This window comes from Cryptomeria japonica, chromosome 7 (assembly GCF_030272615.1).
Source record: "Cryptomeria japonica chromosome 7, Sugi_1.0, whole genome shotgun sequence".
NCBI classification, from domain to species: domain Eukaryota; kingdom Viridiplantae; phylum Streptophyta; class Pinopsida; order Cupressales; family Cupressaceae; genus Cryptomeria; species Cryptomeria japonica.
This window is the reverse complement of record NC_081411.1, coordinates 849,397,110-849,469,198: the sequence shown is the minus strand read 5'-3', so window position 1 is coordinate 849,469,198 and position 72,089 is coordinate 849,397,110. Positions and strand designations below refer to the sequence as shown.

At 36.5% G+C, this 72,089-nt stretch overlaps 1 protein-coding gene across 1 annotated transcript; it reads right to left on the bottom strand.

Annotated features, from left to right (window-relative positions):
• Positions 1-38,529: 38,529 nt before the first annotated feature.
• LOC131039564 (transmembrane 9 superfamily member 7) lies at positions 38,530-44,707 on the bottom strand. The gene is made up of 7 exons (XM_057972354.2): positions 44,421-44,707; positions 41,541-41,705; positions 41,157-41,266; positions 40,905-41,013; positions 40,686-40,798; positions 40,237-40,390; positions 38,530-40,108 (listed from the first exon to the last, which is right to left on the bottom strand). The coding sequence occupies exons 1-7, from the start codon at positions 44,520-44,522 to the stop codon at positions 38,951-38,953; spliced, it is 1,911 nt and encodes a 636-aa protein (XP_057828337.2). The 5' UTR covers positions 44,523-44,707; the 3' UTR covers positions 38,530-38,950.
• Between the last annotated feature and the right edge of the window lie 27,382 nt (positions 44,708-72,089).

Here is a 72,089-nt window from a genome sequence, read left to right as displayed (position 1 = left end):
TACAGACAGATTTCAAGCCATGGTTGCCCATATGACAGGATCTCACAACCTCACCTTCTCAGAGCACGACAATACCTCATTGAGTCATCCACATAATACCCCTCTCCATATTGAAGTCATTGTTTGCAAACACCGAGTAAAGAGAGTCCTAATAGATGGAGGAGCCGGCCTTAATATCTGTACTTTAAAGCTTATCCGTGCATTAGGCTTCTCAGAAGAATCTATTGATCCTTGCAAAAAGATTACCATAAAAGCATATGATGATGAGGAACGGTCCTCTAAAGGCACAGTCATATTACCTATTCAAGTGGGCCCAGTACAAAAGGATACTATTTGTCAAGTCTTAGATATCGATCTAACCTACAATATTTTGTTAGGACGACCCTGGATACATGAAATGCAAGCAGTCCCTTCTACATATCACCAGTGTGTCAAGTTTCCTTATGATGGACAAGAAATCTCCATATCTGCTGATCATAATCCATTTCAACATTGCAATGCAATGGGGGCAGCCCAGGACAGTTTGGTTCCTCATAATAGAGAAAAGCAGCAATCTTCAACATCAGATCCATATACAGCAAAATCCAACTCCTTATGGGGAGACTTCAAGCAGAAAACGCAAATCAAAGACCAAGGCATGGGAGAATACTCTTTGGAACCTTTATGTTTGGCAAAATTGCCCACCTCACCTAGATCGCATGGTTTGCCTACTACATCAACACAACTGGCTACTCAGCCCATCACTAAATTTGATGGTATTTTCATCCAATTGGGTACTCTAGCACATGAATCAGAAGACAAAGATATTCTTAGCTGGTTATACAAAGATGAAGAAGAAAATCATAGAGCAGCTGCTCTGGACATTGTGCTACCAACACACATGTATGGAAAAGGCTACTTAATCATGAAGCAAATGGGATATGACGGTAAAGGACCTATTGGCAAATGCAAAGAGGGAGTTACTGAACCTATCAATCTTCCTTCACAACCTAGCAGAAACAAAGCAGGATTGGGCTCTAAACTCACGTTCCTATTAAAGCGGCCGCCTCACCTACCTATCAAACCTCAATGGATGGAAAAGAAGTACAAAGAAGACTCCTGGTAGGAAGCACTTTTTGAATCAGCAGAAACAATCCGCAAGGCACGGGAACGTCAAGATCAGAAGTTACATCAGGAAAAACTTCTAAGTCATAAGAAGGCCCTATCTGCAGCAGTAGCTCATATTCAAACACCAATATCTCAAGAACAAATCAGGACATCTTCAAATACCGTTATTACTCCCCGAAGAAGCACAGTCTATGAACAAATCCAGCAAGTAGAGGATGGATCTGATACAGAATCAACACAAAATATCAAAATAGTATCCATCATCAAAGATTTGTTTTCACCGTACAACACCCCTGTTTACAGCACAGATAGAATCTGGGATGATGCCTATGAAACAGATTCCAATGAATATGAATGGGGTACCTGCTCCAATACTACTATTGATATCCTGGATGATACTGATTCTATATCCCTTTCTCAAGAAGAACATAACGCAGAGGATAGACCTCTTGAATTTGGACCACAACATATCTATGACGCTCCGGAAAGTGAACAGAAACATTATGAACAAATCTATGTGGAAGATGATACCATCGAGAACCTCGACGCAATCCTAAATTTCTTTAAACCAAAAACCCAGCACGATGAAAACTCTATCCTAACACTTACGGTAGCCGAACTTGATCCACCCAACGATTCTTTACCACTTGTCTTTCCTGACCTAATCGACTGGGACGAACCTGAAACAAGTGATATACCCATTTTCCCAGATGATGCATCTATTGTCCATTACCTATGTACCGTAAATCCAGAAACAGGCTCTACCAGTGAACGGAATAATGATATCTGTCAATCAGGGAGTGCCAAGTCTCTCAGTCGCAAAAATGCATCAAATAATGAATCTAATGCTGAAAACCAATCAATGGCAGCTCTAGATCATAAAAAAGTAAAAATAAAGGACGCATCAGAGGGTGAAAACCTTTTTAAGGCACCTAACGATGGGAGACTTGACACCCTTCCTGAGCACTTTCATGAGCGATCGCCCATATTGATTGAGCCCACTCAATCAATCAACATTGGTACTACAGAAGCAGCCAGAAATATACATCTTGCAGAATCTCTAATAGCGGAAGAAAGATTGGCATTCGTCATCTTCTTTAAAGAACAGCAAATCAACTTTGCTTGGTCATATGCTGATATGCCCGGAGTAGATCCACACTTAATCATGCATCACTTGTCCATCTCTACCGGAGTTAAGCCAGTCAAGCAAAAGCTACGAAAGATGAATCCACAGGTGGCACTCATGGTCAAAACTGAACTAAAAAAATTATTAGATGTCGGATTCATCCGACCCATTGACTATGCAGAGTGGATATCCAATATCGTTCCAGTATCAAAACCGGATGGTAGTATCAGAATATGCACTGACTTCAGAGACGTTAACAAAGCTTGTCCAAAAGATGACTTTCCTTTGCCAAGTATCGACATAATTGTAGATCTCACAGCAGGCCATGCAATGCTCTCACTAATGGATGGTTTCTCAGGTTATAACCAAATTAAGATAGCTCCTGAAGATCAAGATAAAACAGCATTCACCTGTTCTTGGGGGATGTACTGTTGGAATGTCATGCCTTTTGGCTTAAAGAATTTGGGGGGCCACTTATCAAAGAGCAATGACAACCATCTTCCATGATATGATGCACACATTTATGGAAGACTATGTGGATGATTTACTAGCAAACTCCTTCACCAGAGCTGAACATCTCGACATCCTAACAAAGATCTTTGATCAATTGCAAAAATTCCAAGTCCGACTCAACCCTAAGAAGTGTGTCTTCGGGGTTACATCAGGCAAGTTACTAGGCTACATAGTATCAGTTAAAGGTATTGAAGTTGATCCAACAAAGGTACAAGCCATCATTGAAATGCCACCACCACGAAATATCAGTCAACTCAGATCTCTACAGGGACGACTTCAATCAATCCGGCGATTCATCGCTCAGCTCGCAGATAAAAGTCTACCATTTAACCATTTGCTACACAAAAATGTACCCTTCAAATGGGAGGCTAAGTGTGAAGAATCTTTTTACCAAATTAAACAGTATCTGATGAATCCACCAGTTCTAGTACCACCAGTTGCCGGAAAGCCACTTATTCTATATATCTCAACAACAGATATTTCACTGGGGGCACTATTGGCACAAGAAGATCAACAAGGAAAGGAACGTGCCATATACTACATCAGTAGAACATTGAATGGCTATGAGCTCAACTATACATTTATTGAAAAGGCTTGCCTAACAGTAGTCTTTGCATCTCAGAAATTCCAACATTACATGCTAGCACACACCATAAAGCTAGTTGCAAAAATTGATCCTCTCAAATATCTACTCAGCAAAGCCACTCTTACAGACCAATTGGCTAAATGGGTCATGATTCTCAGTGAATTCGACATCCAATACACAGAAAGACGAGCCATAAAAGGACAAGCAATTGCAGATCAATTGGCCAAAGCACCGCTACCAGGCAAACAAACCATGGAGGTTGAATTTCCAGACAGGGATGTACTTGTTCTTTCTATTAAACAATGGACCCTATACTTTGACGGATCCTATACTCAACATGGTTCAGGTGCCGGCATTCTGTTCATCACTCCTGAAGGACACACTATGCCAAAATCATACAGACTTATGTTTCCATGCACAAATAATGTGGCTGAATATGAAGCACTGGTCATTGGCATCAAAATGGCCGTAGAATGGAAAATCACAGAGTTAAAAGTCTATGGAGACTCACAACTGGTCATTAATCAAATTAATAACAACTATCAGACAAAGGACGACAAGCTACTACCTTACAAACGAATGGTGGATGACTTCAAACAGTATTTTGTACACATCACCTTTGAGCAAATACCAAGGTTGAACAACAAAGCAGCCGATGCAATGGCTACAATCGCTTCGCTACTACAAATTCCTAAGCAACAGAGTCGTTATGAGTTCCTGGTAGAGCAACTGTTCTCCCTCGCCTATGACCACTCCGAATCCCATGTTATCTATACCTTGACTGGTTCCGATTCTCCGCTATATGGACCGATATACGACTACCTCAAGCATAATATCTTACCCATTGACCAATCCCGTAACCAAAAACGTAACTTTATCCGACAAGCTGCCCGCTACACCCTTACCGCTGATACTCTATATCGTCGAGGTCTCGATGGTACTCTTCTTCGTTGTCTTGATCGTAATGATTCCGATTCAGCTTTACACGAGCTTCATGAAGGTATTTGTGGCACACATTCAAGTGGCACTACTCTTGCTAAAAAGTTTCTAAGGATGGGATACTACTGGCCTACAATGGAGAAAGATTCATATCACTTTGCCAAGAAATGTCCTAAATGCCAGATCCATGGCAATCTGATACATGCACCAGCACAGGAACTACAACCCTTTACAACATCATGGCCCTTTTGTCAGTGGGGACTGGACCTGGTAGGCAAAATACATCCTTCATCTTCAAATGGACACAAGTTCATTATAACAGCAACAAAATACTTTACCAAATGGATCGAAGCAGTTCCCATGACCACAGTGACCGGGAAACAAATTGCCTCTTTTATCCTAAATTATCTGATCTGCAGATATGGTATTCCAAGTTCAATCGTCACAGATAATGGATGACCCTTCAAAAATCAAGATGTCCAAGAACTATGTGAAAAATTCAAAATCCAACATCGGTTTTCTACGCCATACTACCCACAGGGAAATGGTCAAGCAGAAGCATCTAACAAGACAATCCTAAAAATCCTCAAGAAAACGGTGAATGATGCAGGCAAAGATTGGCACGTACAACTCAATCCAGCACTTTGGGCATACAGGACTAGCATTCGCACACCTACAGGAGCAACACCATATTCATTGGTATATGGATCAGAGGCTATTTTACCCTTAGAGGTAGAAATTCCATCTCTTAGAGTCTCTTTGAAAGGTTTGATCCCCGATGAAGAGTATCGAGTTAACCGACTGCAAGAACTGGAACTATTAGATGAAAGACGCCAACATGCTTATACTCATCTCAAAGCATATCAACAACGCATGTGCAGAAGCTACAATCACAAGGTCATTCCTCGCAACTTCAAAGTTGGTGATCTAGTCCTCAAAGAAAATCCAAGAAATCAGCAAGATCGAGAAAAGAAAGGGAAATTTGAACCTAATTGGTTGGGTCCCTATGTCATCATATCAGTCTATGGATCAGGTGCCTATCAGCTAACAAATTCTGAAGGAGATGTGCTCGATGATCCAACTAACAGCATTCATCTGAAGAAATACTATACTTAAGGTAGCCTAGTGCACGGAAAATGTCAAAAAAAAAAACAAAAACAAAAAAACAACAACAAATTACATTAAAAACAAATGGTGAAAACCTGGTAAACAGGCGCCCTTGTGAAAGAACGGCTCCTCTATCTATATCCATGCCATTTTATCCATCAAAATACTATCGGCCATCGCCCGACACTTAGCATATATCCATTCAGGACATACTTAGCGTAGTCACTATCCTGAGTTATTCATCTACCGCATTCCACCATGGCTTGGAAATCATTGTACATAATCATATCCCGAGGTACACTCAGCTAGGGGCATTAAATTGTTCAAAAACTTACAAACATTCAAGACATGCCAACTATTGCAAAACTCAGACATATGACATCCAACACACACAACTACACTACATCACAACAACCAAAACACAAACAAATACACAAGAAACTCAAGGATGGATGATTTTCTGAAGTACTAAATGTTGCATTATCGCATTAAGGTCTTGATTATTTTACATTTTGAACTTTTTAATTTGATTGGAATCTTCTCTTTATCTCATAAAAAGCTTCACAGCCAGAGATCATGAGGAACTTCCAAAATTTTCTTAGTCTTCTGTCTGGGAGGCGATCACTTGTACTGTGTGAATATTTGCCTCGAGACGTGATACATATCACTGAAGGCCTGATTCCATTTCACGCATATAAATGATCTACTCTTGTCTGTTTACGCAAAACGCACTCAGGTCGTCCTGGTTCAATTATACCTTGACGCTTGTGCTATCTTGTAAAATTAAATATCATGTAAATTTTTCTCAGGTCATTATGGTTCAATTATACCATTATGCTTGTATAAATTTTCAACATACCCAAAATCAATAAATGCTCCATGATGATATTTACAAAGAAAGCAAATAAATGGTTATATCGGACAACAAATATCGAATGAGAGATGCTCCAAAAACAATTAGTTGCATATCATAGTTGCATATCATTTACAATTAGTTGCATATCATAGTTGCATATCATTTTACAATTAGTTGCATATCATTTTACAATTAGTCACATATCATTCTTATCTCATTCATTACATATCATTTTGCATCATTATTACATCATTTTTTTACATCATATCATATTACAATTAGTCACATATTAAATCATACATCTCACAGCATATCAAAGCATACATCCTGCATCATACATGTAAACATTACATCATCATATAAAAAGCAAGTAGCACACATAACAATGCATCCATAAACACATCACATCGATCAAAAATGGTGTTGTATATATATATATCTCAAAAATGATCCAAATCTACAAAAAATGTCAAAACTGCGTCCAGTACAAAGAGTACAATGCTCAAAAATACAACAGACACTGTCTCTCAAGTATGACTATCTCCGGAAGGAGATGGTCTCGCTCCCGCTGCACTCGCCCCTAGATCTCTAGGAGGGTCCTGTCTAGCTCTAGATACACTCGTCCCTGGATCTCCAGGAGGGTCCTGTCTCGCCGGCCCAGTCACTCCTCAACTCTCAGATCGTGTCCCGACAGTTCGAGATCGACTCGATCTCGACTGTGCAAAACTCTCTACACGTCGCTCTCTGGGTACTGCAGCCTCATAATGCCGCCTATAATACTCAACCTCCTGTACTCTCCGTGTCAGCTCTCTCAGGGTGTCTCTCAATGGACCACCCGCCGCTGCTCTCTGTACACTCGCCAAGGCCTCCTCCACTCGACCCCACCGCTCTATCTCCGTATCTCTCTCAACGGTCAACTACGAAATCTGCCGCTGATAGGTCAAAATTTGTGCCTGCAGCTGCTGCATAGTAATCTGTAGGGTCCGGATCTGTGCATCCTCTACATGACCCGGCACTCGAACCCGCAATGGTCCCTGTGCTGGAGGAACCCCTCCCACTTGCCCTGTCCTCGGTACTGGAGGTGGGAGTATATCTACCCTCCTCCTCTGAGCTGGTCTCACCATCTCCTCCTCACCCCCCATTGCCGCCAAAACCTCTGTCACTCTCCCCTCTCTCCCGGCTCCAATGGCCAAACCTCCTCTCCCCCTCTCAATCTTACCCTGCCGTACCGCCCTCTGCACACCTTTGCCACCCTGCCTCCCCCTGGCTCCTCTACCTCCTCCATCATCTCCATCATCTCCGTCATCTCCATCTTCTCCCCCCTCCTCTCCATCCGAATCAAATGCTGGCCTCATCTCCTCGGGATCTGAGATCCTCGCCACTGCCCACGCAGTAAACAAACGGGCAAACTCCTCTGTCATCCCGACATCTTGTATCTCTGGAGCATAGTTCCAGACCTGTCCAGCTAACCCTGTAAACTCCTCTACGGCCACGACACTATCAATAGTCGGCCCCCAATCGGCCACATCCTGCTGCCGCCGTGCATACAAGCACGCTCCCTGTGGAATCCCCTGCTGCCTCCCGAACTGCCGCAAAACTCGGGTCACCAAAAACCGCTCAATGACGAACGGAGTCCTCCCAATCAGATACCTCGTCATAAAAATGAACGACATCTCTATCCCATCCTCTGCCCACACCTCACAACCTGTATACGGTCTCCAAGTGATCGTATCTATGTCATCAAAAACTCTCCTCCAGTGCTCTAGTTTGCCCAGCTTACGCTGGACAACTAGGCCTCTGTATCCATAGGCGTATGCTGCACCTACGGGCCTATCTCTGTCTGCCACTGGCCTCGCTACTGGGATGTGCTCCCAGCACCATACCTGTAATAGGGTCACACCCGCTGATAAGCTCCCATAACCGAGGTATACTACCTCATGAAGGCTCCTGTAAAGATGGGCCAACATCGCTGACCCCCACGCAAATCTCCGACCCTGTGTAACCATCTACTCCAGGACCAGCCCCCATCCTACTGAAAATCCCTTTGACCTGCGATCAGGACAAAGGAATCCCCCAATGAATCCTGCCAATACAGATGGCAGCGGTGCATAATCCAGATCCAAAAACTCCTGCCAAGGGATCTCATAGCCACAGACACTCTCATCATGAAATATACGGCGCAGTGCCTCTGTGCCGCCCTGTCTGCTCGTAGGGTAGCAATGCCCCTACCACAGGAATGCGCAAAATCCGGTAGCAATCCTCCGGTGTCACTGTCATCTCTCTAGTGGCAAAATGAAAGGTGTTTGTGTCGCTATGCCACCTCTCTGCCAACGCTGTCAAAAGTCTCCGGTTCACAGTGAACCGAGGCATATCTAGCAAAGAGGACAATCCACATCTCTCTATAATGTCCAAGTCTGCCTGTGACAGACGTGGTATCAGCATCCATGGTCTCGGGAATCTCTCCCTTGACTGCACGATACCTAATCGCTCCTGTCGACAAACAAAAACAAATCCAATATCAGTTTCCACATCAACACAAAGATATCAAAATAAAACTTACATCAAAAACATGAAACAATTTGCTCATCTACAATCAAAGTTTAAAATCCTATCATTTCATATCGACTTGTAACACAACTCAAGTTCTTCAAAAACCATATCAAAACTTGTAAAACAACTCAAGTACCAAAATCACATAAACTTGTAAAACAACTCAAGTTTCCCACCCATATCAAAACTTGTAAAACAACTCAAGTTTCCAACCCATATCGGCTTGTAACACAACTCAGGCTTTCATACACATTGAACTTGAAACAGACAAACGCAAATACATCATTTTTTGATCAAAACAACAGCTTGATAATCTATACATAACTTGGAAAATTGCACATCAAAACAAGTTATACAAATACTCATCTTGGATAAAATGCATCAAAAACATGACAGACACGCAAAAACACAACTTTTCAAACTCGGCCAAAACTGCAAATTTTCTTGGATGCGCTAAAACAGACCTTCACTGCGCTAAAACAAACCCACGCGCTAGGCTGCTTGTCCTACGCGCTAACCTATTTGTCCTATGCGCTAGAATATATCTACGCGCTACTCTTTTCTTCCGTTGCGCTACCTAATCTGTCCTATGCGCTAGAACCTATCTAAGCGCTAATCTATCCCTCCTAGGCGCTACCCTTTTAGCCCTATGCGCTAGGCTAATCCTACGCGCTAAACCCCTTTGCCTATGCGAATCCCGGCAGCTCCTATGCGCTAGGTCATACCTACGCGCTACCCTGTTTCCCCTACGTGCTAACTGAGCCTTTGTATGCGCTATTTTATCTATACGCGCTAACCTACAAATCCTATGCACCAACTAAGCATTTTCGGACACAACTTTTAAATTTAAATCTGACGCGCTATTCTACACTTCGTATGCGCTACTGTTGACCCTATACGCGCTAAAACGAAAAACCCGAAGTTTAAAAATAAAAAAAACACCTGAAAACGACAAAATGAAAAATTCAAAAGGGGTCAAAAAGGTTGACTTACTGGTGGTTCACGCGCTACTGGTCTCCGGTACCTCCGAACGCGCTCGAAACGGTGTCTGTGATAAGGAATATGCATTTTCTCTCCAGACCAAATTCTCTTTTCTTCAAAGTCAATAAAGCACAAATGACTTTAAATCGACCCCTTTTCCCCTTTTATAAGAGGAAAATGAAATTAGGGTTAGCCAACTGGACCTGTAATATGGTCGCGGTCTCCCCTATACCAAATCAGATGTAATTTATCGGGAGATGAATCAATTTACACACTTTCTACCAGCATGGAATCCTACACATCATACGAACTTCATCAATTTAAATCAAAATTTTTCAAAAAAATTGATTCATCTTCAGAGGGGGCATCACATCACATCGAATCTGGGGCATCACTGGCAAATTAAAAGAGCGACACAAAAATTGCATTTGATTATAAATCACAAAAACACATCATTTTTCTTTGAAATAACATGTGCACGCACGTCACTTCAAAGAGGGGCAAAATGTAGATGTATAAAAATGACCATATTCCTAAATGAATATTTTATGTTCATTTCTCTATTTGATTAAATCCAATTTAATTAAATTATCCACATTCTTCTATTTAATTAAGTAAATTACTCAATTTATTTAAATTAAATTCACTATACCATTTAATGAATAAATCATTTTATTCAAATAAATCCTCCTATCCACTTTTAATTAAATTCAAATTTAATTAAATAGTTATCCCAAATTGAATAAATCAAATTTATTTAATTATAACCAAATTGAATGAATTAAATCATTTAATTAAATCCTATTATCTCCCCATCCACTTGCAAAATCCCAAACCCCTTTCTAATCCCTTCTAGAATCTTCTAATCGCTTCTAATTAGCCTAACCCTCCTCTAAACTTTGTCACATCCCTAAGCAAAGGGAGGTCACTTCTCAAATGACCCAAAGTCTTGGATAACCATTGAAGGTTTTCAACCTTCAACCACTAAAACCCTTAAAGTCTTGGAAAACCATTAAAGGCTTCCAATCTTCAACCACTTAATCCCCAAAGTCTCCAATAACCATTAATGGTTAATTCAAACCTTCCCACATGGTTAAAACATTTGTTTTGACTCAACCTCTATCCAACCCAAGGGTCTCATCAGGCCTTTAATGCTTTGACCATGATTATCTCTTAATCATTTGCACAAAGGTTTATCCTTGGATTAACTCTTAATCCAGTGGGTAATCCTAATTTAGACTTGACCCTTAGCCTTTAGATAACCATGAGGTCTTCTCAGGCCTTTAATGCCTCCAACCTCTTCTTTCAACCCAATCCTATGTTGACACTTGTCACCATTTCATTGGTACAAATTGTGCACATGGATCCCCAACTTTCAAACCTGGCCCTTGATTAAACCTTTCAATCCTGACCATCCATTGCCCTGTTTGTGCTATAAATAGAGCCCTCATTCCTCCATTCTAAACAATCATCTTTTAAATTTGAAGCATTATACTTATGCTCAAATTCTTTCAAGCTTTCTCATTTCATATATGCTCATCATTTAGCCTCTTTTAGAATAGAAATTAGTCTAAATATGCATGTTTAGAGTACTTTCTTTATCATTTAGCTCAATCATAGACTAAATATATTATGTTAGGATAGTATTCATAGTAATCTTGTCATCTTATCATTTAGTTTATTGCATTTCTAAGATCATACATAGCTTAACATCCATTTCATACTAAAATCAATCAAAAGCATCTCTCGTTCTCATATTTGCCATCCCTAAACCATTTTGCTCAGTGATCTGAGAGCAAAAACGTTGGTTTGAGGGACATTGTGAGATAGAGAACCATGGGACCCTCCTTGCGAAGCTGAGTAACACTACGTTACTCCATAGCTTGCATCAAGAAGTCCTGTGTGTGTGTGTGGACTAGTTATTTGAAATATTTTCATATATTTAGTTTTATTCGCCCACTTTTCCCGCATACATGAACATATCAAGAAAAATGAAACATGGACGTTGGTCCCAAGACCAAAAGAGAAAAATGTAATCGATACAAAGTGGATTTTCAGAAACAAGCTAAATGAAAAAGGTGAGGTCATTCGGAATAAAGCAAGGCTAGTCTGCAAAGGTTATGCTCAAGAAGAAGGAATAGACTATGGTGAGACTTTTGCACCTGTGGAAAGACTTGAAGGAGTAAGAACATTGTTGGCATATGCTGCTTACAAAAATTTCAAGGTATATCAAATGGATGTTAAATCTGCATTTTTTAATGGTATACTAGAAGAAGTTTATATTGAACAGCTTGAAGGATTTGTTGAAGAGAAGAATAAAGATCAGGTATGTAAGTTGAACAAAGCTTTATATGCCCTAAAGCAAGCACCTAGAGCATGGTATGAGAGATTGCACTCTTACTTAATCAAGATTGGTTTTATGAGGATAAGTGAAAACAACATGTATATGAAGAATGATGAAGAAAATGGAATACTGATTTCAGCCATATTTGTTGATGATATTATTTTTTGTGGAAATGATTCTTTATGCAAGAACTTTGGAAATGAAATGTGCAAAGAATCTGAGATGTCATTAATCGGTGAAATAAAGTATTTTATAGGTTTACAAATACTGCAAATGAAAGATGAGATTTTCATTACTGAATCCAAGTATATAAAGGAAATCTTGAAGAAATTTGGAATGGAGGATTCTAAACCTGTAAGTACTCCTATGACTACCAATTGTAAACTATCAAAGAATGATGAATTTGCATTTGTTGATGAGACACTTTACCGATCTATGATTGGAAAGTTGCAATATGTAGTTCACAACAGACCTGATATAGCACATGCAGTAGGTATAGTTGCAAGATTTTCTGCAGATCCCAAAGAAACCCATATGACAACAATCATGAGAATTTTCAGATACCTGAGAGGAACTGAGAATTATGGTTTAGTATATAAAAAGAGCAATGATTTTGATTTAAAAGTCTATACTGATGTTGATTGGACAGGAAACATTGACGACAGAAAAAGCACAAGTGGTGGAGCTTTCTTCTTAGGTGAAAGACTAGTAAGTTGACTTAGCAAGAAACAAGGATGCATTTCACAGTCAACAACTGAAGCTGAATATGTCGCTATAGCATTGAATTGCACCAATACAACATGGATCAAACAACTATTGGAAGGTATGAATGAGAAAGTTACCTTTACTCTAAGACATTGGATTCTTTGAAATATTAGTTCAAAGGAACATATTAGTTAATACTGGTGCTATTAATACTAGTGCTGGAATATATTAGTTCAAAGGAACAAATAGCAGACATCTTCACAAAGCCACTGCCAAGGGACACTTTTGAGTATCTCAGAAGCAAGTTAGGGGTCCTACCCCTATCTTCTACTCATTGACAGAGTTCGGTGAAGGCATCAATTCTATGACTCTACAAAATACTATTTATGAGTTGATGCTGATTTACACACTTTAGGAGGTCGCCTAAAGTTGTGTAGGAAATAGTGATTGAAGACAAGATGCTTTGACCGAGACTGAGATGATACATTTGTATATTTTTTAACTGCAAGGAAATTACTTCACAGGGGAAGAAATCATGAATTAGTTTTACTTTTTGGCATTGTTGTCAAAGGTGGAGAAGACTAATAGGAGAAGATAGGATAAGACTAATGACTGAGGGAGAGAATTTCAGGAGAGGTCAAGGATAACAACAGATAGTTTTACAACAATCTGAATCCGAATCAATTGAAATGAATCAAGTTGGTATTGCCATTAAAGTTGGTATTGCTATCAATGCCAAAGGGGGATATTGTTGGCATTTCAATAAGTTTGTTGGTATAAGGATATTGAGAAGGTTGTTGGAGATTATTGATATAACTGATAAAGGATAATTATTGTCTTAATAATATTATTTTGTCATTGATGTCAAGAAATTGATTTTCTGATTCAGTATGATGTTGCCATATCTTAAGAAGTATGTTTTGATGAATATAAAGATGTCGGTAAATGACACAGAATGAATGTGAAAATAAAAGGGAATAATAAGTTATTCAAATGGGCAACTATTACCGAGTTAGACAGTGATGAGATTTTGTTGTTTTGATTGTTTTGATATCCTATATATGTGTATTCAAAGACTGAACAACAAGAAGAAAAGATTTCATGCAATAAAATGAGTAAAGGTTTGATACTATTCTATGTTACCGAGCAAGGAGCTAGTCAGTAAACACTTAGGTTATCGATATCGGTTAAAGAAGGCAAAATGTCTACCGAGTGAAGTTCAGTATTAACCGAGTAACAACTGAGCAGTAACAGAACACATTGGATGAATAAAAGCATTATTAAATGAAGGATGCCAATGAGCTGGAGATGTATAGATGATTGGTATGTCGTGCAAGAAGTTTGTTGAGGATCTACGACAATGAAAATACAAGAGTCAGATCTACAACGCAGATTTAACGGTCATAACCTAGCACAAGTACCAAGGAAGGAATACAAGTTCCAAGGTGAGATAAAACATTTTTCAGATCGAAGGATTCAATGAACCTAGTCAAGTATGAAGATCTGATGGCTAAGATTGATCATGGGAAATGTGATCAAGGAGATTAAGCGGTTAGGAATTGTTTATAAATTAGGAATTGTTGATGAACAATGGATGCGGGAAAATAGAAAAACAATGATGTTGTTGTAGTGATCATCGAGCACAGAAGATTGAAGATCTGATTGAAGAACAGATTGAGAAGCCCAGTAAGGAGAAAGATAAGTCTTATGACAAGATTATCTTGAGTACATTGAGCACATAGAATCTGCTTTAGCATTTCAAATGTGAAGTTGCAGATATATTTTATTACTGTTATTTATTTTGTAAGTGATAGGAAATCTCTTAACTGAGTGGACCTAACAGTCTTATTTGTAAATCCTCTAGCAAGGTAACATTCTAGTTGAGTGTTTGAAATCCTTTGACAAGGTCACTTCTAACAAAGTGAAGATTCTAACAGATCTGAGGGAAATCCCTTAACCGGGTCACATCTAGCAATGTGTTTATGTAATCTGTAACAGGATTGGCTTTTAACCGAGCATACTCTAGAAGGGTATATTTCTTAGTGGGTCCAAAATCCCACAGTGGTTTTTCCCTATTTGGGTTTCCACGTTAAATCTGGTGTTAAATGTGTTGTGATGCTTTAAGTTTGTCAGTTTATTAGTTTGAATGATTTACAGTCTAGGTTGCATATTGAAGTAAAGGCTACCGAGGTTGAATCTATTGTATATATTGAATTGTGAGTTTATATGATTCACCCCCCCTCTCATCTTACTAACAATTAATATCACCCTAATGTTTGACAATATGTGTTGTCATTGAGGAGATTAATGGATTATGTGTTGAGGTCATTGATGTATCAGATGATGTGTGTTGGGCATATTTGAGAACATTTGTGCCAAATATTTGAGAGTAGTTGTGCCAATTCAAATATATAAAAGACAGTCTGGAAGTTCATTAGATGGTGATATATTAGTTTAGATACATGGTATGGACCAATATACATGATTTATGTTTTGGTTATATGATGCAGTCACTTTGGTCGGTATCTACATATTCAATAAGTCGGTTGGTTGCTGATTGAGACCAAATTCATTATTGATTGATTGAAGAAATTTGTCTAACAGTGTGTTGCCCTATGACTGTGGACTGGTAATTTGGTCTGAATCTTGCTGCATTGCATGCTTTGGCCAGGAAGTTCAAGAGTTAAGATAAGAAGTATATAAATTGTTTTCGTACCTATTTCCATGATCACTTTTTTAGAAAAAATCATGACGGTCTATACTTCGGATCACAATTTGTCAGTATAAGGTGTTCTTGTTGGCTCACGAGAATGCTCTGCATTCTACTGTAGTGATTAGTATGACCTTCTGATTTTGGGGATATGTTAAGGATGATATATTGGATCATTGATGAGAGTTCAATGTGTGTTGGTGCTCTGGTACATAATATTCATTGTGTTGATGTCACATGGTCTATCTAGTCTAGATTTTGATTACCAATTTAGTGGATTGTTTCTTCTACACCTACACTTGATGATTGATTACTTCAAGAGATGTTTGTAGAAAGGTGTTTCATTGTCTGCATGGTGATTTTAGTTTCTTCCCAATGATATTGTAGCTAACAGTTAATAGTTTTGATAGAAGAGATGATATTTGAGTTGACTGGTTATGTTCCTTCAATTGCGGTTGATCCTAACATGTCTTATTGGCTTTGAAGGATGTGTTATGACATGTTTGGAGTTCAGTTAGGTTTTGGGTTGATCCGCACCCTATTTTTTTGTGGATGATACATATGTTTTGAGCTGACTTATTCTAGGTCACACATTTCATTTGCTAGATCCTATTGAGCCGACCTAATTAAGAGTTGTATCTTCTAGTGTTGTTTGCAAGTTTTTTCACCATGCACAAACTAGCATATCTGATTTCCTAAATATAATGCAACCAATGTTGTAGCAAGAGGCATAAGCCCTTGATTGAATGTACTTTTCAAATTTGGAATTGTTTAGTTGAAGATAATAAGAATCGTTTGTATATTTTTTATTTTGTGTACTTTAAAATTAATGTTGGTTTTGTGAAATTGTGTGTGAGGGGCTACCCTTCATCACTAATTATCAACATAATAGTGATTTAATAGCCATGCATACACATATTCAGACTGTAAAATAAGAATTACTAGATAACTATGAAGTATGACAATCAAAATTGTCAACATGGTAATAATGTAACCACAATGATACAAAAAGATAATCACTAAATGTCATGATTGTTTTTTTATTAAAAAGAAGGATTAACTAGGGTGTCGATCCTTTACATAATCAGAGACTATTAAAAAGAAAAACCCATAGGCAGTAAAAAATAATACATCGGAGCAAGCCTCATAGAAGCAAGGTCAGACAAAAGAAAAGATATGTCCAACCTTCAACAACTCAAACCCAAATCAAGGAGGGGTAAGGACACCCAAGCCTTGGTGGGGTGGGGAGGACTTCCCCTTTCACTTATGAAAAACAATAGTTCAAATGATATTGTCATTGGGACCATCATGGGAATGACCAAGCGGTACAGATCCTACTTGGAAACCATCAGTAGAGCCAATAGAAGGTTGTTGTGGGGTAGTAACTGGCTGCAGTAGAATAGGAGGTGTTTGTTGCAAAACAACAAGCTACTGTAGAATAGGAGGTGTCTGATGTAGGATAGGAGGCTACTGTAGAGCGACATCAGGAGCAAAACCAATAGGCGTATAGAGTTGCTGCAAGTCAAGGGCATCGATCGCAACATCATCAGCAGTAGGAGGCACATCAACCTCTTGAGAGGAGCTATCTGAACCAGGATCATCAGCATGGATGGTCAAATGATCAACAGTAACATCTTTCCACCAAGTAGAAGAACCTTTGTGGCATGAAATGGAGCAATCTAAAGCAAGATGACCTGTAGAAAAACATTTTCGACGGTGAAACCTCAAAAATCCAATGGTTGTGTCCAAGGTCTATCCCCAACCATGAGAACCACATCACCTAGGAGAGGCGATGAGATGTCAATATCAACTAAGATGCGGGAAAAGGTAGTATGATCCACTGAAGACATAACATCATCGACCTTTAAGAAACGACCAATAGAATTACTGATAGCCTCATAGCAAGAATGCTCCCAAAAATGAAGAGGGATATTTGGAAGGCTAACCTAGACTGGACGCACATAAGTGGTTTAGTGAGAGGGTTAAAGGAAGTTGTCCAAGGCTTGATAGAGAGGGGGTGCACTCCCCAAGCCCACAACTTTCCCAAAACCAAACCTTGATCAGCTAAACATGTAAAAGAAGCAATGAAAAAGTATTTAGCACAAGGGAAAAGCTCAATATTATGGGCCACCAAAGGCCTCCAAGAGTCACTTACCCAACGATGGAGGTCCAGCAGTGAAGGCCAAAGCCCAGAGAATCTGCACACTAAAGCACAACATCCCATCTACTATTTTGTAATCACATCAATGTTGTTTAAACTTATTGTTTTTCTAAATTCAGAACACCTACTCTCAATTTTTACTTCAATTAAAGAATAAATCAAGCGCGAGATAGGCTAGGTCACTTCAAACTTTCTACTAACCAAGATTTAATTACCCCCAACTATGTCACTCTTCTCTAAACACATACCATTTCAAAATAGTAGAGAAAACATCAAGGAATTAATTTTTTAACTTAAGAAGAAAACTGAACTCTATATAGATTAATCAAAATAATAACATCAAGAAAACTATGTACAATAATAACCACATTATACATATGAATATCAAAATGATAACTATTTTATATAATATTATTGATTATTAAAATACTGTGCAACATGTCACAGAGAGCACACAAAGTATTTACCGTGCAACTACAGAGTCTTCTGAGTAGTGGAAGAGTGGGAGAGACCCTTCACGGAGCACATTACAAACGTTTTTTTCTGGGACAAGTATTCCAAATTCAATCATACCAGATCAGGAGGAGCATCAAGCGAGTGATTGGTGAAGAAATCTTGTTTCCTCAAGCAAGACGGGCCATCTTGCCTTCACAACTTATCTCTATTTTCTTGTCAAATGCTTTTGACTTGCTCCAATCCATTTCAATGCTTGAGTTAATTGCTACCAAAGTTGTCAAGCATGAATTTCTGCCTGGTAATAAACTTCTCCTTGCAACTCAAAGATATGACTTGTGGGAGGGTAACACCCACATTAAAGGTATTTTCCCGCGACATTTCCTCCTTTCCAGACATGTCTTTGTGTCAATTTATGATAACATTAAACATACGCTAGAGATGCATAAATTTTCTTATATCCAAAGTGCTTTGGATAGACATCGTAGGGAAATAGGACAGGAATTGGTTACTTTGGTTAAGAAAAAGTCAAACGCCCTGTTAATCATGTTGAATGTTGAACCTCCCGAGGTGAATCCACCCTTGCGACCAGTAGTGCCGGATTTGAATGTCGCCTTAGGGCCTGTGCCATCGCAGGGCTCCAATGAAGCTGTAGGGTCAGCTCAAATTCCACCCATAATCAACAGGGGCATGGTGAAAGAACATCAAGATGAAAACGTCCACCCGATGGATGGGTAAAGCAGAGGGTAAATTCAACACCTATTTTGATAAGCATAATTATGGACGTCAGATGGCTCTCTATTTTCAAAACTATTGAGGATGGCCAGGTTGCAAAATTATAAGCCTACGTGCAATTAACTATCCCAGGTAACAGGTGTTGGTCTCTTCGTTTATTTCCATCGGTTCAACTGAACCGGTAGTAGAGACATTTTGTTATCCAGTTGGGTTGAATTGGTAATGGAGGCTCCTTTTGAACCAGTTAATAGGACAAGCATTCCAGTATTAAAGTTTTGGTATAATACATCTGGCAATCGGTTGTGGAAGCTTTACTTGGTCTCTTCCTTTTTTCCACCGGTACAACAGAACTGGTAGTAGAGACATTTTATTAACCAGCTGGGTAGTACTAGTAATGGAGGCTCTTTAAATCGGTTAATACGAAAGGAATACCGATATTAAAAAGTTCTGATATAATACAACTGGCAACCGATTGTGGTAGCTTTATTGTGTTCCGGTAACTGGAATCCTACTCCCCAATTTTTCATGATATCCAGTTGTGTGGGTAGTTTTTTAAGGTTTCTTCTAGATTTGTCTTGTCTTGTTACTCTCAACTTTGGCCTCTATGAGGTTTGTACTATGGGAAGGCCCTTTTCCCTTTGGATCTTTGGGGGGTCCCTTCTTATAGCCCCAACTTCTCTTTTCATTGTATCTGAGCAAGGACATAGGGTTTTCTTTCTGATTCTTTCCCTATTGGGCTCTTGAATCAGTTATCTTATTAATATATATATTACTGGCTTGCCACTCTTGCTTAAAAAAAAAATTTAAAAAATTAGTGTTAGACTTATCATGTTGTGGCTAATAATTATTTATTTAATTATTAGTCTATTATACTCTATGCTTAAGCTAAACTTGGGCATTTAATAATATTGTAGGTATTTAATAATTATTCTAATTATTAAATGCACATTATCCCTTTAGGGTCTCTTTAGGGTTGCACAATCACCTTTTATAAGGATTGTATTGTATTTTTTATTTGATTCTCTCTCTGAATGATAATCTTTTTCTTCAGAGCCATTATTTATTTTTACCCTCCATTTTTCTCTTGAGACAGGTATTTTGCTTGTAGGTGTTCTTGGGATCTCTAAAGTTGTATTTCTCAACTTATTCATGGTATCAGAGCTCAGATCCGTTGCTTCCTGTTCTTGATTTTTCAGAAGATTTTTGGAGGCTAGGGTTTCAAGTTTTTTCAAAGCTTTGTATTTGGATCTAGGGTGCTTCTTTGTTTTGGGCATTTTGGGCTCAAACGGACCTCACCGTTGAGCTCAGAACACCAAAAAATCCCCATTTTCATATAAAATTTGTCCAATTTGGACAACTTTAGCCTCTGGAATTGTTTTTGGTTTTTGCCCAATTTTTTAGCACAAATTTATCAAAATTCGTTTAAAAAAAAAGAAAAAAGGGAGGGGGGGGGGGGCTTTGTTGATTTGTACGGCCTGCAGTAGGTCGTGGACCCTGCACCCACCCCCCCCCCCCTTCCTTCGTGCTCCCTTCGGCTACAGTAGGGCCGACAATTTTTGTTGGGCCCTCGTCGCCCTCCTTCACAACCACTCCTCCCAGTCGCCGCCCCCGATTGCTCCACCGACCTAGCCACCTTCCGGACCCCTAGCTCCCACCTCCCGGCCGCCATCACCACCAAAGCCCTTGCCCATCGGATTTTTTTCCAGAAGCTCCTTTCCCGGTACCTGACAATCCCTTTTCGACAGGTGGTATTTTTTCCGGCGACATGCAACAGTCAGTTTTTCAGGCGACGGATTTTTTGGCAGGAAAGGAAATATTTTTAGAATATTTCGCTGACGTCCGCAGTATGGACAACTTTGCATGGTCCCCTTTGAACCCTCTTTGTGCCCTAAAAGAGTGTTTTTTTTTCTTTTGGCAATAACCTGGGCATACGATATCATTTTTTGGCAAACCAGATATTGTCTAAAAGTTGGTTTTCTCTAATTTCCAGATTTGTAGGTTTTATGACCTAGTTTTTCTTTTGGTATATTCTATGGCCATTTGAAGTTGGAGGTGTTGTTTTCAGTCTCGAGCTCTTATCTTTTCACCAGTTTCTCTGTTTTTCGCGATTCGAGCGATGTTGGGATGATGTTTCAGAGCTCTTCACAGACATCTATGCACTTTTTCTATATTTTACTCCAAGTACATTTTATTCATTTTTTTGTGTTTTCACACTCTGGTGAATTACTTGGACATATGAGATCATGGAAGCTTCTCGTTTGCGTGGGATGACTTATTTTTTGTCATTCTTCATGTATTTCCAGCCTTTTATCTTCTTTGAACATTGTATACATTATTTAGTAAGCATTTTCCTTTTCATAAACACACTGAGATAAAGTGCCACTATCCCTTGCATGTTTGGGATCTTGCACATCTTGTGCCATATTGTACTTGCACTCCATTATAAAGTGCCATTAGAGATTTGATGTTTGCCTTTGTTTGCCATCTACCTTTGTCACGTGAGTGTTCCTTTCATGACATTAGCCTCATGATGTGTGTCAAGTGAGTGTTCTTTCCACGACACTAGCCTTTATATGTGTTTGTACTTTTTGCTGCACTCTCGTTGTTCCTGGTTCTTTGTCATGCATTTTTTCTTGGTATTTAGTTTCAGTGTACCTGTCACCTCTCCCTTGTCAACATTAAGGGGGGGTTTCTCATGCTGGTTGTTGGTTCTAATGCTTCCTTGGTTAATTGGAGTGAGCTATGTATTCAGTATTTGTTCCTATGTACTAAGCGGATTCAGTGGCAGGTTACCTATGCATTTCGGTGAGATGGATCATTTACCATATGGACACTCTTTCATTCCTATTTTTGGAGGCAACCTTCCATCTTTGATTGATCAGCTCTTAAGACTTTGGTGTTTTTGCCATCTGTATCTTCGATTTCAATTGTTTGCCTTTGTTTGCCATCTGATTCGAGTAGTGTTATTTGAGGGCACTCATGCATATTACAGTCTTCTCTACCTGATCATCTTCTATTTTAGTTGAGGTTCTTCAAATCGATAGGTATTCTTTGACAGTGTTTGCAGCTTCATGCTTCAGTGGTGTTCTTCATGTTCATCCTTTGTTTGTGTTTTCTGGAAGATTCTCTTGTTTGGAGGCTTCTTTAGTCCTTCACTTGTATTTCTCTCTTTAGGAGAGGAGTTTTTTCGATGAGGTTTTCTCCTTTTCTCCTTTTCTCCAGTTGTGAGAGATCTTTTGTACTTGTGTACCTCATTAGGCTTAGTTGTCGAGACCCATTGTTACTTTCATATATTTTTATTCCTTAGTTATTTTTAGCCACTCCCTAAGTTCATCTTAAGGGGGGGTGTTAGAGTTATCATGTTGTGGCTAATAATTATTTATTTAATTGTTAGTCTATTATACTCTACGCTTAAGCTAAACTTAGGCATTTAATAATATTGTAGGTATTTAATAATTAATTATTCTAATTATTAAATACACAGTATCCCTTTAGGGTTTCTTTAGGGTTGCACACCTTTAGGATTGCACAATCTCCTTTTATAAGGATTGCATTGTACTTTTTATTTGATTCTCTCTCTGAATGATAATCTTTTTCTTCAGGACCATTATTGCTTTTTTTCCTCCATTCTTCTCTTGTGACAGGTATTTTGCTTGCAGGTATTCTTGGGATCTCTAAAGTTGTATTTCTCAACATCTTCAATTAGATAACATCAATAATTGTTAAATGATAAATATAACATGAAAGATGCATTGGCCTCTCTATATGTATATGTAATTATAAGTAGAAAGTGATGAAAACATAAACAAGGCATGCAAATGGAAAAATAATGTCATTAAAAATATAGAGTTCGATTTTCTTCTCAAGTTAAAAAAATAATTCCTTGATGTTTTCTATAATATTTTGAAATGGCATGTGTTTAGAGAAGAGCGACATAGTTGGGGATAATTAAATCTTGGTTAGTAGAAAGTTTGAAGTGACTTGGCCTATCTTGTGCTTGATGTATTCTTTAATTGTAGTAAAACTTGAGAGTATGTGTTTTGAATTTAGAAAAATAATAAGGTTAAACAACATTGATGTGATTACAAAATAGTGCATGGGATGGGGTCTTGATGAGAAGGGCTAGTTGATCGTGGAAATTGCCCTAGAGTTATGATTACCTAATATTTAAATTTATTTTCTATGAAAACTTATAGAGTGAATATTTGCAAGACTCTTAAGCCTTGCCTGCTTTTCTATATCCTACACCGATTTCAATATATGGAACAATTTAGGAAAGAAGAAAATTAATATGGCTAAAGGGCACTTGGTTTAATGACAAAGTCCATATTGTAGTCACCTAGATGATGCCTAGTTCAAATCTTCTATAATACACAAAAAAAAAAGAAAAAAAGAAAATGAACATGAGTATACATCTAATGGTTATTGGCCTCTGTTTAATTTGGGTGACTATTTATAACAATCTTTTGTTCCCAAAGATTGACTATAGATATAAAGTTTAAATTTTATATTCTCTTTAGAAGTTTCTATGAATTTGGTAAGTGGGTATTTTTAAGCCTTTTGAGGAATCTAATGATTAACCATTAAAATTCTTGGTGTAAATCAAATTCAAGTTGCATGAATATTTTGTATTGAAATCTATTGGTTTTGGAAGAGAAATTTAATTATAGGAGCACAATTTTTTTTGATGTATCTCAACATTTAAGAAAAAATAGCAAATTTTAAACCATGCAATTGTTTTCTTTTTAATCATAAATGGGAGGTTTTTTAGCCTAGTTTGAATCAAGTGAGGCAACAAATGAGAGAGCTTATCTTTGGCATGAATGCACAACATTAATGTGAAGAGTCTAAACTCACAAGTACAATAGCCTAGAAAGGGCACAAAGCCCACAAGAACACCAACCAACAAAGGTTTGGAGCACATAATCATAGGCATTAACACTCATCTAGAACACTAAGTCTCTTGCCTTGAATGCCAAAAATATCAATGCACAATGCTTGCAATCACAATGGCCCAAGAAAGGTTTAAACTTTGGTGATCCAACAACAACAATGTCACAACTTAATCATCACACAATAGAATGAACCCCTAAACCATGAAATTATGGACACCATATTAAAATAAAACATTATAATTGCTACAACAATCATAAATATAATTAAAGTGCTCTCATGGTGCTTTCTAGTTTATAATGATAATGCTTAGAAAGATATCAGTCTCAAAAAACATCAACCACACTAATCTATGTACAGATCAAGAATTACATAGAAAAAAACTCATTGAGTCTACATTATAATATAATACATTTATATGCCAATCAAAATAGGAGAAACTTCAGTCACCAATTTGAACCAAATAGGAGACAAGAGAGGATAAAGAAACATGTTGACAATTTCAAAAAGATGAAGTTTTTGAAAATGTTTGTTAGAATGTTTAAAGATCTAAAATAATGTGGGCACATGGAAATCCATGCAACATATAGAAAAAAAATTAGACTTTAAAAGATTAAAAAAGTTTAATTTTCAAACAATTGTGAAAAGATCAAAAGAAATTTTGAAAAAAATAAAAACATTAATTCACATTGGATATTGTGTGGCACTGTTAAGCATTACAATAGGAAATTATGTGCAGTTGATAAAGTATTCAAATTTGAAAGTCAAAAGTTGATTTTGATACTCATGTCTTGAAAAATCTTACATTGCAAGCAACATCTTTAGACTAGATTGAAATGTATGATAATTCAACCAGCTAAGTGTCCATATTTCTCGTGTTGAAAATATGAAGCATATCTTTTAGGACTGCACATTTGTTAAAAATCAATAGACAACGATGTTTTTTAACTTTTCTATTATTTTCTATCATGAGCTTAAGTGGAAAGAAGTTATTTTGGGTTTTGGTATGCAAAACGATATTATTGTAGATTCTATTAGACAAGTAAATTTAAGGCATATATGGAAAACTAGATGTGTTGCAGTGTTCTCTAAAAACTATCATTAGACAATCTCCGCTTTAAAGCTTCACTCTAACATCTTTTTTCAGGTGGCTTGTTTATTCTCGCAACTCTAGGTCTTAAACAAGAAGAATACGAAGGTCATGGTTCAACTTCAGCAAATCAAAGAGCAAGTGTTACGATTTCAATGAGATACCTATGTTTGTAACAATAAAGTTGCTCAATTTATGTATTGATTGTCCTTTTCAGCCTTCTAGTAATTTTGTTTTTGTAGTGATGTTTCTTTCAACCTTCTTGTAATAGTGAACTTATGTCAGAATTTTTTTTTCGTTCAACTACTTTCATAGCTCATATTCATTGTAATTTGCTTTATCTCAATATTAAAAAAATAAATAAAAATGACCTTAAGCAAGTTAAATAGATATTCAAGCTACAAAAAAAGATCTTGCTAAATGCTTTGAGATAGCCCATGTGATTGAGAAGGATGCAAGAAACTCATGAGATGTGCCATGATTTGATAGCGATAAAAGGAGGAAAGAAGAATGAAGTGTATCCAAGTAGATTAATTTACTTAGAAATTAAGGGAAGACATTACTGTGTATTTCATTTGGGGTGTATTTCATTTGGGACTTAGAATTCATAGTGCAACACTCATTCAAATTTGTCTTGGCAATGTGAACGAGACAAACCATCAAGTCTTTGAAAATCCAATATAGCTGTCGTAGAATTTTTTAAAAGAATGGCATTGGGAAATAATTTCATACTTTGTGAAACTTCCATGTAAAGATTAAGACATCACGAAGGGATAATGCAGAAATTAAAATTCTACAGGAAAGATGATCTTTAAAATCCCCTTTAAAAACCATATAAATAAATAAAGATCAATAGTTTGTCAGAGCAATCAGATTTTACTGGCGTGTCATTGGTAATGGTGATGATCTTTAAAATAGGTGGACAATAGAAGCATAGACAAGATATCTAATCTATTTGATAGAATGCCTAAATCTCAAGGTTAACAATCAAACTAATACATTAATAGTTAGAGGGCTTAAATAACAAACTCTAATCTTTTATTTTGGTGGGCTAATTTTTTTTTCTTTTTTCTGTTTCATTTTCCTCCGGTTAACTGTTCATCACCAAAGTCAGAAGATTAGTGTATATAGTTTAAGCTACACTCGTCAAGATCTACCAATCAAAGAAATAAAAAAACTGGCGATCCGCATCCCAATTTGGAGTAGAACTTCCCTTCATGAAATATACGATGAAAAGTTTAATTTAAGATTTCTAAGTTTTTTAGATTCCATCTTGTACATAATATTAGCAATTATATTGGGGATGTCACCGTAGAACAACGGTTGTTGAGTCCATGTTTTCACGGATGTCTCGAGTTCGAGACTCACCCAGGTGAACGAGTTCACTGGCGGGAGGCTTGTGCTGCGGACAGAGGGCGGCTGGTGAGGAGGCTGATTGAAGTGAAGGAATATCGATAGGAGGAGCCAATTGGAGGAATGACCCTCCAAATGCGGATGCAGGTGTTGGCGATATGATTGGCGAGAAGTCCACGCAAGCAGGAAGCAGGCAGCAGTGCAGGGGGCGTGGCAGTTGAAGCTCGATGTAATGGTGGTGGAGGAAGAACAGAGGTATGGTGGAAAATAGGTGGAAGGTGACAACTGGAAGCAAAGGTGAGAGGCGGCAGTTGGAGAAAAAACCATGGAGAATGGTGGTCGGAGGTGGAGGAGGTTGCTGATGCGACGGGTGGTAGGATTGACTGCAGGGTGGTGAGGAGGTAGTGAAGGAAGGAAAAAAAAAGAGAGGGAAGGAGGTGGAAGGAGGTGACAAGGAGGACAGGATGGACGAGGTAGTGTGAGGGTAAAAAAGGAGGAACAGAGGGAAGAAAAGTAGCCAGGGAGGATGGAGGAGGAAGAAGGGGGTAGGGAGACGAGAGAGAAGAAGATTAAGGAGAAAGCTGAAAATAAATCGAAGATGATGCGAGAAAAGTAGCCAGGGAGGATGGAGGAGGAAGAAGGGGGTAGGGAGACTAGAGAGAAGAAGATTAAGGAGAAAGGAGAAAATAAATCGAAGATGATGCGAGGGATGAAGAATATGAGAGCAGAAGTAGGGAGTGAAGCGGGTGGATGAAGGAGACAGTAAGGAGAGGAGAGGTGGAGAGAGCAATGATGAAGGAGGAATGATGAAGGAGGAGTAAGGAGAGGAGAGGTGGAGAGAGCAATGATGAAGGAGGAGTATTGGGTTTGGGGAAAAGAGGTTCCGTTGATGAAGGTTTTGATACATTCTCAACAGTCAAGTAGAATATGAGAACGTATACCACCTTTTCTGAAAATGAGTTTTTAGTGAGGTAGAATTGGTCAAGTAGAATATGAGAACGTATACCACCTTTTCTGAAAATGAGTCTTTAGTGAGGTAGAATTGGTATACCTGCCTAATAAGTCTTTAGCCAAGTAGAATTACTATACCTGTTTGTTGGTTGTAACAAAACAAACAAAATCTTTTTTTTTTGTTGTTGTATGTTTTGATTTCCACTTAATAAAGAAATGTCAAAAGATAAGTCAGGGTAACAAGAGATAATAATAAAACCAATACTTAACAACTGAGCGAATTACAAAATTGGTGTATCACATAGGAGTATTATCAATAACATTCAATCAACATTCAAACAACATTCTAGCAGATATGCAAAGTCAGGCAACTCACATATAAACGGAATTCGATATCAAAAAGATCATAAAATTGCTCTATTATTTCATCCTCATATACCATTCACATGCATAATATAATTCATAAAACAATAAAATTGAAAGGACAAGTTGCTGATTCAAATGAAAGAAGATACAAAACTATGAAGAACATCAACTACAAAGACACGTATTGCAGATCGGGCAATCCACAAGTTTCTTTGTATTAAATCTTAAAAAATGTATAACAAAACAGATCCGAGAAAGGAATTGCAGAAAAAAGTACTAAGTTCTCTAGCTAAATGGCCTTGCATCATCAATTCGCGGACCCTCCAAATGGCCCAATCTTTACAATTTATAGAATTTTACTCCTACATCCTAGGAATGAATTATGCCTAAACTTCGGTTACAAAATGATGGGAGTCACAGTCGACATGCAAGTCACTGCCTATGAACTCCAATTAACTGTTACTAAACTAGTGTTGACAGTTCATGTCTATGACGGTGTACCAGCTTTAAGACCTCCTAATCATGCAATGACAGTGCAGGAATAAGACAAGTGTAATAAGCGCCAGCTAGTTGACTGTGGTGGTGGTGGTGGTGTCCCTGTGCATGCATCTGGTTGTTAACTATCTCTTTACCTTTTGTTCCTCTTGTAGTTTCGGTAGTTGCCCACGAAACAGTCTATGGAAGCAACAGGTGGGTCAACTATGTATTCTATTCTAAACTTTGCTAATCTAAGAACCTCCTTTGTTCTTTCCCACTTGTCAACTACTTCATCCATCATAACTTCTTATTGTTGACATTGAAATACCCCAAATATATATCTATTCATAAGGTCAACATTAAACTCAACAGTGGGTGCAAAATATTATGCTATGTAAGCATCCCATCGGTTGAGCACTATCTCCTGATGAAGTGTTCCATTCAACATGAGGTTGAAGCCATGTCTTCCTAGAAACTTAGTAACAAATTGTTCATACTGCTCCAACAAAGTGAGAAGAGGAGGGTGTCCCTTAAGAACCTTGATCCTGCATTGCTCCATCATCTCTATTTTCAAATCTAGAATATCAATGCAAGACTGTAAGCTTTTTATGTTTTCTCCTCCTAATAAATCTTCTTTTGTTATTACTCCTCCTCGTTTTTGGATTTTTTTTCAGTGACTTGTGCTGCTTCGAGAACTTCGTCTGTTGCTCCCACTGTACGGATTTACAAATGAGAACCTTTTTTGTGAAATGAGCTTTTTCGTAAATCTCCATTGTATTTTGCAAGAACATTCTAACCTTACTCAACTGATCTTGTGCCCATGTTTTAATTGTAGTAGCCACTTTCTTCATCTCATATGATTCACTCATTTCACCTTGTGGGAGGGATGAGGTAGACGACAAGGTGTCGTCTATCGTGGAATCCAGTGGCTTGGCCATTTCTATGATCAATTGTTTATATTGCCTCAAATGTGCCTTGACTTCTTTCTTTGATTTATGCTCTTTCTCTATTATGATTTTGATGGTAGAATTCACGGCGTCTAAGGAGGCTATTTCTCCCCACTTGGTCTGCTTACCCAAATTAACTTCTAATATTTGGTACTTCCGGGTAGCTTAAGGCTGTCCTTTAGTCTTGGGTACAAGAGCTACTATATTTGCAATTATGTCCCCTGAGTCAGTTCTTGAGAGATGATGAATCGTTTTAGCTTTCTTAGCTCTCCTTGGGGACTCGATAATTGCTTCTTGCAAAGTGATATTGGGGAGGACGACTTTCTCCTTTTTCTTGAAAGTGAAGTTCAACCATTGTGGCATGTTGTTGTCTTGATCTCCACCTTGTATTGTCACTTCTATAGTAACCCTATGTGTTTCCTCCCGTTTCTCTTGATCCTCTTGCTGCTCTTGTTCCTGAAGCTTCTCATGAGTCTGTTGTAACGGAGGACCTTCTTGGTGCAGTGGGAGTTGAGAAACCTATTGAGAAAGATTGGCTTGGAGGACTTGTTCATGAGTTAACTGTTGTTGCTTAGCTAACTCTTCTAACTTTTCAGTAACCTCTTCCTCAAACACTTTCTTTGATTCATCTATTTGTTTCTCTTCACCTCCCTCTAGCTATCTGAGCAAGTTTTCTTGGTCTCGAGGAGCAAGAACTAGTCTCTCATCCTATTCTTCCTAGTCTTCCACCTCATTTGGTTGTACTTGTACCTCTTGCACCTCTGTTTGAACCATGTGTTCTTCTTGGTGCACTGGCTCATTATGAACCTGTTGTTTAGTAGTGGATGACTTTGATATTGTGTCACCTTTCTTCTTTCTTGTAACCACAACAATAGGTTCATCATCTTGATCGGAATTAGATTCAATGTTATGTATAGTTACCTACTCATGAGTCAGAGCGGGGGTAGGTGTGGGTGTTTGAGCGACAGGAGAATCTTGTTCTTTAGCAACTCCTGCCTGTGAGGTACCTTCTCCTGGAACAATCCCAATTGTTGGGACAACGGGATGAATGGAAGCTTGAGGTACTGCTTGCAGTCCAGTAGTAATCTCATGTTCAACTGTAGTCTTGAGGAGTTGGGACTCCTTCATCTTTGCATCAAGTTGCCTCTTGAGTTCTTGGTTATCAATTGTTTGTGCAGTGACTTCTGGCTCTACGGAAATATTTTTCCTTGACTCGGATCTCGTCCTCCTGGTGTATTCCTTGGCAGTTTTTGATTGAGGATTATTCGTAGCTATACCTTTCTTCTTTTCCTTTGTGGCGCTCGGTCGAATCCTCAAACCTAACCATTGCATGGTTCTTTCAATTACCTTTTTGAGACTGTGTCTACATCAACAACTTCCTGCTCTGACCATCAGATGGGAGTGAGTAGTCTCTTGTCAATCCTTGTCTCCTTGAATACGGGATCCAGTAGTTCTCCATCATCGCTGAGATCATTAGGGAGGTTAGTTTCTATAATAAAGTTCCTTATCTAAGGAACCATCAATCTATGATATCTCCTCTCTCGAGCCTCAAAATTGTCCTCCATGTCAGCCCAAAAGTCCTCCAAAGCTGGCTGGTGACCTGGATATGAAAGAGGCATCATTTGCTTTAGTTTGTCTAAGGGATCATATCTATCTCTTGCATAATCCAACTCCTTTAAGCTGAGGTCCTGCAGTTCTTGTTCGGCTTCCTTAGCTGCTAGTGGATTCTTACATGTATAATATTCTAGTGAGATAGGGAATGTCACCCCAGTCTTATGCTTAAGGGTCAAAAGTGATTGCAATCCCACAATTTTCCTTGTATACTCAAGAATAATTATTTTGCTACTGCAAAATCTGGGAAGGAGGAACGACTTTCCAGTGAACCCACTCACTCTAATGTAAGTAGAGTGTTGGTTTTGAAGAAACCAACAACCCCACCCTTTGACCATCTTGATAGCCTCTAGTGAAATTATGTACCCTACATCACCCGTCAACTTATTTATGACTGGATATATGAATGTGTCATTTATTCTTTTAAAATGAAATTTGGTCTGTGTGATGGGTAGGTGGGTGTAATACTCCCACACCCTTTTCTGTCCTGGCTTTTCTCCCAACCTGCATTCTTTGTTAAGACCCGAGTATTTTCCAGCTCGAGCTACCACCCATACGATATAAGAAGTCATGAAGAAATTATTTGTTTGCAAAACTATGGTTAATTGTTTATGGATATAATCAGAGACAATCTATGCCCAATCAAAATATTCTTTCCCTGTTAAGATCGTGTGCATGTAGTGGAACATCCATAGATGGAAATGTCGGCAATCTAGTTTACCGAAAGAATGACTCAGCGTGATTACTAAATCCTTTGGTGCATCCTTAAAGTCTGCCCTCAGGATGTATGTTTCCTTAAGGTTTGTCTTTTTGGGTTGGTTCAACCAAGCTTCATTGATATGGCGTTTATAATTGGAGGAATTCTTATTAAATATGGAGGCCGCCTCTTCTTATATAGTTTGGTGGACTTTATCCATATCCAGGATCCCAAAAGTCATCTCAATCATCTCGGGTGAGAGATCTATTATCACATTTCCTACAGCATCAACACATTTTCTGGTCTCCTGATTATAATGTTGAGCTATTATTAAGATAAGCTCAGGAAATTGCAAGGCTTGTGGAAAGATTGTGGCCTCTACCAAACCGGATCTCTTGATCTGTCTGTAAGGTGCATCTAGATTAGGCTAGGCCACTTCCTTTCCTACGTCTTCGATCTCAATATGACCAACTTCTGTATCTGTCACCCACTTTATTTCATTGTCTAGTTTAGATACCAAGGTTTGTCCCTGGTATTGATACTTCACCGTAGATGGGTTCTTTTCTAACTTGATTTCCTCTTTGGTCTTCTTTCTGCTAGATGTAAATGCATCCATAAGTCTGTTTTACTCTACAAGAAAAGATACATAATCAATTTGCACATATTAACAAAACACAACAGACTTTGGAACTCTGAGGTCCTGAGGTTTAAAATATGGAACTAGGACTCGTTACGGGGTTTCGGGATTCCGAAATCCCAAAGTAGATAGAGGCATTAAAACAGGTCACTTTAGAACTTCGGGCTTCCAGGGTTCCGAGGCAGGAAAATTCGGCAAGACTGAATTTCAAAACTTCAGGCTTCCGGGGTCTCGAGATTTAAACTTTGTGTTATGACGGGTTTCGGGATTCCGGGGTTTCGAAATCCTGAAAGATCTTAACTTGGGCCAAAAAAAGGGGGTACTTCGGAACTTGGGGATCTCAGGATTCCGTAGTAGGGTAAATCGAAGTTTCAGGATTTTGGGGAGATCCCAGAAAAGGGTGAGACAAGGCCAAAACCTACTGGTTGATGAAAATCAACTTCTATTCAGAAGCATGAAATCTAATCTAAATCTAAACTAGGAAAGGAGGAATCCCGCAAAACGAGAGAAAAACACAACAAAGAAACCAAAAGACCAACTTGGAATGGAAGCTCGAACAAAAACGCGTGCACCACGGGAAGCAAAGTTGCGAAGGAGAGCTAAGAATTTCGAAATGAGTGAGTGCACAAATGAGTCTAAATGACTTGTTTGGCACTATTTATACCCCCTTCGGGCGATCGTATAGCCCATTAAAGGCACACTACTTCGGGGTTTCAGAATTTTAAAATCCCGAAGTCCAACGGACAACATGCAGAGAAGCTCGGGATTTCGAGGTCCCAGGATCCCAAGGCTTTGGAAAACAAAACGAAGACCACCTTGGGACTCCAAGGTTCCGGAGTTTCGAAGTGGAACAAAGACAAACAAAGAGAACCCGTTCCAAAATCCCGGGGCTCAAAAGCGAGAACGACAAACAGAGTTCGAAACTCTGGGGTTCTGAAATCTGTCAAACAAAACAAGACATGAAGAACCCGAGACTTTGGACTTCTGAGATCTCGAGACTCAAAACAAAAGCAAACCAACCAACAAGACTTCGGGATTCTGAGGTTCCGGAGTTCCAAGGTCTTGAGCAAAACAAAGAAAATCAAAAGGAAGCTTCAGGACTCCGAAAACCCGGAGTTCCAAAGAACACCAAAAGAAAAAAAAAAAGAAAGAAAGAAGGGAAGGAGCTTCGAGGTTTCGAGGTTCCAAAATCCCGAAGCAGGACAAAAACATGAAAACAAAAGGGCACTCTGGGGTTTCAGAAACCCAAAATGTTGAAGGAGCATAACAAAAATACAAGGAAAAGAAAAGAAAGAAAAGAAAAAAGGAGGAACCTGCATTTTCAAAACAAAGAAAATGATGGGGCTAGATATGCATGGCATAACAAATGGCGATTATCTGGGAAAAATGACTCAAGGCATTTTAGAACTTCAAAATCTCTGGTTCACTTGACCTCCAAGCCTACTGCCATTCAGGGTAATTCATAAGAGCGAAAGTATGAGCAAACAAATTATCAAACCATAAAGTTAAGGACTCGGCATGATCAACTCGTAAGTGTGTGCTTTTGATTTATCACCCCATCTTTTTTATCATGAAGATAGACAAAGGAACTTGGGCCCAAGCTACAAGGGTGAAATCAACCATGTGTTTCGTTCAATGTTATCATGGGCATAGCTCTGTTGCCAGCCGGACGTCCATAGTCCCGACAGAGATACCTCTGGTCCTTGTCAAGCAGTGTTGTACTATCAATCAGGGTTTTATAGCCCCGATGGAGATTATTTGAAACACCCAAGTAAGTTGCAGCAAGTAATTGATTCTCTCTCCTTTTTTTTATTCTCACTGTATTGGATACAAAGCCTTTTCCTCTTTGAACTTAAAGCAACTTTTAAAACAATGAAGTTTTGAAGTTGGGTTGGGGACCATAGTGGACAACGAGAAACAACCTGATTTCTAATTTTTTATTTGGATACAAGTTCTTTTGATATCTTCAAAGATTTCATGATGTATTTTAATGTGCTAAGGGTGTTGAGTAATTAGGTTAGCCTTCACCAATTGAATGTCAAGAACGCAAATCATCATTAAACCATTATATACCACCTTGGACGAATGTAGGCAAGCATTTCAAAATTAGCCAAAAGATAATGAAGTTATAAAGAGCTGAGTCGAAGTCTCCCAAAATTTCACATCATTATGCAAAGAATATCTACCATATCAAAGACTTTGAGATTAAAATACCCTTCCCCAAATGAAACAAAACAACAAACAACAACGACAAACAAAACGAAACAAAACAACAAAACTACTATAATACAATAGATCAAACTTAACTTTGGATTAATAAAGATAATGCTTGAGAAACTGACCATTGACGAGCAACAGTATAGATTTTCCAGTTAACAAGCTCAATCGAAAGGTGTTCTCTCCTAAAATTTCAACAATTTGGTAAGGACCTAACCACAGTCTTTCAAATTTGTGGTGATCACCCTTCTTCTCCTTGGCTTTGTCCCATAAAGTAACTAGGTCAGAGATACGAAAAGCTTTCACCTTGGCTCTTTTATCAAACCATCACTTAATGACAACTTGATGCTTAGCGAAATGTTGTAAGGTATTCATCCGTTGTCCATCAAGTTTTAATAGGTTTAGGAGACGAACCTCAACCTGGTCCTCAATCTCTAGATCTTTCATTAGTTGGAGGATAGGAATTTGTAAGTTGATTGGAAAAACGGGACTTTGGCCATAGACAAGGTAATATGGAGAAGTCCCTAGAGCAGCCTTAACTCTTGTCCTATCAGCCCAGAGGGCATTTTTTAGTTGGTTATTCCAGTCTCTAGGGTTCTTCTCAAACAACTTTTTGATAACATCTAAAATGTTCTTGTTGGTAGACTCAGCTACTCCGTTTCCCTAAGGATAGTATTTAGAGGAAAACTTAAGAACCACCTTGAATTCATATGACCATTGCATTAACTGTGCGGAAGTAAAAGTTGGGTCGTTATCACATGTTGGCATTTGATTGAACCGGTAAAGATTGTTGGTGATATACAACTGGTAAATGATTGATTGGTGAATGTGATGAAGAGATTGAGATTCATGTTTGATGACTAAGTCTTGTGTTGCCATTGATGCAACAATATTTTTGTGGTCATCTAAGTCTTGGAAGCCAACCGGTAAGGTCTAACCGGTACAAAAGTCAGTTTAGCAGAGAACCGGTAATTAGGATCTCAACCGGTAAACTATGAACAGAGTTGCATTTCGACAACCGATATAGGGGATTCATGAAGAGTTGGATGATACGGTTTTACATCGATGATGGAGACAGTATTTGGAGCTATGTTTATAACCGCATTGACAAAATCAACTGGACAAGCAAGATTTGATGTACAGAGCAGACATTTTGATAAACACTCAACCGGTAGTGATAAAGTCACTTAAATCGGTAAAACGACACAGGTTTTGATTTGTTATGTCGGTGGCCGACATAAGTTCGGCGTGTAATATTATTTTGTCTAGATTCTTTGAAGCTAGTAAATTGTTCCAAGGTTGTAGCCGACTAAAATTGATGTTTATAAAAAGAGTGATGAGGTATCAAGTCGATGTGTGTATGAATGCATATGTGTGTGAGATCGAAGGCAAATTAGGCAAAGTTGATTGTGCGGTGTTTTGCAAAGCTTTGTATTGATGTGTTATTGATGTTTTGAGGATCTGAAGCAAATCTTATTAGATAGAAAGGTGTTATATGAAGATCATTTGATTGTTGTTTCCCTAACAGTTTGCAGCAGTAAAATCCTCTAACCGGGTAGGTCCTAGCAGGCCTTAACTTGTAAATCCTCTAACAAGGTAGCTCTATATTAGAGTGTTAAATCCTCTTGTGAGGTTGATCCTAACAGGTCATAGCTCCTAATAGGGCTTATCATTTAAATCCCTTAACTGGGTGACTCCTAACCGGGTCTGCTCCTAACAAGGCATATTTGTAAGACCTTAATCGGTCCAGATTTCTATTCTGCAGATAGTGAATCTTATGGGTATTAACTCCCACCATGGTTTTTCCCTTTTGGGTTTCCACGTATAATCTCGTGTTATGTGGAATTTGTTTTATTGGGCATTAGCTTATGTGGTGATATTTCTCTTATGCTTGATAAGTTTTAAGTTAAAAGTTGGTGATCAGACTCGTATTGTTTTTGCTTGCATTGATTCACCCCCCCCCCCCCCCCACCCACTCTCAGTGCCTTATAAGTTTATCATCACATACCAAAGCGAAGGGCACTCCAAACTTGGTAACAATATGATCTTTGAGGAATTTAAGAATTGTCTCTATGGTAGTGTTTTTAAATGCTTGGGCTTCCATCCACCGAGTGCAATAATTTGTGACACTTAACATGAACGTGTGCCCTGCAAATGAATTGGGGTTATTTACTCCAACAAAATCCAATGCCCATTGGGCGAAAGGTCTAACCTTGAATACTGGTTGAAGAGCATAGCTAGATTCCTTTCTCGAGACATTGTTTGACAGGTATGACAGTGTCTAACATGTTCATGAATGTCCTTGAAGATGTTGAGCCAGTAATACCCTGCTTTTAGGATTTGATGCGTTGTAGCATCTGTCGACCCATGGCTTGTACCATATTTACCATGAAATTCCTCTATCATCTTATTAGCTTCTTGACTATCTAGACATCTGAGATAGATGCCTTCATAATTTTTTCAATATAGTGCCAAATCTTTAATAATGTAGTTGGCACTTTTAAGCCTAAGGGCTCTCCTTTGTGCAGCAGTCAATCCTTCTAGACACTTGTTTAGCAGAATAAACATCAAGTCGATGTACCAAAGGTTCTATGTGAACGACTCCAAAGTGTATTGTTGGCATTGAATGTAAGGAGTGTCAGTTGCTATAGCCTGCGACAGACCTTGACCTCACTAATCTCATGGGATGCATTTCTAGACCAAACTCTTATAGAATAGCCATCCATTTCCCACGACATTCTCCAAGTTCACTCTGCATTAGTAGCGACTTGACTACTTGGTCAAGCACAATCACGTATATCTGCATTGGTGTCTAAATTTTTTAACAGTTCTCACCAAAGCAAAAGCCTGCTTCTCGAGAGCAGAGTATCTTATTTCAACATTTTTAAAGGGTGAACTCATAAATGCAATTGGCTTTTTGTCGCCCACCTGTCTATGTGTCAGAACAACAACACAAGGATGCAATGAGGCAAGAGAATATATGTAGAATGGCAAGGTGTAATCGGGACTAGTCAATACAAGGGCCTCTGCAATGGACTTCTTGATTGAGTGAATGACTCAACTCCGACTCTGCTCCTAAGTTGATTTTTGAGTCAAGACTTATAAATTGAAATTACTATGAAATATTAAAAAACTAAAGACTTAAAAACTTTTATCATATATCATTCAATAAACAAAATTTAAAGAAAAAAAACTAATCAAATAAAAACTATTTTGATTGTATATACAATATACATCGATCCCATCAATATAACGGAAATTTTACCTTAAGAAAACAACAATTTAAAATATATAAATATTGTCAGTGTTTTAGATGTACAAAACTTGCAGATAACGTCCATGGCAGAAAAACAAAAATCACATGGAGTAATGAAAAGTGGTTGCAAGGAGCTCGTATCCCACAGCCCAACATTACTAGCTCTATGTGGAGTCAAGCACTTGTATTTAGACAAGTCTACAAATATTGTTACAAACTTAGGAGCATTACTTATGATAGGGTTTGACTTAGAACTAAAAGTATACATAAAATTTAATAAATAGAAATTTAATTGAAAAAAAACTGAAAGGAAAAAACTGTTGCTTTTGAAAAAGCTGAAAGCTGAAAGAAAAAAATATCTACATCTTTCCAGAAGTCCTCCAAACCTTTAAAAAAGCACTTGACTTTCAATGTTTAGACATTTTCAAACTTCTATGCTTTTTTGCTGATTTTAGTAGACCTGGCCAAGTTTACCCGTTGCGACTCAGTGAGTCTGACAAAACTCACCATGTACCCAGGTCATGAATCCCTGTGCCTTGGTTCAGCCTTCTCGGCTTCAGACTCACCGAGTCTAGGCCAGTCCTAGTGAGTCATGTAACTATCACTTTATAAATGACATTTGCAATATGTATCTCTATGAAAACTACTTCAAAGATAACCACAAGCATATAATCTCACAACACTTGCAGAATCACTGTGGAAGATAACAGTCTTGAATTTATATAAGGCTTAGCCAACAATGAATCGTACAAGAACTGAGTATGGATACCAACAATAGCCACTCCTGCAAAGTTGAACATAATACATGCCACTTTTTATGTTCAGTCCACAATTTGCTTTTGACATGTGCTACAAAGCCAATGGCAACCAAAAGTACATAAATCATTGAAATTAATGGTCAGAAACAGATAAGAAAGCAATTTTTAGAATGATCAGTCAGAAATAAGGAAGAACAGACTCAATCAACTTGACTGCTAGATAAAACTAGAGATCGACGTGCCAACAGATTCACAAAGTTTTTCAGCCTTCAGGTACACTGCCATGGTCTAGAGAATGTAAATTAAAAAATCACAGCCTCGGTATAGCTTCTAGTTCTCTAACAATTATAATCTCGTATTTTGTATCATAACTAGCAGTAACTTTATGATTTTATAATAAAACTGAAAAAAATAATATGATCATTAGAATTAGTTAGCAAATGTTCTAACCAGCCAAAAGCAAGTTCCTGCACATCAAGTTCTATCATATCAAACAACTCTTGTTGAATGGCATGAAAGGCAAAACAGGTGCATATCTTGCAACCGCTACATATAAAGTATTTGCTATTCTAATAACCGCGAAGTACAACAAAGAATAATCTGGTATTTGTATCTTCTAAAATATCTGGAACCCCTAAGTGATTAATGCGTGATATGATAGCTTCTCAATTACCACCTCTTGCTAGCATACAAAGACCAATCTGAGTTTCCTCTGCTGATTTCCTATAGCATAGATGTAGTATGCACATCTCACATTCTACAGTTTAATTCTGCTCGACAAAATATGCATTCCTCTGAGAAAAAATTGGCCACAATATGGAGCTTTAGTCAATCTTCACTGATGCATAAATAGTCCGCACGAACCAGAAACATGCATAAAACCCGATCGTGCCAGTCAATACGAAGAATGCATATGAGATAATTGTCATGTAGCCAAAATACAGGATTCCTGAGACAACTTTTGTGATCTCCAGCTTAGTGAAGAAATAGAATGTAGCATATAAGAATAGGTACAGTGCAGATGAGCCTGAAGTCAGATAAGCTCTCCACCACCAATGGTAGTCTTCACTGCACAACTGAAAGTAGCAGAGGACTATTGTAATCTCAGCACAGGTGACAATAAGGATAACAAAGACTATGAAAAGGAACCCAAAAATGTAGTAGAATTGGTGTAACCAGATGGAGGTTAAGATGAAGAACAATTCAATGAAAACAGCTCCAAATGGCAATATGCCTCCAATGAATATTGAGAAAACTGGTTGCATGTACCATGCCTGCTCTGGAATTTGCCTGGGAATTTTATTTGTCTTAACTGGATCCTCAATTGCAGGCTTCTTGTAGCCAAAGTAACTACCAACAAAAACCAAGGGCACAGATATCCCAAACCATAAAAAGACCAAAGCAAACATTGTCCCAAATGGAACTGCACCAGAGGACTTTTCACCCCAGATCAGTCCATTGAGTATAAAGAAAATGGCAAAAGCAATGCCAGGGAATGTGAAAGCAGTCTTGATTGTGTTTGTTTTCCATTCTGTACCTTTGAACATCTTGTACAACCGAGCAGAAGAGTAACCACCAAACAAACCCATAAACACCCACAACAGCACCATTGCAGTCATCAATCCACCACGATTGGATGGAGAAAGAAACCCCAACATAGCAAATAACATTGTCACAATTGTCATACCAATAAACTGTACTCCAGTTCCTACATAGACACAGAGTAGGCTTGAATTGGTTGGGGCCCTGAATACATCTCCGTGGACCAGTTTCCATCCTGTTTCTTCTTGGGCTTCATCCTGTGTCTCCAACTGATTGTACTTTGAAATATCTCGGTACAGTGTTCTCATCATAATCATTGCCACCATGCCAGAAAGGAACAACACAATCATTAATGAATTGATTATAGAAAACCAGTGGATCTGATCATCTGTCATGAGAAGATATGTATCCCAACGAGAAGCCCATTTGATGTCACTTTCCTGAAAGATAGAACTGTTACTTGCATGTACGTATAGATTAATCATCAATGGAAGTATTTATACAACGAAGAAGAGTTTGACCATATAATAAAAATTACAGAAAACAGCAGGAAAGAGTTGGTCAATACCGTAAATGATACATCATAAGTGAATATGATTTCTTTACCCTCCTCAACTTCTTGTGGAGCATCAGTAGGTAAAACACGGTGATTGGAGCTTGGGTTGCATGTTGTCAATTGGGGATTCTCCTCAACCCAGGGTTGCTTGTACTCGTGTTTGACACTGTTTCAAAATTGAACATATCCTCTTATTAGTAAAAGAATTGAACATAATATTTATAGACATTGGTATCGTTCTAAATTCTAGCCATTCCTGTGATTAAAACAAACTATCATAACCAAGTTTTTCAAATGCATTATTAATGCTATTGCACCGAGAGCAGGAAAACAAAAACAGGCAATTTCTTCAACTTGATACCCAGAAATGAAAAAGGGTAAAACAAAAAACAAAAACTACGTGATCATACATTACTAAAATAATCTAACAATATTACAATTCCAACCTAGTTTTGAAATACCTGAAAGGTATAACTTCAAATCCAACAATCCGAGCAGCATCAGTTTCTATGTCTTTATGAAACTTAACCTCAAAAGCCAGATGATTGTGTATAAAGTACTTCTCTTCTGGATTCTGCTCCCATATATTGAAACAGGATCCCATGCATTGGACAAAAGAAAATATTTTAAAAGTGCCAATATAAAGAGAAGAACCACACTAGCATCATATGTGAACTTACCCCTGTATAGCTAGCTTTGAACCCAACTCGAAAGCCATGCTCATAAGAGGCAACTAGACTCCCATCCGCTCTTTGTCTGGGTACTGCAACTGGAAGATTATCCAAAATCCTATTCCAATCAAACTAAGAAATTAGTAGCCACATATAGAAATCTAAACAAGCAAGGAAAGTCCTACTACAAAAAAATAGACTTAGCAAAGATCATCTGAAAGAGACAATTAAATAGGGTTTCAAAAAGGAGCAAAGGTGTACATGTTAACTCGATATTCATCATCTATTTTCTCCTTGAAATCCTTTGCAGACTTTGCATTCAGTGTTTTCTTGCATGCATAATTACAGATCTTTCCCTTTCTCATACGAAACTGCAATAGAAGATGCAGTGTCATGTGCTTGATCAGACAAAGTGGATCTACCCCAGGGATCTCATATTCTTGCCAAGAAATGCTTGTGATAAAAAATCCAATAAAATGTCTACATTCTATTATATAATGCTGCAAACCCGACTGCAATGCCACTAGACTTACAATCTCTTTCCTCAATATAAATAATAAAAACAAATAAAAATAACACCTATGAATCTCTCTGTAGTAGCAATCCAGTAAGAACAGACTCAAGAATGAAATATAAAATACTAACCACATAAGGAGAGTTCTCGATTCGATCTCCACGAAGAACTTCTCCAAGATTTTCTGCACTGTTGACAATCTTGTTTGGCTTACAATAGTCCAGAGAATAGTGATCATAAGGGAGCTGCGTCTTTGTGGAACTCAATTTGTTGACTTTAACTTGGAGCTCATCGCCCTGGATAAACAAGGATATATTTCATATCAGTATTGTACATCAGAACCCTCCAAAGAAAAAGAAAAAAAGGTAATAATATGTGCCTTTTTTTTCAAATAAATAAGTGTTCAAATGTGTACAACCAACAATAGAACTGAATAATTCTGAAAATTGATTAAAATTAAAAAGTAGTGTAATTAGTTATGATTTCTGAATAGTTTTTACAGAAGTAGAATAAAACCAAACAGAAACAAAAGTGTTAAGAGGTCACAGCCGTGCCCATACAATAACAGAGAAACTTTTTCCCATGTACAGTTTGCTGTTAGCCATCTGTCTCCCAGAGTCTTATTGTGATGTAAAATTATTGCTGACAATTTATGAAAAAATATAACATATGATGCAATGTATGATTCAATATGCAATAAAACATTGAATTGCTTACTTCAAGATAGTACTAAATGCAAAGTGCACCTTAGTAAACATACCAGACAGTTATCAGGTGCTCATCTGAGACAAAATACCTTTGATAAGAAAACTAGAAACAAATCAGAGTGGACACTTTGACTGCCTCATGAAACATTTCCAGAAAAGAATTTCGCAATACAAAATAAGAGGTTGGATTAAGTTTGATTTAAATTTACGCAAGCATGTTTGACATTATGCGACGGCAGGCTGAAAAACTACCTCCACTATTTCAGTCCATATTTCACTTACTATATGTTATATATGCAGGTGTTTGATGTCCTCCTAGAAACAATTTAGACTGAACTGTATCTCAAGAGTCAAAATGCATAGAATTCACCATTTGCAGGCAGTGTTAATTAAAGTATGCACTTAAAGATTTTTTAATTTTCCTGTTAAGTTACTTTAAGGAATGATAATTTGAAGAGGTCAAACTTGACCACTTTAAGCATACGGTGCCCGGTAAGCAAAATATAAAAAGTTTCAATAGAATCCTTAACGGTCATCCTCGACTGCATTGTAAGTCCCGGAAAAATCATACATTTGGACTTATAATCAACAATATGCTGATCAGATCTCAGCACCAAGATGTAAACTATGAATCAGTAGATAGTCAAAGTTGAACTAATACACTTGTTTGTAGGAACATGAATGTAATCCTCAATCTTATAAATTGTTAAATAAGAAGCATAATCAGGGGGGCTGGGGTGGGAAGTATATGGCACTGGAAAATAATTACTTGTGGCTTTATACTTATAAGGCAGCACAAGAAAGCCTTAATGTGGTATATTTAAACATTTTTCCCTTGCTAAATAGAAATACTGACATTGTAATCACACCCCTTGCTCCAACATCGCATCGGATCTTTTCTCTGATCTAGTAAGAAGTTACATTTCATTAAAAGGTATATTTCCATTACCAAGAAGGGGTTGAGATGACAAGATTAAGAGATGTCATGCACATTGTTCAGATTCACACCAGACCCCAGGATATCAGTTCTAGATCTGCCTTAAATCTGTTTTTGGTTTGGATTCATCCATACTTTAACATATTTCATACCTTTCTTAGGTAATGTTGACCATTCCAAAATAGATCAGGGGATGTCTCCTGGGTAAGGAATAAGGTACATCATAAGTAACAAATATGCATGTTTATCAGAGTCACTCTCGATATGGATCCATCGACATAGCTGCAACATGTCCTCATGGTAATTCGCATGGATCTATATTCACCACTTGCACCAGGAAAGAGAATTACTTATTACCAAAAGATCCACATTTGATGCAATCTCATGGTTATCCACAAAGTTATGATCTTTTGCATCAGATTTGACGCTTGCAATACAGTTTTAAATTTAATGCATGTTTGACCTCAGCTGGAGCGTTTGAATCTGGACATCCTTTCATTTATTCAGATTAAGCATAAGTTTCTAGATAGAGAAGTATTTTTTGTGTTCAAGGATTGATTGAGTGAGAATGGCAAGTGTAGAACTTAAAATATAAACTTATTATTTTCTTTTAGTTAAAACCGTCCAATTATATTTGCTGCTGTAATCAGATTGTAAATGCACAGTCTATAATAAGAGGTCCTTCCGATTACAGTAAGCAATTACTGCACAGCAAAGTTAAAGACAAAATACAATGTATCAATGATACATATATTTCTATAGGTCCTCCAAACCATTTTGGTCTATAAGTCAATAAAAGTCACAATCTAACAGATCAGAAAACAAAGAATCAGATCAGCCTTCCAAGTCATCCTACTTCTTCAAAACCTTACTAATAGCAGTTAGATGAGACTCCATGATACATCATATTTCACTACCAGCACTTATGCGACCCAAAAGGGTTGCGCAAAACAATCTCCTAAAAGAAAGCTTTGCTAAAAATCAGAGGACAGAATGGGAAATTATTCGACAAGCTCTGAAGTTAAATTCATTAAAACATAGTGGAGTGGTATTGAACAAAATAAATCCAGATCAAGAAACCCTTTTTATATTCCCAGATGTGCATTTATTTAATGTGAACAAGGGCAACTTAGAAAAGTTCAGATCCAGTACAACCCACCAAATTATCCTTTCCCTGAAGAAAAATACTCACTCAAAACATAGTAAAACTTACAGATCTAAAGTCACTTCATTTAAAGGCATTCTCAATCATATCAGTAACATTCATTAGAACACCATCTCATTTATATCAGTCGCAGAGAAATGTATTCGTCAAAAAATCTATGATTTGAAAAAAAACTGAGAATTGGGTGTTGTCCGAAACATACAGTCTTGAAGTCCTGGGGAGCTACTCCAGGAAGATAGAAGCAATTGACTGCTGAAGACAGAGAGAGGACGAGCAGAAGCAATATCAGGCCGTTCCAAGCCATTTTAGACTCAGAATAAGGCTCCACTTCCAAGCGGCGAGACCCAGATAGTATATGATGGGTGCAGATCTAGAATTGTAAAAATGATCCAGTCTGCATCGGCTGAAATGTATGTCAGGAGTCCTCTATGTAGGGCATTTCGCCAACAAATGGGTGATGATTTTGATCCCTCAACAGAAATATGGAGTCCGATTGTCTTTTATTTGCATTTATTTTAATATTAAACATGATTAAGGCATATTTTTATGGCCACAATTTATGGGACCTTGGGAGTACACCTATACATTGAAAATATAATGGTGTAGAGATGAAAAAGTTACATTAAAATTTTTTTAGGTTTGTTTATTTCACAGTTTGATTTTCAATTGTTTATGGAGTATTAATTTGTTCTTATGATTATATCTCATATTAAAATAGAACTTCCATCAAATTTTGATATTTTTATGTATTTATTTTTTATTTTTTATATTGTAAATATTGATATATCATGTTAGTATTCATTTTAAGATAAAATTGTGTATTTGTATTCTCTCAATTTTATTAAAAAAAGTTGTTGTCTAAATATTTGTTTTTCACATTATAAAAATCATAATTTGTTTTAAATTGTAGAAAAGTCAATCTTCAAATAAATGAGAAATAAGGAAATGAATTCACAAGTACCTACAAGAACAAAAGAAAGACATCGAAGGCTAGGCTATGGAGAACACATAAGAATCATCTAATAATTACAATGTCCCATGCTAAATTTAGGGTAAATAATTTTAATAGACTTGAAAATATTTGAATTAGAATCATAAAAACCTTAAATTTACGTCAATGTTTACCCACAACTTTAACAATTTAGAAATATGTAATATTAGACCATATAAGACCCTAGATTATATTGATGTTTACACAACGACTTCAATATCTCATTATTATGCTTTGGACTTCATTATTAGGCCTTAAAAGAGAAAACTTATAATATGTTTTACCCAAATCTAACAAACCCATAAATTTTTTCTTTGATTCTTAAATTTACATGGATAACCTAGATCACAAATCATACATATAATGCAAGAGAAGTTGCAAATTATATTTATTTAAACATGTCAAAAATGCTTTACAAAATGTTGCTACCATAACAATAATAAACTAAAATATTGTAGTTATAATAATAACAAACTCATGGTTGCACAACCACAATGATAAAATGAGGATATAACGTTTATAGAGAACCTAAATTACATATTGTTTATTATATTAAACGAGATAGTAAAATGTTACAATACTCTATTATAGTAGTTATGGTAAAATGAAACACAAATGCTTTACATAAATGACAATTATAAATATTGTGTAGGCTCAATATTGTTGATATTAGCTACCATTAAAGCTCAAATGTGGCCTCTAGGTGAGAACTATTCCTTTGACCTGTAAGATTTTCATCCATTGGCACATAAGATCCTTAGGGTTTTTGTACTTCAACATCTTATGAATCTAAGGGTTTTCATCCTTAGATCTATGTGCTTGAATGTTAGGGTTCATAATAGCTCCAGTTTAGGGTTTTGAATATTTTTTGTAATAATCGTGTATCTTTAGTCTACATCACCCAAAAATATTGAGACCTACATTAAATGTCAATATCTCCTAATTGGTACACAATAGAGAGTGTTCATGTCTACAAACATTTTCCTTTGAAGCACACCCACAATCCATGCCCACATGCATAAAAAGGTACTAGGGAGGTATAAAAGAATATACTAGAAACTTGCAACAACTCTCAACATTAATGGCATGAAGATTTATAACCATAAACCCTAACTACCACATTATTAGCAACTATGGTAGAATACTTAGCTCTCACAAGCGGAAATGCATGTGGACTCACATCCTTAAAGTACATGATGTTGTTGGGAATACAATACCATGGGTGGAGCCATGTGTTGATAATAAGCATTTTGACACATTGACGTGTCAAGTAGTAGGTGGGATGAATGGTGAGAAATTTTGGGAGTGGTTAGTAGGGGCATTAAGAATACCTTGCAACTTATACCACAACTTGTCAACGGTCAAGGTTTAAAAGACAAGTATGCTAGTGATTGAAAATCTAAATCTCTAATCAAGGTTTAAAAGACAAGCATGTTAGTGATAGAAAATCTAACTCTCTAATAAAGGATTGTGAAGGAGTGGATTTTGATAGAGAGGTGTGATGGGATGGAAAAGTTCAATAGCCTATTAGGAGAAGAAAATGAAGGTGAGGGATGGTCATGACATGTGCCTAAATGAGGAAGTTTCAAACCTTGGTAGATGTATAGAAGAAAATGGACTTGGGAGGAAAGTTGAATATTGAGAAGGGAAAATCCATAACTTTGATGGCTTACACTAACTTACAAAATTGGCCAACTCTATAATTTCTACAAATTTTGGGGATCTTAAGTAAATCCATGAGGAATGAAAAGGAAAAAATCGTACATAAATTTGGGCTAGGGGGAACACTACAAATAAGAAATGGAAATTTCTAACCACAACGTAGATTAGTAAAAAGGAACATGATAAGTTTGTCCCACTCAAATTTTCTTCCCCTCAAGCAATTGTAAGTTCAATTCTCCATCTCTTTTTGTTTAAAACTATCTACAAATATTAGTATTTTTTTATTCTTCCTAAATGCCCTCATTTATAGGTAGGTTGAACTAAATGATTTTTGGTGAGATGCACACTTATGTTTCCATAGTCAATTTAGTTTACTAAAGTCTTCATTCTTATCCTCATGTTCCCCCTAAAAAAATCAATAAATAGGATCATTCCTTCATCATTTTTGCATCTTACATCTTATGTAAATTCATTATGTTGAAATCAATCCTTAATAAAATTTAGTGTTATGTTGTAGAATTTATAATCCACATCCAAAGGTGAAGCAACATCACATCTTTTTAGTTTGAGGTTGGCAATAATATTGACAAAATAAAATTAGGATTTGATTTCTATTTTGTGTGTTTGTGTGTTTGTATTCCTTATTTTTATATTTTCATTGGATACATACTAGTGAACCTGATGTGAACTACCAACCTTTACTACTAATATTGTTCTTTTGTGAGTTTCTTTGTCTCTCTTTTCTTGTAGGTTATAAGTACTTTGAAGTGGTCATAAAATCAAGTTTCTAGAGGAACCTATTGAGTAAAAAAAAACATCTTGATTGCATTCAAAGGACCCTAAAATAAATTTTCATATTTTATAGTCCATATTTTGGTGTAGGATAACATTTTTAAACTAAGAAAATCCAATTTTTAGGTACTTTCTTTGTGAATCCATACCACAAGGACTTTACTGGCTAAGCAATATTATATCGGGGGTTTTAAATTTGGGTTATGAAAAAAAAAGCAATATTTGGTGAAAATAGGGGGGCTTTTAATTCAACCTGTGTATTGGGAGGGGGTGACAAAAAAGGAGTTTAGGGCAATATTTTTTTAAAATAGGGGGATTCTTTAGTATGTCATGAACACACGTGCTATAACCCAGGTTCACTAAGTGAAACCCCTATAATCTATACATTCTTATGGATTTGTACTTTACGAACTATGTTTAAATTGTTGCATGCCTTAGCTTCTATTAATATTTAATATTATTTTATTTTTTAATTTTAAAAAATTATTGACAGAGGTTTACGTTATAAATCTAAAACATATGCACAACTAAGATCTTTCTACAAGAGAAATAAGCTATATAATTGTAAATGAAACAAAGCAATTCTAGGCTCATGATTCCAAGAGATGTGCAAATGTCAAGATGACAAGATTGTCATAGGAGCTCAAAGAGATGCTAAAGAAGAATGACTACATGAACTAAAGTGCATGAATTCCAACCTATTCAAGAGTATCACAATAATGCATGCTAGCTAGTGAGTTTATATAGAACCAAGGAGATGATGGAGGTGGCAAATTCAACCAGTATGGTGTGACCACAAAGAAATCTAAAATTATCAAATTCTCCATCCTTTAAGGATGGGGACATCACCTTTTAAGGAAGGGGACACCTCAACATCGCACCCTAGTTAAACTCACCTTATGAATCTAAGTAAGCTTAATAAAAGTGTAGGAAAAACCTAGAGCTAAAGGAAAATAATTATCCCACTAGGAAAATAGAAACCTGCACTAACATCCTCCTTAAGTGTATCTTAGGTGGGTAAAAACATTGTAGGTCCCAACGAGCAAATCCTTGTTAGGTACCCATGTACATAAAATATCTCCCTCAATGAATAAGAGGTGCTCTCCCATGAAAATGAAGTATACCCCTAATAAATAGAGAGAGAATTGAAGTGTCCAAGGACCAAGAATCCCCCCCATAATGTGTAGAGCCAATAGTAGCTACTCAAAGCTAGATGTAGAAGATGGTCCATGATTGTCAAACAACATTCCTCCTCTTAGGAAGAAACAATACCAAAGTTGCATGCATGAGAACCTCCCACTCCTAAAAGGAGTATAAAGGAAGAAAACTCAAATGATGAAGTCGCTAAACTCTTCTCAATGTTGTCCATGTCGATGTTGAAAGCTATCACCATCAAATCAGGTTTTCTAGGCCACAATGCTAAATATGGTAATCCACAATCTTTTAGAAACTAGTGTATAACACAACCAAAAGACTCAAGTATCTCCTCTAAACACAAATAGACCTCCTCCAAATCTTGTTCCAAAGTATCTACACTCATGTCAAAATGTGAGGAATGATCATGTAGAGAATGAATAAGGGGGTTAGAGTGTTCCCTTGATACAGTTGAAGAAGGATCAACTCCATCAAATAGATGTATGCATTCAACAGTGTCTCCCAAATCTGCTATATGAGACTCCACAAATAAATTTGAAATACTTATCAAGAAGTCATCCCACAAGGCTCTATTTAAATGATCATGAATGTCCTATTGCAAAGAGTCACTAGTGTAATGGTGTAATTTTGGAATTAGGGTTTTACCAATTAAGATCACTAATAATCCAAATTAACCAAAACATTTAAAGAGGATTGAACCCAATAGATCTAGACTCAATCCAAATAAGGAAAGGGTTGAGATTTTGATTAGATCCACCTAGATTGGGAATGATTATCCTCTTTCTTAGTTGAATTGGAATGTAGTTGTGAATTTAGGGTAAAACGAGGGATAGTTAAAGTAAATTGATGAATACAAAATGCTAGAGATGTCCAACAGAGCCATAGATTGAGATCTGGGCAAAAGGATAGATTTGAAACTTGTTCCTAGAAGTTTGGCCTGATTTTTCGAGACCAGGTAGCACAGATTTGCCTTGGTCCTCCAACTTTTCTATCGTCAAGATTTGAAACTATTCATCACTATCAACACTGCTAGAATTTTTTAGTATAGCTCATGCACCTATTTTCTACACACATAAAGAGAAGGAAAGATTTTGTGGATGGGGCTTTGCCTAATTCAAACCTTGGTTAAGGAATTAACCTTGAATGAAATAATGCAAATACTAAAATAAATGTTAAGAAGATATGGATATTTTGTGCAACAGTTGCGAATGACGCTACTTTGCCCTCCAACGACTAGGTTTTTGGCTCAAGACCATTGTTGGCGCCCTGAGCCTGGGTGTTTTGCAAGAAATGCTTCTTGTTTTTCTGGTGAGGATGTGGGTAATGAATATTATCTACGGCCCAAACCTTTCAATGGGGTGTCTTTTCTTAGGGGGCACCACGAGAGAGATGTGTTAGGTCCCCATTAAAGCAACCAGTAAGGTGGATCTTAAGATTTTTGCTCAGGATATTGGGGGACAGGAGAGGGCATTTTTGTTGAAGGAAAAATCTAATGGAAGGGGATTGGTGGGCGATAGAGGTAATGGTAAATATTTGGACTACTTTCAGCTCATTCCTGTTGTAGAAAGGTCAACGATGCATTTAGGGATTGAGTTTGTTAATAAAGTGAAAGAAAATGAGAATTTTTTTTTAGAGTTGGGATTGATTGGACGCTTCAAGGGTTTCTGGCTGTGTCTGAGCAAACTTCATAAATGGATCTCTATGTTTTGGACCCCATCCTTGAAGGGGATGTCCAGATCTTCCCCGAGGCAAGAGGATATTTTGTGGTTGTTTTTTATAGTGAGCAAGATCGAAAGTCGGTCCTCTATGAGTACCAATGGAGTTGGGAGGACAAGTATTGTTGCTTTTGAAACCGTGGTATCTGGCTTTCAATCCTATCGCATATTCTTTCAATAAAGTCCTAATATGGGCAAGAATTTCATACCTTCCTTTGCAATTCTTGTTTGAGTCTTGTCTCGAGGCTATTGGGGATTCACTGGGTAGATTCTTGGGAGTGGATGAGGGTTCCCTAGGGTTTCAATACATGAATTTTGCTCGTATTCTTGTTGAGATAGACTTAAAAAAAGGTTTTTCTACTGAGTTATTTTTTAAATTTAGAGAGGGAAATTGGCTACAACCAATGGACTATGAGGGCATCCCTTTTTGATGTCGTCAATGCTTCCAAACAGGTCATATTGCTGCAAGATGTGATCAAAAAAGATAAAACAAGGAGGGAACATGGTGGAAAAATGTTTCTGTTACTCATTACTTGGTGGAAAATGGCAGTTAGAATGTTACCCCCCCCCCCCTCGAGCCTCACCGGAGTTGGGTGCCACCTGTAAGCCCAATAATGCCACAACCCAGTGTTTTATCACCTCTCCTTTTGTGTCTGAAGGATACTTTAGGGATTTGGCTAGTGCCAGTGTTGATACTGGGATGAGTGAGGATAAATCAAGGACAAATAGTAATCAAGACTTGAAGGCAAATTTTAGTCCAAAGGCGAGATCTTGTGATGGGCTAGTGAAAATTATAAATCATGACTTGGCAGGGAGCCTGGTTACATGATGGGTCCTTGTGGGTGATTCTAAGAAAGAGTTGCAGGAAGATAGGATTAAGGAGGAAGGTTGGATACAAGTGAAGAGGAAGAAAGACAAGAGAGTTAAAGATGAATTTTCCTTCAATATGCTTCGCCACTCTCATGATAAAGGCAAAACCAAAACCAATATGTAATGTTTGACTGTTAAGGGGTATTGCACTTTGGTGTCTTGTTGGTCTGGGGAGGGGGCTCCCTTCTTGTAGCCTCACATTGTTCAAGGCAGGTTTAAATCTCAATATATTAATAAAATTATGAAACAAGTATTGATAAAAAAAAATGTTAAGAAGATATACCTCAAATCTGTAATTATTGATGATGATGCAATGCTCTTTGAATGTAATCACAAATGCTGAATGTAGCAACATGAAAAACACATGAACATGGAAAAACCTAATCACACACACATGCTTGCATGAAGATTGATGTAACTTTTCTCCACAATGCTTGAAGGATGAATATGCAACCTTGAATCTCTAAAGATTCTTAATGATGAATGCTTCACAAATGCATGAATGATACATATGGATTCTTAGATCTAAAATGAATTGATAGGATGTCTTTTTATAGGGCTCCCTAGGTAAATTATGGATTAAGCTGACCTCCAACGGTTATGTGTAGCTACAAGGACCAAAAGCCATCGGGGAGATAAAGGGCTTGTCCCATTTCAAATTGGGGTCTGTTTGAGGGGGACATGGTAACGTAGGAGCACAAACATGAGCTGTAAATTGGACCAATTACAATTTATGACACTACAACTAGAATATTTTGATGAAGTAACTTAGAACTATGAAGTAGTAATCGTTGATGGATGAGATGAAATATAAGGTTGATATCGAGCCATCATACTCTCTATGGTTACCACTTCTTTTCTAAGTGCGTCTTACTAGATCATTTGTGAGTATACCCAAGTTAAAAAAACTGAAATTCTCCTTAAACTCAAAATCCACCCTAGAAGTGTGATCATCATCTAAAGGAGCATTAGGAATATGATCTAAAATGGTCTACAACTGAGATGCATGATCAAACACCCTAGTAGAAACAATCTGTTTGCTCTCCAAATCTTTGATGAGAACTAAATTAGGAGTGAATTCCATAGTATTCTCTGCTCCATCATGAGTGATCTGATAGATGAAGAGAATATTATTAGACATATGAGGCACACACAATACATAATTGAGATTTCCATCTCCAATATCAACAAATTTCCTAGTAACATTCATCTATGTATTGTTACCCATCAAAATAGGTGGCATAACACAATGCTCAAATGAAGAGAACATGGATTTTGTAGAAACCCTATGATGAGAGGCTCCTAAATCCAGAAGCCATCTCCTTGATTCAGCACTTGTAGAAGCACAAAGATCTAAAATCATTTTTTTTTGTCTAATGTAGAAGCATAACTAGCATGACCTTTTTACTTCTTCTTAGTAATCTCTTGGTTTGATGAAGATAGAGATTTAGTGACCCCTTTTTAGTCTTCTCAAGATGTGTGAGATAGTCAATTTTTTTCTTCATGCATTTATGTTCATAATGACAAGGTTTCTTACAATAAGAATTGATGCTCTGCGAAATGGACAAGTGTTAGATTAAATTTTGTGGTCGTATAACACACAAAACACAAGAAATTGTTAGTGTTAATCAACCAAAAACTAATCTAAGCAGTCATATCAAAAGAGACACTAAAAACATGATAAAGGATTTAACTATGGAAGTAAATACCACAAGACATCTCCAAATGCCTTTTAACATGCTCTTAACTTCTTCTCCTTTGTTCCTCTCCTCTCCAAGTTCCAAATTAGTGTAGCTCTCATCAGCTTTTTGCACTATGGATGCTTATGGAGGTTCAAGATTGAAATGTTTTAGCTATGCTATGCAAGTGTAAAACAAACTTAATTAGACATGGTATGAAAATGAACTAAGATTTATTTTAGTCCAAAATGACAATATATGTGACTTATGCTAAATGCTCTCTCTAAAATTCACTATAGGTTAAATGCATACAATTTTTTAGGATTATGACTATGAATGCTAAATGCTCGAGGATTTGAAAATGAGGAATGTGAGCTCTATTTATAAGTAAAATGGAGCAATGGATGGTTGAGATTGAGCAATCTCAACAAGGGTCAAGATTGAATGATATCAGATCCATGTGATGGTTTTCAACCCAATCCTAGGATGACAAGTGTCAACATGAGAGGGGTTGAGAGGAGAGGGAATAAGCATTAAATGCTTGACATGACCTGAGAGTTAACTTGGGAGTTAAGGTCAAGTTTGGGTTGAGTGAATAAATTCTTTATTCAAAGAATAAAGTCTTTATCCAATGGATAAACTCTTGTGCAAAGGTAAAAGGGATAACCATGGCCAAAGCAATAAATGCTTGAGGAAACACGAGTCACATGAGGGTTGAGTTAGGGGTTAACCATAAATGGTCATGTAAGAGCCATTAATGGTTTGGAAGACTTTAGAGGTTAAATTGTTGAACACACAAAGCATTAAATGCTTTTCAAAGACTTTGAAGTCTTTGAGAAGTGACTCCAAGTTGCTTAGGAATGTGACAATAATTAGGGGATGGATTAGGTTAATTAGGAAGGGTTTAGAAGAATTTAGAAGGGGATTAGGATTGCAAGTGGGTTTGGTGGGTGAGGGAAAATAAGATTTTTATTAAAATAAAATTCATTTATTTCAACAAATAGGTGCAAGTTGCATTTTTAGGAAAATGCAAGTGGGGGGGATTTAATGATTTTTAAATAAATGTTTTATTTAATTTATTTAAAAGAGGAAAGGGGATTAAATTAAATAAATAGAATTTATTTATTTAATTGATTGTGAATTTGGTTTAATGAATGAATTAAAATAAATTGAATAATTTATTTAATTAATAGGAGAATCTTTGAAGATGAATTAATTAAATATTAATTTAATTAACTATTGGCTAATGGGTTTTTAATCAAATAAATAGCAAATATTTATTTAATTAAATGGACAGATTTATGTGACTACAAGAACATTTAACTTTCTCCTTCTTAGGGTTTCCTTGATTTGAAGAAGAGTTATTATCCACTTTATAAGTAGATAAATATCCATCGAATTTATTCTCTCCTTGATTAATTTGTTTCTTATGTTTCTTACAATTACATTTCTAATCTTTAGTGCCTTGATTTGCAACCAAGGCATGAGACCTAGAAGATTTTAGAGTGCATGTTTGAAACAACTAGTCCTATTATTTTGTGAGTTCTTTAGCAAACACATCAAGAGATGGCATTGTTTAGGTAGATCCCAAGGCACTTTTAGTCGCATAGAATGTAGAAACAAATGCTAGATATTCAAGGCCAAGTTTAGAGAGAATACTTAAGATCAGTCATTTAACATATTTTTGAATTCCACATTGTTTCAATTACAATCTTATGGTATTTAGTTTAGTGAAGAAGTCTTGTATAGTATCAAAAATTCAAGGACTTAAACCAATGAGTTCATTCTCCTATTTATGACCTCTTAATTCATCTTTCTTACTATAGAGTTTTTACAATTTTGTCCAAACTTCATTTGGTATATAAATTTTTTTTACAAACTCATTTGGTATATAAAAAATTTTTACACGAAAGAGAAAATCTAGAGATACAAACATAGATAAGCTTCCAAAAGCTTCATCACATTTATTAAACCATTTAGGTTTTTCTGCATCAATTTTTGGTTCAATTTCTATTGCCATTTTTACCTTATATAATCCTAATTTTTTCAAGAAGATTTTCATTTTTACTTTTCCAATCAAAATTGTTGTAGGGTGTTAGCATTGGAATTGTTTGTTGATCCATCTTTAAGTAGAAAAGAAGATTAATTGTGAATATATGAAAAGAGAAATCAAAAGTAAAAAAGAGACACCCCCTATTCCACTAGTCTTAGGCATCTCCCCCTCCCGAGATATTACAATGTTTGCACTTTATTGTTAGTGCAATTACAAGGCTTGTACCAAATTACAAAGCTCAATAGTGATGGTATGATGAAAGAATAAGTATCTGGTAGATTACTGAGAGGGGGGGTGAATCAGTAAATAGAAAAACTGATACAAACTTCCCAAACTCAAACTCAAACATACAAAGTAAATTTATCAATGAAATACCACTGTCAAGATCAGTACTCATAAGAATACTAGTTGATTGTTACAACAACTTAACAACAAACAACATTTAACTTGTAAACATCCAAATGCTTTATCATATGCCAATACTTCATTTCTCAATGCTTCCGGTTATCATGCCTTATCATAAATAGTTAAACAGTTAATCGAATCAACCATAAGATCACAACCACAAAAACATTCACCACATGACACAAGTATTTATAAGTGGAAAACCCAATTAGGTAAAAAACACGGTGAGATGGGGCTCACAAGATAATATTTGAACTCCTCTGAAGTTCTCCTTGTTAGGAGCCAAGCCTGTTAAAGCTTTTACAAAAGTCTTGTTAAGAACTGATCCTGTTAGGAATCACCCGGTTGAGAGATTGACTACAAATGCCTTGTTATAAGCAAATACCATGTAAGGAGTAACCTCAGTAGAGGATTTGGAAATCTAATCTAATGGACCACCTTGTTAGAGGATTTAATAAGTAACCAAGCTTGTTAGAGCTTACCCGATTAGGGGATTTCAATTCTGCTGTAATTGTTAGAAAACAATAGGAGTTTCTTGACATGTCTGAATAGCACTACATTTGCTTGATTAGATCCATTTAAGCTTCTATCTACCTTTACTCAAACTGCAGACTCATTCTCCAATTCGATAATCACACACTCAACTGATTTCTGTCAACTCTTGCCAACACTTAACAAAACAACTTCATTGACCTTAAATACAAATCAATTAGGTCGGTAACACAACAAAAATATAATCCTCTCATCGAGATTATAAACAAGTCGGTACACGCATGGCCATTGGATTTCATATCAATCTCTACACATCAATCAAGAAAACCTCAACTGCTCCTTGATTACTGCTTCATCGAGCTCAGTAACTCATCACGTACTTTGCATTAGATGCAATACACTTTGCTCATTCTGTAGACACTTAAAAATAATATCTTATTTTCTTGAGCCTCTTTAATGAAAGGGGATAGCAAAAAATGTTGCAAAATAACTAGAATAATTATAATCAACATATCTCACCAAAAAACAAACATGCTAATGTAGGATTAACAAATCTTTGTAAACCCTTTCTTATTCTTAGGATCAAATTAAAATGCAAGAGAAGAGCATATGAGAATTCACAACATTATTAAAAACTCCAATCTCTTAATAATGAATACAAGTACTCAAAACTCTCAAAAGTAGAGCTTTGATATCATGTTAGAAATCTGAAATAGATAGATGACCAAGATCTTTCTATGAGATAGAAAGCTATAAAATTGTAAATGAAACAAAGAAATTACAAGCCCATGTTTCCAAGATATGTGCAAATGTCAAGATTACAAAATTGCATCAGGATCTTAAAGAGATGCTAGAAAAGAATGACTACATGAATCAGAGTACATGAATGAAAACCTTTGCAAAAGTGTCACTATATATGCAAAATAATACCATATACAAGCTAGGTAGTGAGTTTATATAGAATTATAGGGAGGATGGAGGTGGAAAATCCAACCAATGTGGTGTGACCTCAAAGTAGTCTAAAATTAGCAAATGCTCCACCCTTTGAGGATGGGGACACCACCTTTTAAGGAAGGGGACACCTCAACATCATATCCCAGATAAACTCACATTATCAACCTAAGAAAGCTTAATAAAAGTGTAGGAAAAACCTAAGACTAAAGGAAAATGAATATCCTATACTAACAGTTTAATCACTTGATTAAACTTCTTGCTCTTTTATTTTATAATTTTCAAAAATACTAACTTGTAGTAAAGCATTGATAATTTTTTCTATGCATTAGAAAGCTGGTTATGAGAAAAATGTCGTGGATTAGTTGAGTTCCTTAGATCGCACACCAAAAAAAGGGTATAATTGTAGACAGGTAAAAGTTTTTATTAAATTATCCACTTATTTTAATTGTCCTATCATTAAGTGGATCCATATCATTATTATATAATATTATTATTATCCATTTATCTTATGATATTCATTTTCCATTATTCTTCATTATATCACAATATTCATATTATATCATATATTCAATTATTATCCATTTTTCAAATCTCCTACATATCAACTACATCCTCTATTTATCATCTCCCACTCTTAGTCATTTCATCCACCTAATGAATGTGGGATAAACACTTACATTTCTACACTACTCTTTTATCCCACATTTATCTTGAAACGTGGATTCCACCTTGAGAAAATTTATGAATACCTTTCTCCTCCTCATTTCTAAGTCTGGAAAATCCATCAATCTCTTGCATCTTTGCTTTCTTTTGCATTCTAGTTAGTTTAATTTTACATTCATCTCTCATATCTTTCAATCATCTTGCACTCATCCTCAATCTCCATCCTTCATGGCTTCTTGTGTAGTGCTTATGAGAGCATCCATTTTAAACACAAGATCTTGATAGATAGAAGTGCAATGGAGACAAATTCTTGTTAATGCATATGTATGTGTGTGTGTGTTTTGTTTATTTTAGCTTTGCATGTGTGTTTTCTTGTAGGTACTTCATTGCTTGATGTTAAATCAATCTAAGTCTTGACTCCATAAGATCTTAGATCCAATTTCTACATCTACAATAATCATTTAAAGTGAGTTCTTTTTCATTTTCTAAACTAGCATAACTTGCATGATATAGTTGATTTTTTTAGTTTGACATCAACTTTTTCATTTTTTCACTAACCATTAAATGCAACTCCTTTTCATCATCAAAGAGATAAATAAATAAATAATCCTTTCCACAAGCCAAAGAGCAAAAAATTCAAAATTATAAAGAATTGGTTTCGTAGGATGGTTATTAGAAGACACGTTTATTAACATTTTTTCTGTGTGCTTTGCCTTTTATGTGTTTGTTCAAATCCTTGCTGCTAGGAATTAAAATGAACATCAAATTTTGATTTGGTCAATCAAATAATAGCTATATTTTAATCTTGAAGGGGTGTGTGTGTATGCTCTTTACTCACATGCTTGTGTGATCTTGAGAATAAAAAATGCCACTATTTTTATTTTATTTTTAGGGGATCTATCTAGGGATTTCATCACCTTAAAAGATGAGCTCAAATCCAATGTTCTAGTGGCTTGCATAAATAGTGAGGGTTGAATCAAAATAACTGCCTCTTGGAAGTTGTAGTTTTGTCATTCGGGCTAAGCCCTCAAAAACTTTATACCTTGAGAAGTGAAGGAGAAGTGCAGGTTACCTTATTCTCCAATTTGTTTGACATTATTGTACTTTAAAATCCACATAGTAGGTCTCATGTATCCTTGTTATATATAGAGGATTCCCTTAGAAATCCTCTATAGATTAGCCTACATCTATCGATTGCCTTTTATTGTGGTGTCAGGAATGTGTATGATAAAAATTAGTTACTCATGGTGTACATCAATGTGGTGAGATAGAGCTAACCAAGGTAAAACCTTTGGCCACATTTTGTAAGGGAATTCAATTGTACACAACTTTCCCTACTATCCATTTATATGCAAATGTATTAGACATTAGCTCATAGGCCCACATTAAGAGTCACTCTCACTTGATTAATTTTAGGATTGTTGGTGTGTTCTTTGAGTTAGTTATTGCTAGGTTAGCATCTCCCCATTTGAAACCCAACAAAGACCTTATCCTTTTGAGCCCTATATTTTTTAATCTTCTATACTTGTTTTAGTACAATATTTTAAAAGCTAAAAAAGCATGTGATTACTTGTCTTGACCTTGCACTAGAAATTAGAATTCAACCATATCCACCAACTCAACCATCTTTTGCACCAAAACCCAAACTCTACCAATTCATCCATCCAAACCATCATGTCCATATTAATCCAAATTCATAACCATTTCACCATCTTACCTTGATAATATTCTTAGATAAATTGAAAACCCCTTCTTTGATGATGATGAGACTTGCTAGATAACTAAAGTATGACCACTATGATGCTAACGAGAGTCTTGTGGAACAACCAAAGTATGACAACTTTGATTATATTTAACCTTAGAGTAAATTTCGTTATAATTAATTTTCATCCATCCATATATCCCCAATATGTATAGCCCCCAATATTTAAATATACTCACCAACAATCACTTTTCCAACAACAACAACCACCTTTCCTACAACCCATATTCTTTAGTCGTCCATCCATCTATCCTTAAATTCAAGAACTAATTAATACAATCTATACTATAAATCTCTAACAAGCATCATTTTCTCATCCTCATCCTAATCATGAAAAGGGAAACCAATCTTCCATGTATATCCTTCCACAATATCAAACCATATCCCAAATTTGTGTATCCCATGCATATCCTAAATCCCCATCCCAATCACCTTGTATCCCAATCCTTCATCCACCAAACTATCCTAATCCAAAAACCAATCCAATGAAGACAACTTTAAGGGTTTTCTCTAAGGACTAATAGCAAAATATCTTAAACTCCAATGTACAAGCAAGACCTAATGCCATTAGATCCAATCACTAGTACTATCTCATCCAAATGTTTTTTTTTAATATACCAAAAATTATAAAATATGCTTGTTCAAGCACAACTCAAAGAGTCTCTCCACATACTAATCACTAGCCAAAAAAAATCAATTCTCTCTCATATCATCCAAAAAAATTCATGTGTCAAGAACTTGGTTGAAAGCATGCCCAAATATGCCCTATCCTAAATCAAGATCATGTCCATGAGCAAGAGACCTTGGATAAAACATCATTATGCACTCCATCTAGAATATTTGATATCCATGATAGTTCAATCTTGGCATCTAATATGATCCTATCCTCGATCAATATCCTAGCTATTATCAAGAAATACAAGATGATCCCCTTGTCAACTTTTATACCATCTATAGTCACAAAAGTGATCTTGATCCAATCTATAATCATATTACCTCTATTTCCCAAGATGAGGCACTTGCCTCCCTTAGACGTAGATAATCAAATGAAAGGCAAGGACCATGTCAAAGAATAAGATAAAGAAGCTACCATGAATCACATAGATAAACTAAATGATCAAGAGACAACATTCATGAATAAAGAGAAGGCCACAATATCTTATAAACTAGGATCATCTACTTTTGTCAAAGCTAGATTTATTGTAGATGAGAAAATATCCAACATTGATGGTTTTCAACTACAAAATGATGGGTTAGCATCTTGTTTTTAAAATAACAAATATCATATTACAAATAAAAAATTTCAGAGAATGCAAGATCAAGGAAGAGGATTAGGCCTAAATAAGAAAGATATTTTAGAATCAGTACAATTTTAGGCAAATTCTAGATATTGAGGTCTTTCGACATTCATCATTTTTTAAATCTAATAATATTAACTATGACACCTTTATGATACTAGGAAAAAACTCATCCAATACAACCCTTAAAATAGGGATCATGTGTAGTCTTTGCTACATGGATATTTCCAACACTCCTCCTATCCACACCATAAACCATCATTCTCAAATCCTTAAACCCACCAATTGGAACCGACAAAAAGAAAATAATTACAAAGAAATAGATTGAAATCAAATATCAAAATCCATTGAATCTAAAAATCCAAATGGACATATAGATATATGGAGTTAGAATTGATCCTAAAGAAAATTAGATCAAGCAAAGAAAAGAATTGAAATCCATTAGTTAATCAAAAGGCAGAACCCAAAGAAAAGAGGTATCCTACATATTACAAGTGTCAATATCTATCAAAACTATTAGCAATCCCATCACACGAGTCATACAAAAATGTTGGTTCCAAATACAATACCAATCCAAAGTTTAAACTTCATCATCCATTATCCCAAGTTTGAAAAATAAAAATTTATTAATCAAAAGTTCAAAATAATCCACCTATGTCTGCCATCACTCATCACAATCCAACATTTCACTTAAATTCCAAAAATTCTACTTCACAAATCTAGAGTTTCTTGGTAGCAACAGTTTGTCATAAGGAATCTCATCACACTCCACCATTGTGCATATTTGGATAAGTCCAACACAATACCAAAAAGGATCACAATAAAATCCATAATTATATACAAGCTCCATGATATTGAAAAAAGAACTCCTTCATACATGTCACTATTGGAATGTCATGACACCAACACCTATATCTACCATCAAATGGACTAGAATAGCTAGTGATCATCTTAAGATCAATGAAATTCAAAAAATACCAAAACAAAGAGAAAAAAGGTAAAGAAAAAATATTTGTATAATAGTGAAAACCATTCTTATGGTTCTTTGGATAAGTGCCATTATTAAAACCTAGTTAATAGGCATCATGTGCAAGATCAATTATCTTTGTGGACTATTGCACTTGGGGGCAAGTTATCTCATTTTCCACATATTTTACCATGACATTTTCATTACCACCCATCCAATCCATATCATTCTATCCATATTATTTATCCACCTTGATCTCGATAAGGACTAGGGTGCAAACTTCAAACATGATTTAAAAAACTCTTGACATGCCAATCCTTTGTTCACATACCATCAAATATTAAATAGTTTCCTACATAGAAATATTCACCTATATTTTAGAGAAAACGTATTATTTATATGCAACATATTCTTTGGAGATAACTGTAAAGGGGGAAATTAGGTGGCTTGGCAATTTGCAACAATGAAGGAGAAATCACCAAATCACCTATTTTCACTTTGGGGGAGATGATACCTTTACATTCAAAATAGGGGGATGTGTGAGATTTTGCCAAGATCAAGAGATCAATGAAATGTACAAAATAGAGAGACAAAATATAGAACAAGAATAAACTGTATTCTCATCAATAGATAAAAGATGAAAAAATATATCAATAGTTCAATAGATGTTACATACAATGAATATGAGCCTGCATATATAAGCAAGGCTATATGGATATGTGAGCACACAAACATGACATGTGGCTCAATAATAAACAAGGGTAGAGAGGAGAAACAATAAAATATTCCACATGAGGTGGATCACCCACCGAAGGTGGAATTATCACTCCACAATAAGTGGATATGATAGAGTAGTAACAAGATCACACCATAAAAGGTGGAAATTCTCCTACACACACTATCCCAATGTGGCACAAACACTCAAGTGTCTCATACCCAAACTACTATGAAATGTATTTCCTAAGTAAACTTAAGTAAGGTGTAATAATATCCATGATGAATAATTATTTACACCAACACCCCCCCTTAAGTGCAACTTAGGGGAATGCACTTAAGTCTACAATGCAACTAAGCAATGCAAGATGGGTTCCGACTATGAGGCCATGTTAGGTACCCATGTACAAATGCAAATGCATGCAAACCAATGCAATGAAATCTCTCACAAAGTATGGAAAGAGAGAAAAACCCAATGGCAAAAAACCCTCCCCCAAAAGAGAGATGAAAGTTATACAAGAGAACTCTCATAGAAGTATGTGAGGAACAAAACCCCATGTGAGGAAAAATCCCCCCCCATATGAGAGAAGAAGAGAAGCTAGGAAGCCCCCCCCCCCTCAATGTAGAATCTGCACCAATGATAGAAGCTCGATGATGAATGAAGAAACTTCTCCACAAACATCGAACAACATTCCTCTCCTTAGGAAGAAAAAAAAACCAAAGGTGTATCCATGAAGTTTCCCCAATCATGAAGGGAAGATGTATAAAAAAAACTCATGATGAATGAAGTCTCTAAAAACTGCTCAAGTGTCCCCATGTCAATGCTGAAAGATACCCCCTTCCAAAGGTGGTGAACTGCTCCACACTACTGAAAAAGTCACTCCAAGATCTAGTGGAGAAGAATGTAGAACATGATCCAAAGACTCACATGTCTCCTCTAAACATAAAGAGACCTCCTCCAACTGTTGTACATAAGTATCCACAATCATGTCAACCTCGAAAGAATGATCATGTAGAGAATGAACAAGAGGGTTAGAGTGTTCCCTTTCAACAATCAAAGAAGAATCATGTTCATCAAAGAGAAGATGAATATCATCAATGATGTCTCCCAAATCTGCAATGTAGGATTCCACAAACAAACCTGCAATGTCTGTCAAGTAATCATCCCATGAAACTGAAGCTGGAAGACATGAAATATCCTGTTGCACTGAATCACAAGAAGGCAAAACTATCGCACTATTTGCATCATCAGGTGCAATAGGTGATGTGATATCAATAGGAGGAGATGAAACACAAGGCTCAAGAACGGGGTCGCATGTGAGAATCCCCAAGTTCAAGTACCCAAAGTTCTCCTCAAAATCTGAATTATCACAAGAAGTGTGATCATTATGTGTAGAATCATCATATATAACATTATCATCATCAACAAAATCTGAAAAGGAGTATAACCGAGATGCATGATCAACCACCCCAGTCACAATGATATCTCTTGTCTCCAAGTCTCTAATGAAAACTAACTCAGGTGTGAACTCCACAATTCTCTTAGTTGTGCCATGTGTGATTTGATAGATGGAAAGAAGATTGTTTGTCAAATGGGTACACACAACACATCATTGAAGGAGTTATCCCTAATGGCAATAGATCCTTTCCCAATCACATCCATGTATGTATGATTGCCCATCAAAATTTGCGGCATGGTGCAAGGCTCAAATGTAGAGAACATAGTGTGTGAAGATGCCATATGATGAGAAGCTCCTAAATCTAGAAGCCATCTGCCTGAATCGTGACTTGTAGTAGCACAAAGAGCTTTTCCTTTTCTTGTCCTAAAAGAGTGAGTCTTCCCACTTGTAGAAGCCATGAATGCTTTCCCTTTCCCTTTTGAATAAGATGAAGTGGAAGTTGATGAATCCTCCTTTTTGTAGGCATTAGGCAAATCAATGTTGTGCTTTTTGAGGATGTGTGTGAGCTCATCAATCTTCTTAGAATGGCAACGACGCTCCTCATGACCAACCTTTTTACAATAGGAATAAGTAGGTCTCTCCCTCTTTGGTGAATATTCCTTCTTGGAAGAGGATGAATCCCCTTGTTGTGGAGAAGGTGGTGCTTTGTCCTTAGGCTTTGATTGCCATTTCTTCTTGTTTGAGTTGTCCTTTCCTTGATTTCCTTTGTTCCCTTGATTTGTCACTAATTCTTGAGACTTATAAGTCTGAAGAATGCCCATGCTTATCAACTTAGTTTGTTCCATCATCAACATTTCTATGAAAGCATCAAATGTAGGCATTGTGTAGCTTGAACCCATTGTCATCCTATGGGTTTGGAAACTAGAAACAAATGATGCATATTCTAGTGGAAGCTTGCCCATCAAATTGAAGATCAATTGAGTATCCTTCTTATCAATGCCACAATCCTTGAGTTGTGCCCTCGACTCTTTTGCCTAAGTGACAAAATATTGTATAGTATCAAATTTCTTGGGATCTAACATGGTGAGATCACTATCAATCTGATATCCCCTAATTTCATCAACTTGACCATACAAGTCTTGAAACTTTTGCCAAGCATCCTTAATTAAGGTACATTTTTCAATATGAAAGATGAGATCCTTTGATACATACTTTCTTAAGATACCAATTGCCATGATATTCTTAGTGAGCCAATCCAAGTGAGCAACATGATTAGCCTTAGGATCAGCAGGAGCAACAATAGTTCCATCAATGTAATGAGTTAGTCCTTTTTCCATAAGTTTACTCCATGCATCAATTTTCCAAGTAGCATAATTATGAAGAGTTAAGAGAGGAAACTTAGGAGAACCCATAGCAGCAAAAGGAAAGAACACAAGAGTACAAAAGCACAAGAGACACCCCCCCAAATTCACTCAATCAAAGTACCCCCCCCCAAAAAAATAAAAAAAAATAAAAAAAAATAAAATGATGGTTTTGACACTTTATATGTAGTGCGTGTACAATAGGCCACTTAAAAACAATGGCAAGGTGGACTTTTGATTTTTTTTACAACTGCCCCAATAGGCTAAGAACTATAATGCGAAAGACCTGAAAGATAGATGTATGCAATACAAGTGCCAAATTGGCCAAAAAAGACCATATGCTGAAAGTACAATTTCTACTCAAAATCACTGCAAACTGATAGTAGATTATGAAAGTAGATGAAAAATTATGCACTTAAAAAAAATGACACCTGAAAAGGAGTTCGTATGAGCCCAAACGGAGTCCCAGAAGTTGCAGAGAAGGGGATTGGATAGGTACAGTCATTAAAAACTGAGATTTCTGAAAACAATGTCCATCCAAATTAGAAAATAACACCACCACGTGAAAATACACAAAATTCTACCCCAAATAAAAAAAAATTGCATTGGAAAATGAGGTTTTGAGCTTGAGATATCACCGTTTGAAGTTTGCCTATCAAACTAAAAAATGCAAATGGAGAGGGGGCCAAAAATTCCTTTACATATGCTGATGTCAGAATCTCATAAGCAGAATCTTCTTTAATCCATAAAATATTCCTTGTGCTAAAAAACTATTTTTTTAAGAAAAAGATTTGAATAAAAAAATCTTTCAAAATAAACTTTAAAGAGTATAAGTGGAGGGACCCATGTGGGGCCTCTTCACTCCACGGATGCATCTATTCTGGCTCCAAAATGATAGTACGGATTGACTAACATGCGTGTTAGTCACGCATTTTACATTATCGATTTTGCAATAAACAGTTGTGACTGACTAACCTGTCTCTAACACGTTGTACGAAAGGTCTGTTTTGGAGCCAGAATAGCTTTAGCACTCCACATCCCACACAAGTGGGTACTTACATAAGATCAACAAATAAATAAATCTCAGCAGGTCCTCACATGTGAATGAACCACCTCATAAAATGGCACTCTCCTAAATGAAAACCATGAGCCCAAGAAAGCCACTGATCCTGAAGCAAAATGTTGTGCCAATAACCATAGACATCTAGTCTATCGGATTCACAAATCTACTAGAACATAATACCGAGAAACAGCCAGAGACAGATCGTAAGAGCCAAGGAAAATGCGGTGGACACCAAAGAGATGATTTGGAAATAGAGGCAAAGGCTAATGAGCATATGCAAAAGTCAACTTGTAAGTGTGATGAGAAATCAAGAAACCTGGAGATCTTGCACGTGTATGAATTCTTTACGAATGATGATTTGGCAAAGCCAAAATGAAGCCCACCAATAAATGCAAGCCCTAAGCAGCGATGGAGGGTCTTCACAAAAAAGATTCAGTTGCCACCATCAGGCCAAAAAAATTGAGTTGCAGATTGATGACACTGTGCAAAGAATAAATATGGTGCAAAAAATAACAAAGTATGTAGCCTCAAACAAGGCAGGGGGACAAATCTGACATGGTTATTGGATGTGCACGCAGTTTTGAATATTAGTTTTGCCTCTTCCCAAAAGAAATTGAACCAACAAATATTTTCACTGAAAATAAATGTGCCTGATACAACTGAAATAATTTGCCCAAGTTTGATAAATAATGCAGAAAATGAAATGCAACTGAAAATAAATTCTACAAATTGTTGATCGGAAGGGGTCAAATGGCCCTCCAACTAAAATTTATTTGCTACAAAAATAATTTTACCCAAACATAGGCATATTTGTAGTCAAAATTCATGGAAACAACCTCCTGAACGCAATGGTGAGATCGGATCTGGCCTAGGACGTCTCCAAAAGATGTTTCTCCTCAGATCTGCCTCTTGGCATCACAATAATGTTTCTCAAAGATGAATCAATGACGCTCTAATGGCTTTGTTGCCATGTGAGATTTTGCCAAGATCAAGAGCTCAATGAAATGTACAAAATAGAGAGACAAAATATAGGACAAGAATAGACTATATTCTCATCAATAGATAAATGATCAAAAATAGATCAATAGTTCAATAGATGTTACATACAATGAATATGATCCTGCATATATAGGCAAGGCTATATGGATATGTGAGCACACAAACATGACATTTGGCTCAATAAGAAACAAGGGTAGATAGGAAATAGGTGTGGTAGGTGTAGACACCTAAAATTGTCATGTCTAATTAAATAAATATCTTTATTTATTTAATTACTTTATCCTAATTCTTCTATTAATTAAATAAATCTTTATTTATTTAATTAATTCATTTATCCTCTTCTAGCCTTATTTCTCATTTAAATAAATACATTTATTTATTTAAATAATCCTTTTCCCAAATTAATAAATACTTTTATTTATTTAATTAATTCATTAGCCTTTTCTACCCATGGTACATGTCATTCATCTCTTAATTCCTACACTACCTACCCTCTCATTATTTTCTTATTTCCTCTACCTACCCTCTAATCTTAGCCGACCATTTATCTTTTACACCTCTCAATCTAATCCTTCCATTTCTTATAGTGCCTTCTATATAAGGAGATGCTTCCTTCATTATCAACCCCCAACTATGCTTTCGAACTTTCATATGCGATCAAGCCTACTCAAAACCACATTTCTGTTCTTTGTTGAGCTCTTGTGCACACATAAAATCTGAGAGCAAATATATCAAGCAAGATCAATGGAGATAGGAAGAATGAAGATCCACACCCTATTGAACATGTGATGGTATAATCTTTGTGATTTCATTTGATTTGCATTGTCTTAGGTAATCTTCATATGTTATGGTGGATCTTTGTTGTTGTTAGGCTAGGGTTTTGTGGTTGAATCTATTTCAGTCTTTCAATATTGTTATTCCATTTTTACCATAAACAGTAGGTAGGAGAAATAATAAAATATTCCACATGAGGTGGATCACCCACCGAGGTGGAATTATCACTCCACAATAAGTGGATATGATAGAGTAGTAACAAGATCACACCATAAAAGGTAGAATTTCTCCTACATAGACTATCCCAATGTGGCACAAACACCCAAGTGTCTCATACCCAAACTACTATGAAATGTATTTCATAAGTAAACTTAAGTAAGGTGTAATAATATCCATGATGAATAATTATTTACACCAACAGGATAAATCCACTAGGTCCAGTCACTAATCAGATTAGGACTGAATGCTAAGTAGATGGATTGAAATGGAATCTGTTTGGCCCTCTTTTGTAAGTTGACTAGTTGACTTAAGACTAAGTGTTGGAAATGAAGACAAATATGAAAAAACAATGAGCTACAGATTCAGGATTTCATAGTCCACCTGGATCTGAGAAGTTTGAGATGATTCAGAGCTGCTCTATGAAATCTGCCAAAAGTAGCAGGGACTGTGTGTCCGAACGAGGACGCCCACCCTCTTGGTCCTTCGAACTTTCTGCCCGTCAAAAAGGGTTTTTATGTCTCTGCAAATAAAGCTTAATTTCAGAGGTATAATTGTGCACTTTCTTCCTAAACACATAAGGAAAGAGAAATGTGTGGGAATAGGGGTTTGCCTTTAGGTCAAACCTTGGTTTTGGAATTAACCAAGTGGTTGAAATAATGCAATTGAAATGAGTGAAAGTAGAAATCCTCCTCTTTGAGGGGATGTTGAATTGACTAAAAATGAAATGCTTATACCTCCTTGTGAAGTTTTGCTTGCCTCCACATGGAATTGTGATTTCATGAATTATAATGATGATCTCCTCTTCAATGCTTGAAATCTTGATTCCATTGTTGCTCCAAGGCTTGAAGGAAGACTGAAAATGCTGAACTGATCTTAAATGCTTGATCTCTTGAATGCTTGAAGACCTCTTGTGTGTGTGTGATAGATGGATGGATGTTCAAATGAGAGGGGAAATCCTCTTATATACTTGCCATTAGGATGAATTGACTAATTTTCTGACATGAGTCGACATAGAGGGGCGTTTCCCACTCAAATTTGAGATGGGACAAGGGGTCCAATTTAGGTCCCCTTTAGAGAGGACCGTGGCACCACGCCTTGGTCCTGGTGAGGACCACCAGGACCAGGGTAGGATCAAGGTGGCATAGGGTCCACCTTTGAGCTAGGATGTTGTCTTTGACATGTATGAGCATAATCAGGTCTCCGATCTGGTCGAGGGGTGCAAACACTAAGGCGAAGACCCAAATGCGATAAAAAATTGCAAGGGGTGCAATTTTAGGACGCTACATTTAGCCCCCACTTTAGCGGGAGTATGAGCTTACACAAATACTCACGGTAAAGTACAAGGAATTTAGATTGAAAAAATTTCACCACGTCAAAGAGGCAAGATACGCAAAGCCCCCAGTAGACTTTAGGATCTTACGACTTCAATGATAAGGTAAAAGGGAATATCATGAGAGAGAAAGAGAGAACCATGACTACAACTAGTAAGGTTCCCTTACTATGAGTCATAAAAAGAAAAAGCACCATAAATTACAAAGCAAAGACAAAGTTCACTAAGTAATTTTAAGTATCAAGAGAGAGAATCATTGAGCGGAGTTGTATTCCCCCATGTTAAAGCGATTGCATATGCCTTGCCAGGAGAAATTTCTTTAAGGTAGGATACACCCAAAAAGACAAGCATGTTATCGCAATAATTTAGCCCCCAAGAGAGGATAAATCAAAGGATAATGAATGCAAATCACAAAACATGAGGTGGTTTCACCTAAATTTGGAGTTAGTATGCTTTTTATGATAACTCATGTATATCATGTATATATATGTGTGCATAGAATTGTCCTCATCCCCCAAAGAAAGGAAAACACCATGGAAGAAGGGAACATGTGTATCTTTTGAGTCAACATGGAAGAGACCAAAAGAGATCTCAATGCTTTGCATCATCCTCAAGTAGACAACACTAGGAACAAAAAATAGAAGAATGGGGGAACAAATAGAAGACTGTCACAAATAGGTAAGAGAGGAGAGAGAAAGAGAATCTACAATGTGAATGGAGCTAATCAAGTATGTCATCCTCCCCCTCATCTTGATGATCATTATTTCAGGAAGGTGGACAACATGCAAGAGGAGCCACATCGAGCATAGTAGATGGAGCTATCACAAGTTCCAAACAAGGATCATGCTCTAATGATGAGTCACTTTGTTCGTTGCTAGGAGCTAGGATTAATGCTTTTGAAAATTTTACAAATAAATCATTGTCAACATCAACATATTCATATTCATTGTAGACACCTAAAAATGTCTCATTGATTATGTATTCATCCTATTAGTTAAATAATTCTTTAATTAATCTAATTAATCTTATTCTTATGAACTAATTTAATCATCACCATCTATCTTACTAACTATTCAGTTTCTATCTTTTAATCAATTCATCATTTAACCCCTTTCTCAAATATTAATTAAATATTATTTTATTTAATTAAGTGCAACTTATTCCTTAATTGAATAATCTTTATTATTTAATTAATTCCATTTCCAATGATTAAATAATTTTATTTAAATTAATTAATTAATTAATTCATTCCTCTGATTCCCCAAATTCAGATTTCAACTAATTCTAATTAATTTTATTTTCTCAAATTCACATTTCATCAAATTCAAATTTCATGTGCATTTCAGCAATCGAAAATCAAAATTCAAATTCAAATCAAAATGAAAAATGAATTTCAATTCAAACTCCTACAACACATGTTGAAAATCAGAAATGATTGATCAAATTAGTTAAGTAATCAGTTAAATCAGTTAACTTTCCAATCTCCTTTTTTCACTCCAAATCACCTTTTCTGACTAATCAATCAATTCAGTCTTCTCCTTAACCAATCCAGTCAACTAGCTAATCTATTAAGTCATGTCTCTAATCTATTTAGTCCATTGATCAATCAAATGAGTTAACAAATCAATCTATCATGTTAACAGATCAATCAATTCACTTAATTGATTAATCAAAATCAGTGAACTATCAATCCACACTTTAGTTCATTTTCTCCTCCCATCTCACCTAAAAATATATAAATACAAGATCATTTTCTCAATTCAATCTAGAATCACAAAATTATAGTCTTCAAAGCAATTGTTTATCTTATGCAGGAAATCCCAATGCAACACCCGAGAGCCACTTACATACACAATTGAGAGAAGAGCAATCGAAACCTTGTTACATCAATTGAGGGAGTTTAATTAGATTTCATTTTGATATTCAATTGATTTAGCATTATTTCATTGTCATTTAGGAGTATTCATAATTAGATTAGAGTTGTGATTCGCTCTTATAATCTGATTATCTTAATGATGACTGAATTTACCCCTATGAAACAATGGTGAACCCGATGTGAACTAACCTTATGATGTCTTTTCTATGATTTTACAGACTCTGTACGGATGCAGGAAAAGTGCTACATATTTGTATGTGCAGTAATTCGCATTTGTTCACAACAATTCGCATTTGTGCTAACAACGATTCACATTTGTGTTGACATCAATTCGCATTTGTCAAAACTAATTCGCATTTGTAGGGATGATCCAAAATTTCAATTTTAAGTGTCATTTCTGCTTTTCATCTATTTGTGTTGACAAACCATAATATCTTTCAATTATGGAAAAAAATATTTTTTGGCATAAGATGTGTCTAACCCTATGGCAGGAAGAGTGACCTTAAAAATTTCAGGTTCTAGAAAGAGAAAAGAACACAAAAGACAAAGAAGGGCACATCGATGGTGGATAAGAGCAGAAAAGAGGTTTCAAGATCTCGAAGAAGTGCCCGACCTATCCTGATATTATCACATTGTGCAGAAGTACCTGGACAGATTCAACATGTTTGATGACATTC

Excerpts from the sequence above, each read along its gene's own strand:
- LOC131039564 (XM_057972354.2), bottom strand. The coding sequence starts at position 44,522 with ATGGCTTGGAACGGCCTGATATTGCTTCTGCTCGTCCTCTCTCTGTCT. Across the intron at positions 41,706-44,420 it reads CTCCCCAGGACTTCAAGACT|GGCGATGAGCTCCAAGTTAA; the intron begins GTATGTTTCGGA and ends TTGTTTATCCAG. Across the intron at positions 41,267-41,540 it reads TCGAGAACTCTCCTTATGTG|TTTCGTATGAGAAAGGGAAA; the intron begins GTTAGTATTTTA and ends CTTCTATTGCAG.